This window comes from Dermacentor silvarum, chromosome 4 (assembly GCF_013339745.2).
Source record: "Dermacentor silvarum isolate Dsil-2018 chromosome 4, BIME_Dsil_1.4, whole genome shotgun sequence".
In the NCBI taxonomy this organism is placed as follows: Eukaryota; Metazoa; Arthropoda; class Arachnida; order Ixodida; family Ixodidae; genus Dermacentor; species Dermacentor silvarum.
Genome location: NC_051157.2, coordinates 191346183 through 191418271, shown reverse-complemented (window position 1 = coordinate 191418271; position 72089 = coordinate 191346183). Strand labels below are relative to the sequence as shown.

Sequence of the window (72089 nt, the reverse complement as noted above, 5' to 3'; positions counted from 1 at the left end):
ATGCCTGGCTTGAGCGTATTGGCGTTTCGGCAGAATCAAAGCGCAACGGCGATTTACGTGTTTGTGGGCGCCATTTCCGTGCCGAAGACTACCATCACAACCCACGCCTGCTGCAGGAGTTGGGCTGCGGTCTGCCAAATGCGCTGCCAACTCTCTTCCTTCCAAGAAGGTAAGTTTTATTGCGATAGCAATTATATGGACACTTCCACCGGATTTCTGCCGTCGCCGTCGCCGTGAGGTTCCGTATAGATAAAATCTTTCTTCGCCGCGCGCCGTATGCCCGAGCGGAAGCGTGCGGGGACGCACGCTGTCACGGAGAGCGAACGCACTCAATCTTCCACGCGCAAGCAAGGAAGCGGGAAGCGAGCGCCGGAGGGAGCGGGGGGGGGGGGGGCGCATTTCTAATCTGCCAACAACCGCGCTCGTCGCTCGCTCGCACCGTCTCTTATCTCCACACGGCTCTGACCTTTATGCGCTGTGCATTCGCCGCTCAGTTTCCGTTGAAGCGATAGACCGCACGTACCTTCGCCCGCTGCGGCGTATATGCGCTTGCTGCCAGCGTTTTGACAGTCGTTGTCTGCAGTCATTCAGTGTGATCTATTCATGTTTGTTTGTGCGCGCTCACACCACAGTTAGTAATAGTCGGGCCACATTTTCCAACGCACGCTACACATGCAATGCTGCCCGGATCGGCAGTGCAGCGCTACAGGTGTGTCCCTTCGCACGCGCTGCCCACGGGAAGCGCTTCTCATCAACACCACCGTTTCACACGCGCCTTCTCGTGGTCATCGAGTCTCTCTTCATGTCGGTCTACTTACGCCGCAGCACACCTGCTTACTTAATCAGCTCATGTTTACTACAATTCATATTGCTACCAAAGCCGCTCACCTTACTTCGTATGACATTGCTGTGTTGCTATCGCATTCATTGCTTCGCCCTTAGGGCGAAACTGTGACATTTGTTTTCTAGCAAACTGTGCTAAACTACAATGTAAACAGGCAGACCACATTCAATGAATACATGAACATAGACCATTGTATACTGCATGGTAAAATGTAATGCTGATAGTGAGACCACGGCTACTCATTCCATGGTATCAACAATTTTGCCTGTAATGTAAGAAGGATTAGTGTGTCTTCAGTACTTCGTGGAATTAGGTATAAATTTGTCAAAAAGGCAGTGGCCTGTTGAGGAATTTGTGGCAAGTGGCTATTAATGCAACTGTCTTAGAAATTAGTGTTACTGTGCAAGGAAGTAGGGACTTGTGCCTTCATTGAACAATTTTTTTTTCATCTAAGATTACGCACCTATATTTGCTTTTTAACACTCAAACTTTAGAAAACAGTACATTGTAAGTAACCAAATCTCACATAAGATGTTTACGTGGCACGTCCAGATGAATGGCTATTTGGATGAATTGTGTACTGGCAGGGTTGCAACTCTGCAACATAGTATCGACATTATTTTGCCTTTGCCAAAGCTGGTGTTACAACTGTGTGTTGCATCCTTCTGTGTCGCTTTACAAAGAACAGCAGGCCCAGCTGCTAAGCAGAGTGGTTGGCGTGGATTTGGACCTGGCTGGGGATGGCCGCTGTGACTCACCGGGACACAGTGCGAAATAGGGAACATATCTACTTTACTGTACCCAAGTGAAGCGCATCTTGCATTGCCAACAAATTCAGGTTCATTCAAATTCAAACCCTATAAAATGAAGCAAGTTGTTGCTAGAGGCTAATGATGACATGTACGTATCCCCATGCAGTCAGCTGCTGTTTCGAGCAGCAATGCTATGGAGAAGGAGGGGCTTGCCAGGAGCCTGCAGAAGCTTGACAAGCAAGGTGTCAGCATAAATTCCATCACTACAGGTAACAAATGGAGGCCTTTAATTGCTTTATTTATGCTCTCGACAGCTTCCATGCCTACATGTATGGCACCATACAGAAGTTTATGTGCAAGTCCAATGCAGCCAGTGATGCTTGGCCTGGTGATTATTATACTCTTTTCATACATCACAGACGGCAATGCGTAGGCTAAGCAAGTAGAGCGATTATAGAAGTGTCAATCGAGCATTTTGCACTAAAACAAATTTTTGGATTAAATACTAATATTACACCTACAGTTCATGAACATAACTTCACGTCACATGAAATGAGTGCAGTCATGTTTCTATTCCTATCCTATGCATTGTATTATGTTTTAGTAATGAGCACAAGTGGACTGTGCAGCAGCCACAGATTCATGCCACTCCGTTTAGTAATGAATTGTTTCAGACGAGTGACGCCCTCCAGGAATAAGTATTTCTATATATGTGAGAAAACTATGAGTTAATTTTAAACCAAGTTACATTATGCATACCTACATGTGTCGTTCCCATGTGATGCACTTATTTTTGTTGTGATTGTGAGTGAGAGACTTCTGTCGAGGCTTGGTTGCATTACACTGCTCCGTATAAAATGGGGTATGAAAATGGAAGAGCAGATAGTTTTCAGTGTGGCTGCAGATGAACTTTGTAGTTTGCCTTCAATTTACATGCTCACACTGCACCTGTCGCTCTTCCTTGTCGACCGACACCCTGCCATCAGGAGCTACTGTCGAAAGGAGAGGCCAGGCATGTAGCATTACTTTGATGTCTGGCACATCGCCAAGGGTATGTATAAAAACACGTGCTTGCTTTCTGACTTGTGTCACATGGAATGAACCTAATTCCATTTGATATTCTGAACATTAAAAATTACATTATAATACCCTAAGTGATGGGTAAGTGCACTGTTCAGACAGTAATGCATGGCAGTGGATAGACCTATTCTTCCAAGCCCTGTATGAGTGTAAAGATGCTTGCCACACCTCTGTTCTTGCAGCTACAATTATCAGAGTGGTCAAAATTATTTTGCAGCATTTATGTACAGTATGTCTTGCAATTATTGTGACCGCCTGAATTCGACTTAGTTTGAGCAATTACATGCCTATGTGTGTATTCGGAATCACGGTGTATTCGAAATCAGAAGTGTCTTCGTGTATTCGAAATCAAAAGTGCATCAGTAGAGGAATGGAATGACTCAAAGACAATAGTTGGGCTAGCCACCTCGTAATGCTGAATAAGATATCTATGAATGCACCCTAATTCAAGAGCTATATTGAGTTAAAAATGCTGGCTTGGAATGTTCGCCCTATTATGTGAGCAGCAGCAGAAAATAAACATAATGATAACAGTTCACACATTCTGTTCTGCTGAAAAGTGTGTCAGTTCAATCTGAAAGCTACATTGGGATGAAAAAATGCTGAATATTAAAATGTGCCATTTCGCATTTATATTATGCGAGCGCACAAAATTAAAAATTTTGGACTTACTCATAAATGAAAAGATAAGAAATAAATGGCCTATAATTATGCTGTTCCTTTACTTCTTAAGAACAATGCCGAAATACGCAAAAATGAAATAGAAAATTGGTTCTTTAAAAAATATGAGAGGTACTGTGCAATAATAATATTGTTACTCTGCCAAGTGAACGTAAATGTAGACGCAAAGGCACATGTTTTGTACATGGTTACGAAATTCAGCAGTGCACCGCTGCTTAGTAGTAGGCTATTGAGGAAAACGAGCAAAATACCTGTTCATGCGTAAAAACAAATTGCATATTGAAAATGGGTGCCGAGATGTGGAATGGACCATGAAAGCCCCTCTATTGTATATTACTGGCTGGAGGGAATAATGGACCTGCTCATCTGCCCAAACTAACGACTTGCAGCGAATGTTCTGGCAAACGTATTTTGGTAATTTCAACTTAGTTGGTTGCTCTGCATTTTTTAAAAGTGGTGCATTTCCCTCATCATTGTGTCATATGCCTTTAGTGTGGTTTATTTGCATGAGTGCAAAACTCCAGTTTTTTCATGGCATGGAAGAATTATGGCTTTGCTTAGCTGACACAAATGTTTTGAAAGTTCACTAGAGTAAATCCCCCAACAAAGTCAGCTCGTAAACAATTTGTGCTGCTTTGAGGTCTCCGAACCTACGTTTTCATTAGGTGCAATATGTGGCGAAGCTTGCTTGGTAACTGAATAAAATAAAAAATAACACGTAGTTTAAACTCATAGATCAATTTTCACAGAGTCATTGTGATCGCCGCATGCAACACAAAAGAAACAAAATGAGTGAGCATCACCTACAAAACATCCACTATTGCTTATCAGCTTATGGAAACCATTGTTGAACAGGTGACTAAACAAAGGTAAATTTCTTTGTCAAAGTTATTTGATTTTGTTCTGGTTTTACAGAAATTGAGTTATGTTATTGTTTCATGCAGGTATAAATAAGAAGCTGAGCATTGCAAGCGAGCACCGCAACTGTGGCTCCATGCTGCTGTGGAGTAGGAGTATAATGAACCACTTGTACTTCGTGGCTGCAGCAAGTCATGGTGACGGGGACCTCATTGTGTGGCTAAGCTTGCTGAATCACATATGTAACCAGCACAACGGGCATGAAGGACCCTTCACAAACTGCGTGCATGGGCCTCTTGACAACAAGAAATGGATGACAAGAGGTAATTCGGACTCATAGCAATCTATGCTATTTGTAGCTTTCTAAATGCACCCCTCACCAGGTGCTACAGGATTGCGATTCACTTCTAAGCCAACTTGAACAAAAGTTACGGAATCTTTATATCCAACAGGATTTCCTGCCTTCACTAAACTGCGGGCTATTCTGGAGAACCCTCGCCTTCTGAGTCACCTCCGCCAGCTGTCCCGACATTCTCGTTGGAGTCCTTTAATAGCCTGCTGTAGTAAGGTAGTGCGTGGGCGAGTTGGTGCATAGCTGAACAAATGAGTTGTCTCCCCTTGGTTTTCCTTCTTCTTTCCTTGCGCCACAACTCATTTGTTCAGCTATGAAAAAAAAAATTTGGCGCCCTATCCTGTCTCCCCTTGGTTTTCCTTCTTCTTTCCTTGCGCCACAACTCATTTGTTCAGCTATGAGGAAAAAAAATGGCGCCCTATCCTGTCTCCCCTTGGTTTTCCTTCTTCTTTCCTTGCGCCACAACTCATTTGTTCAGCAATAGCCTGCTGATCCGCTTTGTTCCCAAGTCAATTGCATATTCAGGACCTGGTATGAAAGCAAGGTGTGTTTTAATTTAAATGTTATGTAAGTTACGGATAGTCATGCATGCTTTTCTGCAGAAGAAAACTGGTCTATAAAAATATTTCCTCAGTAGGGATCACACTTATGAATATGTTCTCACCAGTGCATCACTGTAATTTCACTGAAGTGACAGAATGATATGACAATGTTATGTTGTTCAGTGGATGTGCAGCAAGGCAATAAGATGCCTCATCTTGACAAGTGTTGTGGAGGCCTTCACTCGGGCATTGCAAGCACAGGTGTGCTATTCATAACAGTGAAAGGCATATTTGTGTGAATGCGTGTGGTCCGCCAGATTTTCTCACTAATAAAGAATAATACTAAAACACTTGTCAGAGAGGCAGTCGTTAAATAAGAAGGTGCCATGTACTCAGTCGTCGTGCACATGCGCTTTTCCGAAGTTGCTAGTGAGTCGCCCCTGAAGAGGAGAATGAATTGAACTCGACATGGCGAGTTAATTTTTGTTTAAAAGAAATTTTGCCTGGAGAGCTCGTCTTTTACGATATACTGTTTCCCTGGAGACAGATTTCTGTTCAAGGTGCTTACCATTTCATTTTCACGTTCACAATGATTTAACAAATGTTCATTTTTGCCACAGGACTCAGCTTGCTGTGTTACATTTCAACGAGAATACTTCAAGGGACCAAGCTCAGGACCGAATTGGGCAGACACGCTGGAAGAGGAGGCTCAGCAAGTCCAGGAAGGGGCACTTTACAGCCCACAAAGTCAAGGCGGCACCAACATTTGGTAAGCAACACCTATTATTTAGCTCCAGGCATTTTTTATCATAAGGCACGTAAAGACAAAAACAGCAGGACACACGACTTAGTAGTTAGCTGTAACCTTGCAGCAGTTGTTAACATACTTGAAAACAGCATGCACAACAGGACTTCGTTCAGTACGTAGCAGGTAACACTAAGGCTACAGGCTTCCGTTACCGCTGCCATGCTTGAAATCTTGTACATTTATATCACAGAATATGATGTATTTATTACATTTGAGTACTCATATTCTGTGACAAGAACGTGTTTAACACCAAACAAATGTATCCACTGATTTGTGTGACCAGTGGCCTACCTGCACTTGCAATCACAACTTCATATGTCATACACTGGAAGCACCGAGAAATCCAAATTGGTGTACACTTGCATGCATAGGCTGTTGTATTTAATGTCCTTATTCTATATAATGCACTCTACCTCAAAAACGGCTGCATTGCAGCTACCGCAGCATTGCTTGCTATTTTTCAAATGAAGTGTAGTACAGTAACTAGCACTGACACTAACAGTGCGAACTCATATATGCAATCGCACGATATTTACAAAAGAACTGTTGCCATGTGCATACAGTCGCTGTTATGCACGTCTCAATAATCATTTTCTTCGCTCCCAGGATATGTCGCCAAACTGATAGTGGATGTTATGGCAAGAGCAGGTGCCACTCCTCACAAGACAAGCTCCAAAGAGATCCCTTCCGAGACTGGCACGTTCCTGACAGACAGATATAAGGCACCGTCTATGAAGAGCTCATTGCTGCTCACAGGTCCAGATTTCCGGATGGCTGCCCTTAGGGAACATCTCAAACTATTTTGACTTCCGTGTCCCATTTCATCTTGATGAGACGTTTGCCCAGCCGCTCGCCTGTGCAGCGACCTAACCGCCTCAGTTTTCATGAGCTGCGTTCATAGCATTTCCATGCTACGTGCAGCAGCTCTGTACTGCCATGCTATGAACATCATAAAGAAACGAACACAACATTCCAACAAGCAAGGTCAGCAGTGGCCCTGTTTTCGAGTAATGAAGTGAGGAACTTGACCACCACAAGCACTTTTCACATCCCGCCTTGGTGAGAAGAGGTCTGCCCAGCCGGAACCCCGTGTAGCAACCTAACAGTCTGTTTTCGTAAAGTGTGTTGATTCCATTTTGCATTGCCTACACTGACTATTTGGTACCATGCTACTTATAGTTTAAAGTATTCACATGTTCGCTTTTTCCTATCATCTATACAGAATGCTCTAACGGAGGCTCGCACACTTATCCAAACGCTGTAGAGACTGTGAGGTGCCATAATGCAATGAAGATCAAGATTGATTTTATACCCCATTACCAGGAGTGGAAGCCATGACCCATGTTCTCAACAAAATGCCATAAACACTGAGCAGTTGTAGCGGGCAATGGCATGGCACATTATTTAGACTATCATAACCTTCGCTGGCGAATGCCTCAGAAGAACTTGGCGGTTACAGATTATCAGTATTACAGTAACTTCAACTCGTCACCTTGAGCAAAGGTCTTCGGCCATTTGATTTCAGCCCTAGTGTTTTGGAATCAGAACCTCAATAACAGGAAATCACATTTTACCATTCTATGGCTGCACTAAAAATGAGAGGCAGTTTCTGAAGCCGTGCTCAAATCTGTCAGGCCCACCACATACACTAGAATGCAACGTGTTGCACCAGCTGCCATGATGACGCAGCCCTGAAGCAACATGTATGAGCCATTCTTTATAGAAGAAAAGTAATAACAATTAGTCATTGAAAATGTTACGCGAACGAAGAATTAAGTACAGGAGACTATTTACAAGTATATTTACAAAAGATAGCTGCAGCGCTGGCCAGATCAGCCGATAGCTCGAGAGCCCAGAACAGTTCGTCCTCTTCGTCTAGGCGCCCGCGCGCCTCGTTCAAACCACCAAATACCACACGCGTGTAGCATAATCCCCCGGCGGCAGAAGCGACATCCCGGAGCGTCTAAATGTCATCACTGGGAGTGTGATAATGCTTCAGTCGTGTAACGTGCACGATATCACTGGACTGGGAAGCAGAAGGGGCGTCAGGGGCGATCTCGTAGGTGACGGGAGTCACGGCACGAATCACTCGGTAGGGGCCTGTGTAACGAGACAGCAGTTTTTCTGACAGGCCGACCTGACGCGACGGAGACCATAGAAGCACCAAAGAACCAGGCGGGAAGTGCACGTCGCGGTGTCGCTGGTCGTACAAACGCCGTTGACTCTCTTGGGAGTGCAAAAGGCGGCCACGGGCAATTTCCCTTGCGTGGGCAGCGCGGGCGACGGCGTCAAGTGCATATTCACTGGTGGGTGCTGCGTGAACAGGGATGCTTGTGTCGAGGGGCAGTGCTGGTTCTCGGCCGAACAGAAGGATGTGCTGGTTCTCGGCCGAACAGAAACATTTTGCCAAACATATATATTTGAGGCATGAATTACACAGCGCGACGTCTTCAATTTTGCTGTCGTTGTCAAGCGCGTCGTCTGCTAGCGAGCGCGCGTTCGCTACGTGGACGCTGGCGGACGCCCAGTTTTTCTCGCAGAACGTCTGTACAGTACATTTTTTTATGTTTAGTTGCTTTGGTGAGCCCATGACTCTTGACGGCCGGTACCAAATGTAGTTTTAGCCAGGTGAACTGCTGCTTTTACCACTGTCTTCTAAAAGTAACTGGTATCTCTGCAACATGAAGCTACGTCATTTTATTATTGATATCGTGTCATTTTACGCATGCTTCTTGTTGGTGGATGTTTATCAGGGAAAATCATCGAACAAAACAGCATTAGAGTGAAATAAACTAGGTTTAATAGCTGCGTGGCGGGAAGAATGACCAATGTATTTCTAGATAATTAAATCGAAGGGTACATAGACATATATGTTCACGATATATATGCAAGGAAAAAATAACAAATAGTCTAAATGCACGAATTGAAAAAGCGAGAACTCCCGACCGGAATAAGCGCACGTGTTTGCTGTAACACACTCATTAGGGAATACTGCACATAAAACTCTCATTCGCAAAAATAATATTCATAGCCAGGCAAAAACATCGTGTATATATATATATATATATATATATATATATATATATATATATATGCTTGTGTGTGTGTGTGTGTGTGTGTGTGTGCAAGTGTTGCTGATATACTGTACCACGCCGAATTGTCGTTTCCGTTCGAATGTAACGCATAACAGCACTGTTGAAGTCTCAAAGGTGAGTGACTGCATGCAAGTGAAGACTGTTATTCCGGATGATAGTGCTGCCGGAGAGTCGTGGTTGTTGCGCAGAGGCGCAGTTTCTGAGAGAATTAACGCATGGGGGTTAATAAGTCCTGCTTAACAAGTTGCTAGCTGTCATTCAATATAAACGCCCCGTTTTGGGGCAGCCTGTAAATCTGCTCACTTGATTCAGACAAGGAAAACTTTTTTTGACAGTCTCATCATGTTTGCAACCCATTAAAACTGGGTGCCTGATGTGGTACCACACTTCTTCAACGAACGCAACAGATCTGCACATCTCTACGTGTATGTGAGGCATGCCGTTCCTTTAATTGTTTCATTATGATCGTTATGATAGTGCACCGAATAACTGAAAGCAGCCGTTTATAATGTACAAGCTGCTGACTTGAGTGGTACGTCATACATTTGGGGACGGCATTACATTTATGTATGAAACATAGGATACGCGCGATAAGCGTTTTTCTCTGAAATCAGCCTGGAGTATTATTTATTTTACCCCTAGAAAAAAGCCGAAGAACGCAGCCACTTACTTTTTTCTCTTTTTTTATTTAAAGAAGTTCTTTGGTTTTACGTGGCAAAACTACGATGTCATTATAAGGCACCCGGTTTAGTTTTCACCACCTGGGTTCTTTAACGTGCACCTAAATAGAAGTGCACGAGTCTTTTTCAATTTCGTTCCCATCGAATTCCGCGACCTGGTTTGAACCCGCCAGCTCCAGTTTAGCAGCGCAACGCCGTATCCACTTTATAGCCACTAATTAGGCGACCGCGCAGGTTTCTTTCTCTTCTTCTTTTTTTCTTTTTTGAAGTATCGACTGGAAAAAGAATTTCACGTACGGCTTACGGCCAAATATTAGCATGTACAATGACTAACTAAAACCATTTTTGGCGCTCGATCGCGGTCCGACTGCAATAAATGACCCCTGACCAATTACTCCGCATTCTGTTACGCGAGGAAGGCGGAGACTTGAATGAAATGTTGCGCTGCAGTTTACTCTTTTTATCTATAACAATGCTTCCCGTAAATCTGAGTACAGGCGCCGGATGGGGCAGATATGCTTTACTTGTTTGAATTAAGCGGCAAACAAGAACGTTACATATGTTACTTCGTCTGCTTTTCTCAAGACCTACTGATGGAAAACTATATGCGCAACAATACGTACGCGAGATACATGCTGCTTGAAGAACACGAAAAATATTTGTTCTCCAAAGGGAACCATAGAATAACATAGTAGAATGAAAGCCGACACTGCGGCCGCAATGCACGCGCAATTACCGAGCGGCATTAAAAAATAAAATGAAATAAAAAAAGAGAAACAAAGAATTTATTCTTAAGGCATAAATACACGTCATATGCAATTATTAACACCATTTGAGCGATATGAACGCAAATACCAGCGCGCGAAGTAGGACGAATGACCCTGCCGAGCTGTACCGCCAGCAGTTTCCAACGGCGCGACCTTGATGCGGCCCAATCCAGTTCTATCGCAGCGCCGCCACAGTATTTTTCCACGTCGGGCGCCTCACTGCAAAGCATGCGCCGCCCCAGCCGCTCGTCCCACTCGACCATATTCTAGTACACTCTAGTTGCCTCGTGACGAGGCAACCTAAAGTTTGCCCGCGCGGCATCAGCGCCACCCACTCCCCTGGCGGAAGGATGGAAGTGTCGAAGGTCGCCGCCGGGCCAGCAATGGGGCCAGCGCGCGCCTGTGTTCTCTACGGCGGGAGCGACCGCGTGCGTTGTTTTCGTGACGGCGAGCGCGACCTCATCAACCAGGAAAGGTGGCACGCAATACTGCTGTGTTGTTGATTGCCACAAGAGCCTCGAAAACTCGAAAGCCGCCCGTGAAGTTCTACAGAATTCCGGAGCGGTGGTACGAGGAGGACAGACGACAAGCGTGGATAACTGCAGTGCGGCGAGTCAAGTAAGTCACGTACTTTCGCATTCGCGTGCAATAACACTGCCGCTCGATAAAAACGCAATAGTAATGTGCCTGTATTTAGCGCATGGCCGTTTGTTTAGACGTGTCGCGTAGTTGAATCGTACAGTGAAATCGGCTGTGTTAGCTTAGCGGTAAATGCATACGTGTAGCGCCGCTAAGCTCGACAACGCGAGCTCGATTCCTGGCCACGGCGGCCGCATTTCGATGGGGCGAAATGCAAGAATACAGTTATTGCCATGTACTTGGATTTTTGTGCACGTTAAAGAACCCCCGGTGGTCAAATTTATTCCTGAGACCCTCCATTACAGCGTGCCTCATAATGATATTGGGCTTGTGGCACGTAAAACCTACGAATTTAATTGATTGTACTGTTCGTTCACTCGCGATCGGCAAAGACTAGCTCAAGATAATTATATCCTTTTTCCAAACGCTGCAACTTAAATCCCTAGTTGTACAGGCAACAAATAGGGCCGCACGTTACTTGTCTTTTGTGTGGTGGCAATCCGTATTTAATCCAAGCTGCGGTCATCGCATGCGTCGGTAAGCGGCAGATCGCAAAGCAGCTGCCTGAGACGCGCGCGTTATGTTTGTTGCTTGGCCATGCTTTCTGGGTTCACAATATCCAAGCATGTTTTAAAGTAATTGCCACCTTGCACATTCTTCCTGCTTTACTTTTCCTGCCAAGAATCTTCGTTTCGTGTGGTAGCCAGCCATCGGTGTGAGCTTACTTTTGCTGCGGCGGGGCATTCTCCCGACGAGAAACTTGATTTGCTTTGGTGAGGCATGTATCGCTAATGCTTGCGCTCGTGCTGCTGGTCCCAAGGTAATCGCTGGTTACCGTGACCTGGGTTCATTTCGCGGAGAAGTTTGTACGAGTGATTTCTCATGACCAGTGAAAAGATACCTTGCTGAATAATGCAATGAGTTGCCATGACTCTAGCATTGAATAAGGCATGATATACATTAAATATTTATACAGCATGATATAAGGCATTATGCACATATGTAGTACTTACATAGTTAATTAATTTTATTGGCTTATTGATGGCTAATGCTTGTGTTCTTTCTGTTGCGACAGTGCTGATGCCACTCCCTGGGAGCCAAATTGAGAGCAGCCGTGCAGGCGCGTAGCCAGGGGGGGGGGGGGAGGGGGGTCTGATGGGGCTTCAGCCCCTCCCCGAAATTTTTTCGTGCTGGCATGCACCGCCGACCAAAACTACCACCGACGCCGGCAATCATTCTGGATTTTGTCTACAATGTCCTCTTCATGCTCGAAAAAAACATTTCAGCACGAACATTGCGAACTCGGGCTGGATTTCATGACAACGCCCTTGCACCTGGAGTCACGTAACGCGAGGAGCCCCATCTGAGCACAAACTTTCAACGGCTTTTCGATAGCGAGCGGGCGCGTTGCGGCATCTCGCAGCGGCCGCGGAATATACGGAGCGCATGGATTTCAATTACGAAACTTCATGGGTATAAAGTTCTCATAAACTTTTGACGCGAAATGTGCGCTGACATTTCCAAAGGCATGCTTTAAAAGATTTTTAAATACGCTCTTGCCAGCCCCCTCCAAACTTACCTGGGAGACCTTACTTAGGACTGCCGCCAATCTCAGGGAACAACTGAAAATCGTCACTTGGGCCGAGGGAGTCGCCCCCAACAGGGGCCACCCTGAGACTCCACCATGATTTTCAATAAAGATGTTGTAACCACCTCATTTCTAGAACTTTATGGGGTTAATGTTCTTATAAACTTGGGCCAACATGCGCGCACTGGAACGCTCGTGTCCAAGCCGTTCCAGAAATGGAAGCGCGTGCTCGCAATCTCCCACACACACGAAAATACTAAATATCACCGTGACTGTCAGCTAGTAGCTAATAATTTTCTCCAAACATTTTCAGGAAGCGTGCCCAATGCGATTGATCAGCTGGACCAGGGCAGGCAAAGTAAAATATGACAAAACAGAAGAAAGTGAACGGCCTATTAATGAGGATTTTTTTCTTCTTGCGGGCGACAAGGTCTGGCTCTCCGTGGCTACAGGGACAGGGGCCCTATGGATTTAAGCAATGCCCCTGCTGAAAATACAGGCATTTTCAGAATGCTTCTTCGCATGCGAGCAGATTGTGGAGATACGTATCTGAAGAACCATTTGGAAAGTTGCCCCAGTACTGCCTCGTATTTAAGCCCAGACGCACAAAACCAAATTATAGAAATTTGTGATGACATTATCAAAGAAAGCTTAGATTCAAAAGCAGGCTGCTTCTCCATACTTCCTGACGAAACGACGGACATCGCTGGAATCGAACAGCCTACTGTTTCTGCAAGGTACCTAAACAAGTATGCCAACGACATCAAGGGAGTGTTTTAGGTTTTAGCACCGGAATAGATGCCCATCTTTCACTGCGGCAGCAGGTTCTATGTAAATGTGTAAATACTGCTGCAGCTTCTAGTCACCCTTCCAGTGACCACTGCCAGCGCAGAGAGAATATTTTTTAACAAGAGTTTACTAGAAAACTACTTGCGCTCTACAATGTCTGTGGAACGCATGGTTAGGCTGGCGCTTCTATACACCTACAGAGACGTCGGCATCAACGTGTCCGAAGTCATTGACCGCTTCGCTCAATTTTCCCGCCGAGAGAAGTTTGTCGTTTAGATAGCGAAGCAGCAAAATACAAATTTTACTTGCAGCAATGCAAGTAAAAAGCACTGTTTCTTCAGGTCCATAAGTTCTTAATTATGAAAACGTATGACCGCTCATTAGCTTTTAAAACCGCAGAAATTTTCGCCGTTTATTTTAGCAGTTAGCATCATGATCACAATTATCACGCGAATACAAAAATTACGAGGATACCAATAAACAATTTTGACCGACCTTGCTCATTGAAAGCCCGGCCCACGCGGCGTTCGCCAAAAACACTCGGATATTGGGTAGTTCAACTTACCGAACCATCTGTGGCCTTCGTTTGTCCTTTTCTTTCATTTTCAGCGACCTGATTTTATTTCTTTTTTTGAAACGAAGGAATACCCTCCTTTAATTTTGGGTGCAGAATAATTGTTGGCGTTGTGCAGGCAGGTAAATTACACATTTTCGTACTGATTTATGCATTATTCCTCTATTATTCTACCCACATGGCACTGTAGCGACCGCTGCATGGCCTAAATACATATCACGATTTCATGCCAGGATCATCTGTCTTTCTGTGCTCAAAGTTTACTATCTGTGACTGAGCAACACGTTTATTTGTCGTATTTGACGCATTATATACACTGACGTTTGCTTAAATACGTAGATTTATTGGAGACCGATACGTATTTTTAAATATCTTGTTGCGAGGTTTTGTGTATACAAGCAGTGAACTTTGTTTCCAGCGACTCTTTTCTTTGCCCTTTAGCGAGTTGTATCTTCGCATTCGTATATTCCATTCTATCTTCGCATTTCTAATATATACTTTGCAGAACTCCCACTTTTTATTTGTACTCACTGCTGCGAGTATTATCTCGGTGTAATTACAATACACGACGAATTACAGCTGCTCCTGCTTAATCGATTGCAACGAGGGATAGCGTCATTGAGGTTTCTTCCTGGCCGTTGCATATGTAGAAAAATGTAAACAAGGTTCTTGAATGACAAAGATTCATCAAAATATTTGTCCTCAACTTATTCATTTCATGGCCTTTACGTTTTTCATATAAGCTGCATGCTTTGCTTTGCTGGTTTCGAACTGATATTGACCCTTTTCGCGGCAATCCCGTGGGCGCTGCCATATTTGATTACGTGGTGACGCGTTCATTGCTTGCCTCAACTGCCTCCGTTGCCTCCTTGTTTACAATGGAAGTGTATGACGCTGGTGCGGCTTAGAAAACCTCTGTTTTCGGAGATATCGTAGACGGTGACTAGGTGGACGACACGAAGCTTTGATCACAGCTTCAGAGAACATGCAAAAGCGCTTTCGGAGCTGATTGAGCTATGTCCAAACGGCGCAGGCAGTTTATATGGTGCTTCTTCTAAAAGTGGGGCTAAATATGCATTCCAAGCTTTGCGATTATGAATTCAGTCAGGATTAGTGTGTTTTGCTCTTTGTTCTTTATTCAGCAAATATTTTGAAGCAGTGGCTTGTCAGTTTCTGACTCGGCGAAGTTACTCGGTGTGGCCACTATCTGATTATTTTCTGCCTAATCGCTCGCGGGTGTGCTCAGTTCCGAATCCGATAGATTTGTTCTTGCTGCGCACAAGGCTTGAAACGTAGCTGTTTTGTACATTGTAATACCTTGTAGCAAGCATATATTACAGCTAGTAACTTGCTTACTCTTGTGGACCGTCACGAAACATTCAGCTTCGACCATTGGTGCGCCATAGGTGTAGTCCGTCATTTATTGTGTGTATACAGTGCGCATATATTCAAGTGTGCGTCCATTCACTTATTCTTGATACGTCGGCGATAGAGTGGTCGTAAGTTTTCCTGCCATTTGGACAGATGTGTATAGATAACGTGCGCGAAACTTACTATGACAGGAAGCGGCGCTACTCCCTTTGTCATTGTTTAACGTACCACTCACTGTTGCCTACGTTCTGGGGATGAAGCCTTGTCTTTGAAGGTTAGCGATATAAGGCTGGCGGATGAGCAAATTTCTGTATCCTCGAGGAAAGCCGCACATCACGAAGTGCCGGTAACACGTTCGGACAGTTTCAGCAGCGGTCCGCGAACTTGGCCACACAGATTCATTCTATTCCTTAACATGTCAGTCACTATTTTTGCAGCCACCTACTGCACACGTCTTCAATCCACATGATTCAATCTAGCATGATTGGAGCACAGTGTGTTAGCGAAAACTCAGTTGCATTTCTGACAGCTGATCGCACAGAAGCAAGGTAGAATCGGTAATGGTTTCGTAATCGTGCGCGGTCGCTGAGGAGAGGTATGGCGCGCCGCCGTGAGCGCCATCTCGTTTCTCTAAAACAAACTGCTCCGCGAAAAGAGTCAATAGTTCTAAAGTTCATGTGATGTTTTCTTTACTTATTAATTAGACAAAAAAAACGGAAGCATTGATATCAGTTATTGCTGCCAGAATTTTTGGGACATACGGCTATATTCTGTTATGAAAACATACATATTTAATGGACAGTGGATAGCGTTCAATAATTCGTTTGCAGCATCTAATATACAATGAAATTGGCAATGCAGTTATTACTAATGCATTTGATCCCTCGACAAATTCATAAGGAGGAGGCCGCGCTGCAAGCTGAGCCCCCCCCTGAACAAAATTTCTGGCTACGCCACTGCAGCCGTGTGTGCGCGCCCAGCGACCAACGAAACCAACCGCAATCGTCACCGTCTCTGCACATCTCTGCAAGCATGCATGATCGCTTTGTGACTGCACCATAGAGAAATAAAAGTGACTAAATGACAACTCGGTGTGTACCTCTAACTCGATGTGGTATACAATCTTGTTGGACACCTCCGACACGCACTTGGCTTTCACTGTCACATCACCGCCCACAATTTTATTGCGATAGCAATTATATGGACACTCCAAAGCAGATTTCTGCCGTCGGCGTCGCCGTTGCCGTGAGGTTCCGTATGACGTCAATGGAGATGAAATCGTCGCCGCGCGCCGCTGAACGCTGTATGTGCGAGTGAAAGGGCGCGAGGGACGCGCGCTTTCACGGGGAGTGAACGCACGGCGGAGAACAAACGAGCGTTCTGTGCCGTGCTCCCTTAAGGGCTGCAGAAGTAGGCGTCTCTTTCCTCCTTTACAATCACCATATATGTAGAGCAAACGCGCCTTCTTCTGACGCACGAAAGGCCGTGGGGGGGGGGAGGGGGAGGGAAGGGAGGGGACGTTTAGCTGCGGCACCAAGTGCCTATTTATATCAGAGGCTCCGGCAACAGTCACCAACGCCGCACGCATTTTGTGCGAACGCGGGCAAAACGCCGACGGCGTCGACAACAGTTCTGCGTGTTGCCGGTGCTGCTGCATGTCCAAGTTTGTACAGTTGATAAAGCTACTATCATTACTCCGTATAGCTCTCTAGAAATTTGCTATCGCAATTGATGCTTCGCCTTTCAGGTGAAACTGCGACAACTTTTTTCGTGGCGGCAACCTCAAGAAATGGGAGCGTCTGCTTCCACACGTGTGTGGTGTTGAAAAAGTTGTCGCAGTTTCACCTGAAAGGCGAAGCATCAATTGCGATAGCAAATTTCTAGAGAGCTATACGGAGTAATGATAGTAGCTTTATCAACTGTACAAACTTGGACATGCAGCAGCACCGGCAACACGCAGAACTGTTGTCGACGCCGTCGGCGTTTTGCCCGCGTTCGCACAAAATGCGTGCGGCGTTGGTGACTGTTGCCGGAGCCTCTGATATAAATAGGCACTTGGTGCCGCAGCTAAACGTCGCCTCCCTTCCCTCCCCCTCCCCCACGGCCTCTCGCGCGTCTGAAGAAGGAGCGTTTCCTCTACATATATGGTGATTGTAAAGGAGAAAAGAGACGCCTACTTCTGCAGCCCTTAAGTTGGCGCTGAGCCGTGCTCCCTCAAGGGCTGCAGAAGATAGCGCCAACCTTTCCCTTTCCCTCAAGAACCACTTATCATCCTTAAGCGAGCACGGCGCAGAACGCGCGTTTGTTCTCCGCCGTGCGTTCACTCCCCGTGAAAGACGCACCCCTCGCGCCCTTTCACTCGCACATACAGCGTTCGGGCGCTCCCACTTACCCCTCCCCGTTGGCGCTGAGCCGTGCTCCCTCAAGGGCTGCAGAAGATAGCGTCAACCTTTCCCTTTCCCTCAAGAACCACTTACCTTACCTTACCTGAGCCGTGCTCCCTCAAGGGCTGCAGAAGATAGCGCCAACCTTTCCCTTTCCCTCAAGAACCACTTATCATCATCATTTGGCGCTGAGCCGTGCTCCCTCGGGGGCTGCAGAAGATAGCGCCAACCTTTCCCTTTCCCTCAAGAACCACTTATCTATCGGCGACGATTTCATCTTCAAATGACGTCATACGGAACCTCACAGCGACGGCGACGGCGACGCCGACGGCAGAAATCTGCTTTTGAATGTCCATATAAGTGCTATCGCAATAAAGAACTGTTGGCGTCGGCAACCGTCTTGAAATCCCACTGCAGTTTTTGCATCGCTGTTCAGCAAGCAGGCGATCTGCCGCCGTCGAAAACGGAGCGCCGTGAGCACGAGCAGCGAAGGAAAGCGCGGGCGAAACAATGTAAACAAAGCGGAGACTGCACCGCGGAGCGACCGCGCTGCTTGAAATTTCTACATTGGGGGCGCTGTCAGGAGGCGCAGCAGCGCCTTCAGGCGATCGTTTTCTCGTCTACACTGAACCTCACGGCGACGGCAGAAATCTGCTTGGAGTGTCCATATAATTGGTGTCGCAATAAAACATTGCCAGGCGAAAAGGTGGTAAAAACTTCCGAAGCTGCTCGACTAGTGTCACGTTCTGATCTCGTCAAAAACCTCCGAGCCGCCCCCAGAGGCACCGGCAACAGTCACCAACGCCGCGCGCGTTCGGTGCGAACACGTGCAAAACGCCGACGGCGTCGACAACAGTTCTGCGCGTTGATGTCCAAGTTTATACAGCTGATAAAACTACTATCCTTACTCCGTATTACTCTATACTAATTTGCTATCGAAATTTCGACGGACCTGATTATATAGTTCAACTTCCAAACAGCATAACGCGATTATGAAGCCCGTAGATAGGTTACTACTGGTACTACTGGTGTTTATTATACATAAGGAAGAGACGCTTAATTCTGCAGCCGATCAGGGAGCACGGCGCAGCGTCGTAGGGGAGATGGGGAGTAGGAGGTAAAGAAAAAGAGAAAACAGATAGTTCAGGGGGCTCGTCCGCACATGGGTAGGCAGCAGAGGCGGCAGGGACCGGCAAGGGCAGGTACGCTCAGCGGTATGCTGCTATCCCACTCGCCTCCACGAACTCCACATGGCTGTGTAGTGCGGGGAGATGGTAGCGGGATGGGAACAGCATACATAGGTTCGTGACGTGTGGATACGGGTGTTGCTACTAGCTTTCCGGAAAGTGTACATATTGTGTAGTTACGTCGCACGTTTCTTTAATCACCGCCGACTTTTCACTTGGCATCCATCTATTGGCCAGTGTGCCAACCACCCACTCTTTTCAATGCAGGAGCGTGGCACTGTCTGCAATGAATGGCCACGGTGGCCGACAGGGGTCGCAGCATACAGGTGGGTACAGACTACGCGTGTCGTCTGCTTCGCACAGCAGTTTCACAGCGGTTGCGTCGATTTCTATGTTTGCGTTTTCAGTGTTATTACAGAATCGCGCGTTTGTTCTTGGTATTGTCAAAGAGTGAGTGCGTGGCTGTTGTGCTCCTGTGCCTGTCTTTACGAGAACTATGTGGTGGCGGCGAAAGAAATGTCGAAGCCAAAGCGACAGTGCAAAAAAGAACCTGATTTGTGCCGTTCTGTAGAAGTTGTTACCGCTCGAACAAAGATCGTGTATCCTTGTTCACTGCACCATCTGATGCCACGCAGCTAGCAGAATGGGCAAGAATCAGGAGAACGGACAGAAGGCTGACGCCAGTTGCTGTGGTTTGTGAAAAACATCTCGAAAGCAGTTGAATCGAGCGCGCGTTCTCTATCACTGTGAACGGCGTTGTCCACGAGATTCCCCGCGATAAACGGCGCCTGAAACCCGACGCCATACCCACGATATTTCCAGAGTATTCTAAGCACCTTGTACCTAAAGTGCCAGCAAAAAGAAAAAACTTGAAATCTATGCGAACAGGATCTAGAGCTTCCAGCAAAGCGGCGCAGGCGTGCCGAGTCAGATGCCTCTGAGCTGTGCTCAGCCGTTGAGAGTGCCGTATCGGAGAGCCTCGAAGGATGTGGTGACCACCAGAATACTGCTGTACCTGAAGAGTGCACTCCGCGCTGTAACTCTGAAGCAGCAAGCGCGCAAAATGATGGAGCTCAGCGCCTGCAAACTACTAGTGAAATTGGCCACCCGTTCTGCTACCTGTCTATTCCGGTCGCTTGGATGAAAGTTCCATCTCTGCCAGTAGAATCAGTAGCTTACGCTTATTGTGGAGCCGAAGCGAACAACTTCGCCACACTTTTCATTGAGAAAACGGTATTGTTCGTGAAGCCTTTGCCTGAACGACAATAAGTGGTAGCCACGGTGTACCTGAGATGAAGGGAGAAGTCGAAACAAGTCCTCACAACTCGCTACGAGGCCGAAATCCTGATCAAGGACGTTTCCTTAACAGTTCTTTGTGGTGGATGCCGCCTAAAGCCTGCTGCAAAGAAGCACACTTCCTACCGAGACATATCTTTGCGGGAAAACGCTCGTTATCTACGCAGTGTGATGCTCGTCTTCTGTTTTCTGCAAGTGCCAAAGAATTCTGGCTCAAAACCGAGCCTGCAGGAAACAGAAATGGGAAAAGGCAAGCGCAGGAATGCATGGTGAAAAGAAACATTAGTGAGTTTTAGATTAGGGGGACGCAAGCGTTGGGGCCCCCTAGCTCTTGGGGCCGCGGTCATAGGCGCCGACTACGGGGGAGCTCCGGGGCTCGAGCCGCCTCCAGGGTCTTCCGAGGGGGGGGGGGGGAGGAGGGGCTCTGCCCCCCCCCCCCCCGCTTCTAAAATGTCAGTAGCAGAGTCCTGTAACCCAAACCGTTTATGGTTTTTTGTGAGTTGCTTCTACATTTTCCCTTAAAATGGTATTGTGGCGAAAAGCTAATTACAGCATTGTTAACGCGGATGTGCACGGCTGTTATTCATAATTTCGCTCTATTTCTGAAAATCCTGGCAATAGGAAAACAAGCTCATTAGAAGCACCAACGGCGGCTCCCTCATCCGTTTTTTTTTTCACTTCAACGTGTTATTTCAGTTTCCAGTGTGAACACCATGCACAAATACATTATATTTCAATGTGTACACAGGCAAAAAATTTATGATATTTTGAAAGAGAAAGAGGTAGCCAACTAACAATTATTTCTTATGATATGGATAGCCTATGTCTAGCGAATCAATATGTTGCTGTATGTTCAACTCGCTACAAATTGCTTTGCACACTTTTTTGATAGTGGAAAAGGCGTGCAGACTTCAGTGACCCCTTCGGCAGAGTCGTTTATCAACTGTGTGTGAAATACACGTGAAGTATATGTGTCTCAGCATTGCTTCTCTTTCCAGTAGGTAATGCTAGCGACTCATGAAAAAAAAAACATAACAATTTACAACATTTATGGGGGATTGAAACATCGCAACGTGCATGCAGAGGCCATAAATATATGTAATTAACTTAGTAACCGAAGTGAGGCCAAGCCGGATCCATTCTAAATAAGTGTCAATAGCAGTCATGCGCAGCACAGCTTCTACTAGGACTCAGAAAAAATGTGGTTGATCCCTCTTATATAGGAATCGGTATAGAACACGAAAGTGAAACGTGTCTTCACAGAAGTAGTGTAATGTTTATTGCACATTGATATATAATGTCTATTGGTGTTTTGTGGCTAAAGCGCCCTTAGGCGTTGATGCACCCACGCTGAAGCCTGGTGGCACGTCTCCTCTATCACGACTACCAACGTCGATGACCATGAGCAACCGTCGTGCATATGGAAGCTGCACTACGCTGCACACGCTAGCACAACGCGAAAGACGAAGCACGTAACTGACACACTAATACAACGCGCAAGACAAAGCACGTAACTGAATCGTCACCGAGTCAAATCAGCGCGTACAGCGCGTCGTAATTGCAGCCTCCGCGATCAACTTCAGAAACATTTTCAGAGCTAATTGCGGAGGCCACGCTCCGCTGTGCTGAGTACGGTGAACGCCACCTAGGTGGCGTTAGTAGTGCTTCTTGATGCCAGCGTCCCTTCGAATGCTGGCATCGAGGCGTCGTAGTGCTGAGACTTGAAGCGTTCACTGTCGGTGCGCGTTAGTGTCATAATGCAGTACTTCTCTTTTCTGCTCGTAGGCGGCGGCACCGCCCCGAGCAAGAGCGCGGGTACACGGAGGAGTGTTAGATATATAAGGCGCGTCTGTGTAGCTCTCTGCAAATGCGTTTGTGGCGCAATGGGTTAAACGCTCGGCGATCTGTCGTCGCGGACCGAGAGGTCGTGGGTTCGATTTCCAAATTTTGCATGTTTGTGGAACTTTTTCTTCTGGTTTCTTTCTTTGTATTATGTTCTATGACGTATTTCCGTGACGGAAATACGTCAGTGAAGTCTTGGTGGACCCCGGCATAAAACACTTTCGTGTTAAAAAAAAAAGAGGCTGCAGTTTTGCCGGAAAGGCGAAGCAGTACTTAATGATAGTGAAGCATAAGACAATTACACGAAAAAGATTCTTCCGGTATAAATCTGTGTAAGAGCCGGACCCCCAACTTGAAAGCAAATATTTTTTTAAATCCCACCGAGAAGCAATCGCGTTCAGCGCGATTCCAGTGGCGCTCCACTGCGAATTTTCCCGCACAGCGTACTTTCGCGCGTCGCAAAAGAAAGTCGCTTATAACTTAAGAAGACAGGAGAGGGGCCCCGCTCTGACCACTGAAGCGCAGCAGCCGATTTCCACCGCGACTAAAGAAATAGTCCCGCTGACGCGACTCGGCCCAACTCGAAGCGCGGGCTGCCATGTCCTCCATCGGCGGGGTCACCGGCAGTCAGGCTCATGACGTCAGTCTAGAGTGCACGCCCATTGGTGGATGCTCGTGTGCATCCTTCTTTGAGGGGCAAATGCCGCTGCCTTCTAAAGTTGTACACGACTATATATGGCGAGAGGAGGCGATCGCGGAGGTTTACGGCGGATTTAATACTCGTAGTTGGAAAAAATAGATAAAATGGCCCGGTCCCTTGTAAGCCTCGTCAGAATTGCGGCAAAAAAGTGCGGCCCTCACACGAGTCGATCTGTACGTTGGTTATATCGCCTATATGAATTGTAGTAACATTTACTCACTAATTAAAAGAACTAACATCGTGCAATGCACGGACCATGTAAACCTGTAAATATCCCGCTGGATGACCACGAGCAGTCGCTATCACAACGCTGGCATTATGATGAACGCCGGCAGCGGGGGCGAACGGTTGGTTCGTACAGCTATGCGATTCACAGCGACTCGAAAATTAGATTCATCATCATCATCTGCATATCTTTGTGTCCACTGCAGGACGGCTTCTGTCAGCGATCTCCAATTATCCCTGTCTCTTAACTTTGGCTATGTGATCTGCAACACTTGGGGCGCGGGAAAACAGCCTAAGAAGGAAGACAGCGCTCATGAAGTTAGCAGCTATCCCTGCTCGCCCTTGATCATTGCACCCCCCAATAATTACCAACAATTGGATACGGCACGCGCGCCACGTAAGCATCAACCGCACAGTAATTTGCAGCTGCGACAGGGCTAGATCAGAACATGCGTGCTCTCCTTCCCATGCGCGCATTTGATCACGTGACCTCCAACTAACCCGAATATTGAGCGCGTTGGAAGATAATGTCCGTCAAGTGTTACGGCTCAGCGTTACGGGCTTTTTCTCGCACCCGTAGTGTATGGGTCGCTCACTCATATGACTGTTGGACTTTATATGGAATATCACGGCGACGACGACAGCAAAAATTTACCTGGGTGTCGATACACTTGCTGTCGCACTAAAATGAGAAATAGAAAACTGGCGTCGAGGTCGCTTCTACCGCGGCTGCGGACGTCGCAATGTGCACCGGCTACAAACACAGCATGAGCATCAACGACAAAACGAATAGTGGGCCCCTCGATTATCGGTACTTCGCCAGAACCCGTCTGACGCTGAAAAGGAAGCGTATTTTTCACCGTATAAGCACCAGCGGAAACATAACACTAGGCGCGCGGGGAGACCGCGCTCGCGAAGGGACTAGCCATCTCGGATGGCCCAAGCTTCAACTCGGCGCAGATTAACTCCAAACTAAAACGCGTGACCCACGTATGTAGGGCAGAGGCAGGAAAAGTAGAAGTTGAGGACCCGTGGGTTCTAGCCGCTAGGCGAAAGAAGACTCCACGCCGCTATCAAGAAGGTTCCTCAGCTCACGTGTTTCTATCAGCGAGTGACATGTACCGCCAGAGGTTCTATGAAGTACTTGACACAGTGCTGTCTTCGTTAAACAAAAGGTATCCACCTGATATGTGGCAGCACAAGTCCCACATTGAGCAGCTTGCCATAGGGAAGGAAGGAAAAGTCAAGACCAAGGATGACATCATTGGAACAGCGGGCGAGGACGGTGAACAAAACAGAAGTTTGACGGCCGGCAACACTGACACGTGCGGTACAGAGGCCTGCTACGGGAGACGTACCACCGTCGGCCACACGTACAACAGGTAATGGGGCAGGGGTCATAACTTTCTTCAACTGCTGACGGAGGTGAGAGCTCATAACAGAAATATGGGCGCCGGTGTCAATCAAAGCTTTAACAGGTAGGCCATCCACTTCAACGTCGATCAGGTTCTGATTGGTAGGGAGCGTCAACAGGGGAATTTGAGGGCAGGTCGTTACAGCAGCGTCACCTCCAGGAGCTGCAGCCGTCAGTTTTCCGAAGGAAAACGCCGGGCGTAGGACGGGGACGGGGAACGGCGTGGTGGAGGTGAACAAGAAGGTCGGCGTCGTGGTGAGGGCGAGCGGCTGTACTGGGCGGCGTTCCTAGTGTTCTCAGCAAATGTTTCTGGTTCAGTTTGGGATGGTACCTGGGGTTGACTTCGGGGCGGATAGCGGAAGCTGGAAAAGCTTGGTCGAGTAGGCGAGGGCCAAGGACTTCGGCAGTACCGGGAAATGTGTCCAACACGTCCACAACGGAAGCAAATTGGCTTATCGTCTGGTGTCCTCCACACATTCGGATCACGATAATTCGGAGTAGGACAGTGGCGTTGGATAGGGTTGAAGCCGGCTGAAGGGTAAAGGTCAGGACGGTTGACAGAGCAGATGTTTTGAAGGCCCACGTTTGCCTGTTCTTGACGAACAACGGATTGGATCAGTGAAATGGTCAGTTGTGTATCACTGGGCGCCCCTCGCAGGAAATGTGCAGGCGATGCGGCTTCGATTTCGCGTCGAACGATTTGGGTGATAGTCTCCGACGTGGAAGGCTGAGTCGTCATACGAACGTCCTCACAGGTTGATGTCGCTGCCGTGTTCGGGAGGCGGACGAAGTGGTGGGCAATACGTCGGCTTTTAGCTTCTTCGAAGCGTCGGCATTCAGTGAGAATCTCGGTGACTGTAGAACAGTTTTTAAACACAAGCAGCTGAAACGCATCGTCCGCGATCCCTTTCAACACATGCGCGACCTTATCCGCTTCTGTCATGTTGGCGTCAACCTTCCGGCAAAGGGCCAGCACATCCTGAATGTACGTCAGGTACGACTCGGTAGACGTCTGCGCACGCTAGGCAAGTTCTTTTTTGGCGGCACGTTGGCAGCCTGCATGTTGGCCAAACAACTCCCGAAGTTGAGTCTTACATAAGCTCCAGCTCGTGATGGCCTCTTCGTTGTTATCAAACCAGGCCTTTGCAGTTCCCTTCAGATAAAATAAGACGTTCGCCAGCATCAAGGTCGGGTCCCACCTGTAATGTGCGCTGACACATTCATAGAGGCGAATCCACTGGTTGACGTCCTCGCCATCAGCGCCAGAAAAGGTCCCAGGGTCAAGGGGTGGAGCCAGGATGACGGCTGGCATGGCGGCCGCCGGTGACGCAGTTTCACCGCCAGTAGTCATGCCGAGCGTGGCGACTTGGCGGCCGCTGCGGAGCTCCGTCTTGCGTTATACCCCGCACTTCCACCAAGATGTTACGGGGAGGCAGACACAACAGTAAAACGTATTTACAATATATTTACAAGGAGATGAAGCGCTGAACCATATGGGCGAGAGCGCGCTAGATCAAAAACGTCTTCTTCGTCGACGCTCCTCTTGAGGAATAGTCCCGTGACAATATATAACATAGTTCTACGGTGACGACCTTGAACCAGGACGCCTGATTTTGAAGTCAGATATGCTGATCGACATTTTAAGCCAGTAAAGGTCGGCATGATTGCACACATTTGGGGACGTCGTGCACATGTTTACGGGGAGCAAGGGCGAACACCTGCGAAACCTTTTGCCGGAAAGGGCCAAGCTAAAAAATTGCGTTGGCCATACCGGTCTCGTCGACCACATCCGAGAGGTCCTTTACTGGCCTTCGGGGACTGAAAATGTACTTGCGGTCGACGACTGGACAAGCCCGTTTGAACCATCTGGCAATTCTTTCACGCCCACAAAGAACTCTGCCGCAAAACCAATTTGATTAAGATTCCCGACGACTTCATTTACAGATCAAGTGCCCGAACGAACACTTTTTCAATGATGGTGAAATCATCGCATCAAACAACGAACTAGAACGAACACTTTTTCAATGATGGTAAAATCATCGCATCAGACAGCGAACTAGTGTCTTTAATAGGTCCAAGCAAACCACCTGGCTTAGAAAACAACACAAAGAAATGTCGCAGTTTCTCCCGAAAGGCGAAGCATCAATTGCGATAGCAAATTAGTAGAGAGCTATTCGGAGTAGGCATAGTTGTTTTATCGGCTGCATAAGACACATTCGCTTACTAACTAAATTAACAAGCGTGGTGTCAGCGCGCACAAGCAAACATGAATAGATCACACTGAATGACCGCAGACAACGACTGTCAAAACGCTGGCAGCAAGCGCAGCCGCCGCAGCGGGCGAAGGTTCGTGCGGTCTATCGCTTCAACGGAAACTGAGCGGCGAATGCACAGCGCATGCACAGGCCAGAGCCGTGTGGAGATAAGAGACGGTGCGGGCGACCGCCACAGTCGGGCAAAGTACAAGCGCAGTTCTTGGCAGAGTAGAAGCTGCCCCCCTCCCTCCCATGCTGCCTTCCCGCTTGCTTTCGCGCGGGAGATTGAGTGGCCAGTTCCCCTTGCGCCCGGTTGCAAGATACGCCCTTCGTGCCGCAGCACAGCGTCGCCCCGCTTCCCTCCCTCCCATAACCCCACGGCCTTTCGCGCGGCGAAGGTCGCGTTTGCTTTCCGCCGTGCGTTCGCTCTCCGTGATTGCGCGCGTCCCCCGCGCGCTTTCACGGCGCATACGGTGCGCGGCGACGATATTATCGCTCTTGGACTTTATACGGAACCTCACGGCCACGGCGACGGCAGAAATCCGGTTGAATTGTCCATATAACTGCTATCGCAATAAAAGTTATACAAAGGAACGAAAATGGGGTCTATAAAAACGCAAGCAGAGTGAGGAAATTTGGGTAAGAAAAGACGCGTGGTTGCGCTATTGGTAAAACTCTCTAGTCTATCTGTGCATTTTCCTTATTAACTTTTATTAGTCGTATGCTGCATTTGCCTCTCAATAACACTATCCACGTTGTTTCTAATTTGTTATCGAGTCCTTCCGCGCTTTTGAGATATCGCATGTCTTATTTATTTATTTATTAAGATGTTTATTTATTTCTACACCTGATAATTTTTATTCTAATCCTTTGCTCTGCCTCCGGAAAATAAACAACACCAGTGGCATAAGGCATGCTTTGACATGTAATGAAACTATGGCGTTATGGAATCACATTATACTTATGCTGATAATTCTAGTCATAAGTTGTGTTCAGAAATTGTTATATATCGTTTAATGTTTAAATATGTTATGTCTTATCTTATCAATAACTGACATTTCGTCAGGAAAAGATTTCTTGATTGTATCTTTTGTATTGAGTCTTTTACAAGGCGTTACATTGCTTTTTCATAGATGTGTGCTTGTGCGACCTAATACGCACAAAACACGTGTATCTCCCTAACGTTTTTAACTGAATCCGCTTGTCGCATGGCCAACCAAGAAACGGCAGTCTCTTGGCGGTGCGAGGGGACTCAGGCTGTAAAACTGACTTGTCTCCTACTCTGTGGCCTTGCAAATACTCCTATAAACTCGTCACTTCAGTGAAGAATCTTTCGAGGTCTAGCTGCGCCGGGGCATCAGATTTTTCAGAGTCAAGACGCGCGAGGATAACTCGGTGCACGTTACATGCACACCACCAGAAAGTCCGAGCCCGGCCCGGGCCCGGGTCAAAAAGCACATGTCGTGCCCGAGCCTGGCCCGAGCCCGTGACAAAACTGCCCTACCCGGCCCGGCCCGGCCCACGGGCCGGGCCAGGCCCGGGCTTTCGGGTAAGCCCGAGCCCGTGCAGTGCTCTAGCACAGACACCCCATCCAGTGACACAGGTGTCTGCGCATGCGCAGTACCGCGGCTCCAAGAGCTAGGGGGCCCCAACGCTTGCGTCCCCCTAATCTAAAACTATCTACTGTAAGAACATTTCTCGCTGTTGCCGCCGCCAGAGGCACCGGCAACAGTCACCAACGTCTTGTGCGTTCGGTGCGAACGCGGGCAAAACGCCTACGGCGTCAACAACAGTTCTGCGCTTTGCTGGTGTTGCTACATGTCGAAGTTTATACCGCTGATAAAACTTCCATCCATCCTTCTTACTCTGTGTAGCTCTCTACTAATTTGCTATCGCAATTGATGCTTCGCCTTTCGGGTGAAACTGAGACATTTTTTAGCTTTCACACAATTTTTTTTCCGATCCCGATGCTGCATAGCTGTCATAAGCGACAGAGCATTACGAGGCAATGACGTAACAAATGGTTACTGGACATGCCTAGGAGCAGACTATTGGCGGTGATTAAAGAAACGTGCGACGTAACTACACAATATGTACACTTTCCGGAAAGCTAGTAGCAGCACTCTTATCCACACCGCACGAACCTATCTACGCGCTTCATAAATCGCGTTATGCTGTTTGGAAGTTGAACTAGAAGCAGGTCCGTCGAAAGCGCTTGTTCGGAAAAGTACGTTGAATATTTGTTAATTTTATTCTATACCGACGACATATACCACACACATATACATATAAATGCATATGCTGCATTTATAACGACTCTCCAGCATATATCGTGCCGAACATGTGAACTTGGCTACATGCTCGTTATGATTCCGCCTATTAACACGAACAAGCAGTCGACATTTTCTGATGACCGATTCCTTTTAGTTTCCTATTGCCGTGTCGGCACCACACATGAATTTGTAATATCTTGTTGCATAGTTTGTCTGCACAACATTTGTGAAATATACTTGTAAGGTCTCATCATGCGATGCTTTCTGGGCTCTTAATACTTCTGAGCGAAGTCCGCCCAAAAATGCGAGGAGAAATGAGCTGCGGAGTCGAAGAGCTGCCGATGGCAGCTAGGTTCTCCACTTTCAGATGTTTGCCAACTGCGCCGCATCAGGTTTCGCGAAATTTGATGGAACTAATGAATGCCCGAATAATCGCGTTCCATATGTTGTATCCGCTATCTTCGTCGAAGCCAACATTACAGTTTCTAAGAAGAAAAGCAGCCATATTTTACAGAGGTTGTTTTTCAAGCACATAAGTTAGGCCCTATAACGTAAAAGTATTCCAATATGTTTTTATGCCAATCTCCCGACGGTAAATTTACGTAACCATCGACGCTAGCATCGGGCGGTGACCCGCCGCATTGTTTGAGCAACCAAATCAAACGCTCCACTCGTTTATAGGAAGTCACATTTGTTTGCTTTCAAATCGAATAGTATTGCCTACCTTGACATGTTCTCGTTATTTTATTGGCTGACAAGAGACGAACAACACGCAGAAGTTGACAGGGTTTCGATGGGGCCGATCGAGCGCAGTGAAAGTAGATAACCGGACGAGAAGGGTGTTGCCGGCATCCATCTCCGATTGGACGGCATTCTCCTTGCTCAGCTTGCGGTGGCTAGTCAAACATCACAGCGGCGTGCAATGAAATGTTTAAAATACCGAAAAATTGATCATCAGCGAAGAAGAGTTCGCTGATGGATGTAGCATACGTGTCGAAAGGGCTCGAAAGTGTTATACTGCCACGCAAAAAAATTAATTATAGGCAAATGAATTAATTCTCCCCTGCAGCTGCGAGTAGCCAGTGCCAGAGTGATCGGCGGGCAGCGATCTTCTATTGCTTTCCAAAAAACTACGACAATTGCGAAAAAAAGTCACTTTCCTTCGGCATTAATGCATCTTTAATGCGTGCATGTATGTACGTGGTGAGTTATCGCGGTTTTGCGACGTCGCGTAATAGACAGACCAAGTGGGCGCAGCCTGAAAACGTTTGACCAATAGAGGCGGGCGAATGGCGAGAAAGGGGCAGAATCAGAAATACTTGTTTCTTTCGTTCGGCCTAATCATGCATAATCAGTGTATACACGTCTTAGCATATGGGGAGTTCTGGCGGTTTTCGTGACATCGCGTGGCAGACAAGTGAAGTGGGGGTGACCCGAAAAAGGTTCCCCGAAACGTGGAGGGCTGATTGCAGGAATGGAATAGAAATAGTTTGGAATAGTTTTGCGTTATAGCGTCCATTTACTTCGTGCGCTAGAATCACAGCCCACTTTCAGCGACGCTGTTTCTTTCGAGCAGTTGCATTAGAACTTCAGTGGCCTGTAATTATGTCACACACTTTGATACGTTGCTTGCGTATGAATCAACCGTTGCCCGCATTACCGGTTTCGAGATCTTCTTTGAAGAATATAAATATAAGCATCGTGAATGACATAGTTTGTTTTAGGATACCATGACACCACACATATAACATTTTCGTGAGCTTCAAGTTGCACTAACAGCTTAGCTGTAAAACATCCGATGATAATTTTAAAGGGTAAGTCGAGCTAGGTCCGACGCCATTTCGCGTTATTACAGCGACCCACTTTGCCTGACCTTTGGGACAGCTCTATTCCATTATACTTTTATGTGAGCAGCTGCTTACCCGTTGTCTGCAGCGAAACTACGAACATGTAGCGGAAGCGTTCGGTCTTCTTCCGTGATACGAAAATATTCCGTGGATGACAAACGAACAGGGCAAGAAGAGTGCCCGCTTCTTCTTGTGTCGATACACTGGCTAATACCCACTAGAGGAGATTAGCGAAGAAGCAGGCGGTGTCCATTTCGTCCACCGAAGAAAAAAAATTACTCTCATCTTAGGCTTGGTGGAAAAAAATGTAATTTGAAGCATATTGCCGGTTGCAGGCTACCAAGAGTAGCTTAGAGTTCTGCAATGTGTATAAAAGATCGCGCAGAAATTCGTCTGGGAGATGTTCAAGTATGCATAAGCATTGAGCCACTTGTTCATCTTCACGCAGCCCGGTGTCATTATCAATGTTTTGAAACTTGATCCGACCAGTATAAACGACAGCGCAGCGGCAACACGAACTGCTTCGGACGGCGGCGCAAGGTGAATTGATGGCGCAAGCAAACTACTGCAGGCGGCGGAGCTAGGTTCGCTCATGACGTTCCGATTATAAGCCGTTATCGCTGTTTAGCACCTTATCCATCCGCCTCGAAGCATTATCAACCGTACCCCGGCGGCGGTTGCGGATGGCGCGGCCGCGCGGGCCTTGCGATGTGGACAGAGTGCGCCTGTATGTGCGCTGTGTTCTCACCGCTTAGTACGCGTTGAAGCGAGAGGCAGCTCGAAGGTCTATTCACTCGCTTCTGCTGACCCTATGTTGAAAGCGATCGTCTTAAGTGACGGGACGGACGGACTGGGCGACGGACGGACGTGTTTTTTCATTGGGTAGGCGTAAAAATACTTACGCCTTTAAAAAATTAAATTATATTCCAGGATTCACATGCCAAACGCACTATCTGACCATAAGGCACGTCGTAGCGGGGCGCTCCAGATTCATTTTGACTACCTGGGGTTCTTTAACGTGCACCCGATGCACGGCACACGAGCGTTCTTGCATTTCGACCTAACCGGAATGCGGTCGCTAGGATTTCATCCCGCTACCTCGTGCTTAGCAGCGCAACGCTAAAGCACTAAGCAATCACGACTGGCAATGTGTAATAACAAGCCCCAAAAGGTTTTTGCACGGTAGAGTCCGTGCACACACTGCCTCATATACAGGGAAACCAATGTTTGGCGGACAATTATGAGTTTTAAGCGAGTGTGCCTTTGTCGACAATGGCAAGCCGATGGCACGATGACGGTAATGGCGGAGAGGATGTCACGATGGCCCAGCCTTCACAGATTCAAGACTACGGCAAAGAATATAGTCCGCGAAGACGACGATGGCATCGTGACTAGAAGTAAAGAAGAAGGATTGCATTACCACGACATCGATGGCAATCGCAACTACAACGGTAACATGAAAATTGATTTATTATACTCCGACGAGGAGCCGTAACAACGTGTTGCATTAAGTTTGCGCCGCTCTCGAATTCCGAGCACTGGATAAAGTGAGTCGACGCAGAAAGAAGGCCATTTAGGAAATCTGGATTAGCACCCAGACTGCGCTTGCTCGGTCTCCGTCTAGTGGTGCGACGGCCCGGCCTGTTCGTCCTCGAAATTATAGGCTGGAGAGGAAGCATGCTTGTTATTTTTGCTTACAAGAACTCCGCGATATTATTGAATACGTGTTATTCTTGTTTACAAGAAAAAAAGATGGACAAAGAAGTCACAGTTTCGCCCGAAAGGCAAAGCATCTATAGCGATAACAAATTAGTGGACAGATAAAGAAAGTAAGTATAGTAGTTTTAGCGGCCGTACAAACTTGTAAACATAGGTCAGTAACTAAATTAACAAGCATGGTGTCACGCCCGCACAAGCAAACATGAACGCGTCTCACTTGATGACCGCGGAAACTCTCGACAAAACGCTGGAGTGATTCAGCGCGGCAGCAGCAGCAAGCGAATTGAGCTTCATGCTGGCGCTCGAATCAACGCGATCTTAGCCGCGAAAACACAGAGAGGGCGGCCTCTACCCCAGCCGCAGATGCCTTTTAAGAAACAGCCGCCCGGGTGGAAGCGCGCGGCGTAGTACGCGGCCTGGCCCCTCCCTACCCTCCCTCCAGAGCGTTCAGCGCGACTGCAAGCCTGTGCGCTTCATTCCCGCCCTTGCGTGCGCGAGCCTGGAGTGTCCATATAATTGTTGTCGCAACAAAAAGAAAGCACATCGCATCAGGTGGATGTAATTTCCAAGTGTATGGAACTCCCGTAGTTGCCGGCTACAGGACCGCGTGTTTCTATTTGCGCCCAGCCCGCAGGGGCGTGTGCGTCAGCAGGCGTTTGGTGTGTTGCGAGTCTTGCGACACCACGGACCCGAGCACATGGGGGTTGGACCCTCCCGCGTTTAACCGTACGTGGCTTAGCCGTGTCCGGGGAAAAGGGGATACTGGGGGTTGAGCAGAAGCCGGGTGTTTGGACCTTCACGGCCCCTCGGCGGAGGCAACACTCCTCTTTGGCCTCCGCTTCACGTAGACGGCATCCCCGGGCTGACCCACCTGGGGGAAATCGGTGGTTGCCTTTCCCTATCCCCCTCTCTAATCTGCGTCTTTCTCACTTCTTTTCAATCTTTCCTGTTTTCTCCTCCCCTTCTATTCACTTCCCACTATCCAGGCAGCGAAGGTTGACGTTGTGTGTTATAACCACCCTTGGTTATACGTATTTGGTTATAGTAGTGGCGTACAGCTCGCCTTTGCAGGACCTGGAAAAGTCAGGTCCTGCAGCGTCCCCTCGTTTGGCTTCATGGTGGGTGGCTGGCGTCGCTGCCAAAAAATTCACCAATACTTATGGCTGAACCATTCCCCCCACTCCTAGATCGCCGTCAGAAAAGAGGGCGCACCGAAGATGTCTTCCAATTTCTTGGACGCGAAACGCAGAACTTCCCCCGCTTTCATGTTATTCACTCTGAAAAGTCAGATAAATCAGTACGAACAATTTCACCTTTCCTTGTCTCAAAGTCTCACTGATATTTTTGGACCAGGCTGCATCCAGGATGGCAAACGGGAATCTCCCCTTGGAGCTCCGTGATCTGAAACAATACGAGAAACTGCCCAACCTATTGTGTCATTTGGAGATGCTGAAGTAACAGTAACCCCGCACCGTACTATGAATACCACCCGTGGCGTTGTATCAGATTTTGATCTGTTGCAGCTGAGTGGGGCTGAACTCGTGGAGGGTTTCAGTGAGCAGAATGTAATCAATGTTAAACGGATTAAGATGAGGCGCGACGGCAAGGAAACCCAGAACAAGCACCTGATACTTTCAACTCAAGTGTTCTGCCCGAATCCATCGAGGCCGGATACATCAAGCTTCTTGTTAGGCCATACGTGCCAAATCCTGTCCGATGTTTGAAATGCCAGCGGTTCGGCCATAGTTCACAGAACTGCCGAGGCCGCCAAACTTGTGCGAAATGCAGTGCTCATGAACACTCCTCCGAGTCTTGCGAAAGCTCTCTACATTGTTTTAACTGTGATGGGGAGAACGCCGCATACTCGCGGTCGTTCCCATCCTGGAAAAAAGAAAAGGAAATAGTAACTATTAAAGTAAAGGAAAGCATAACTTTCAAGGAGGCACGCAGGCGGGTGTCGTACCTGCCGAAAACCAGCTTTGCCGCAGTGGCCCGTCAGGGGGCAGCGCCACAACGGCCCCCGGCGGCTGTCTGGCACACGCGTAGTGAGCCGGCGGTGACGCCATCCGCCGCCTCGGCGGGTGCAGCCAGTGCTGCTCCGCCATCTAAGAAGGATCCATCAACCTCCGGGCTAGCGGGCTCCAAGGTCTCGTCTTGTGAGGCGAGGCTCTCAAGTAGTAGTAGTAGTAAAACTTTATTATATTCAGAAACCGGACAGGCTCCTTCCTACCCCAGTCCACAGAGGGGGTAGGGGGTTAAAGACGAAGTTTGTCCAGCAGGGTGGTGCCCCTATTCCAAGGCCCCACTAGCACGGGCCATCCGCTCAGCTCGTTGGATCAGTCGTAGCTGATCTTCCAGGGCCGGGCTAGACAGCAGCGCCTCCCATTCGTTCCACGTGCCGTTTGTATCGTGTTCTTCTCTGTGTTCTGTACACTCCCACGTGATGTGAAAGAGTGTTGGTGTTGCTCCACACCACGGACATATGTTTCTGTATGCCGTGGGGTAGATCAGGTGGAGTGTGTGCAAATTTATGTAGGTGTTCGTCTGTAATCTTCCCAACACGGTTGCCTCCGCAGCGCTGAGTTTACCGTGCGGGGGTGGATAGATCTTTCTATTTTCTCTGAAGTATTTCAGAATTGTTGCAAAGCAAGGGTCTAGGGGTGTAGGGTTCTCTATTGCAGAGTCTGGGGTGGCACGGTGATTTGTAAAGCCTCGAGCCGCCTCGTCCGCATGCAGGTTCCCGGTGACGCCCTCGTGCCCCGGTGCCCAAGTCACAGTTTGGATGTATTGAACCGTGGGGTCCCATCCAGCCCCGACAAGTATTCGGAGCGCCTGTGCTCCAACTTTGCCCCTTAGATAGTTTCTGCGATTTTTCTGTGAGTCTGTTGTTATCGTTAAAGGAGCGTTTCGCGTCCAGCCCTCTTTTATTGCGAGCGCAATTGCAACCTCTTCTGCTGCTGTTGTAGAAGCGCGATCTATTGAAACGCAGGCTGTAATTTTCCCAATACGGTCTGTGACCACTGCCACCGCCTTCCTTGCATCTGTCTGATAAGGCGCGGCGTCAGTGAATCTTGCCGTATTCATGTATTTTGTCATTTTTTCTATGTATTGTGCCCTAGCCGTTCTTCTCCCAGCATGTAGGGTAGGATCCATGTTATTTGGTATGGGGGATACCGTGTACCATTCTCTAAGTTCGTTGGGTATCTCATTACTCTCTTGATGTTTTTGTATTAGTGCATCATGGCCCTAACTTGCTTAAGACTTCTCTGCCTGTTGGAGTCTGGAGCAGGCGATTTTCTTGTGTTCGTAGCTGTGCCTCGGTTAATTCTTCAATCGTGTTGTGTAGACCAAGCGTCAGAAGCTTGTCGTTTGAAGTATTCTGAGGTAATCTTAGAGCAGTCTTGTAGCCCATTCTTATTATTTGGTTTGCTTTTTCTTTATCTTCCCTGTTCATATCAGCAGCCTTGTAGGCCATTCTTATTATTTGGTATGCTTTTTTCTTTCTCTTCCTTGTTCATATTATGATAGGGGAGTAAGTATGTGATGCGACTAACGACGATACTTCTTACTAGTCGGAGGGTATCTTGTTCTCGCATCCGCGTACGATTGTTTGTTATACGGGCGAGCATGCGTGAGATCTGTTGCACTGCTGATTTGAGGGTATTTAGTGTATGCAGGCATTTCTGATTAGCTTGCAGTCGCATACCAAGTATTCTTATGGTATCTTTCACTTGAATGATTTTTCCGTCTAGCTTGACTTGCAGCTTTAGACTCGGGTCCGTCCTTAGTGATTTTCTCTTTGTAAAGCGGATAAGTTCCGACTTTAACGCTGAGCATTGGAGTCCCCGTAGTTTCGTGTACCCTTCTGTGGTGCTGGCTGCCTGTTGTAGTCTATCTTCTTTCTCCGCTAGGCTACCTGTAGTTGTCCATACGGTTATGTCGTCGGCATATATCGTATGTTGTAGACCAGTGATTTCTTTGAGTTGCTTTGCAAGGTCTATCATGGCAACTTCGAAAAGTGTGAGTGAAATCACCGCCCCTTGTGCTGTTCCTTTGTTTGGTGGCCGAATGGTGTCGGATTCATAATCCCCCATCTTGATTATTGCAGTTCTCTGATTAAGGAAACTGTGGACGTATTGAAATATCCTCTGTCCACAGTTAGTTTCCTCCAGCCCTTCAAGGCCTCTCAAAGCCAACACAGCGCTCGCAAGAGCGCGTGTCCAGCGCCTCGCAAGGGGACATGGACACAACACCGAGCGTAAGGGCGCAGCCAGCGCCTAAGGAGCAGCGCGATTCCATCGACCGCTCCAAAAAAGAAAAGTCTCGTGTCACGGCGCCCGGAAAGGGCCCCTGAGCTAACTTTGTATTCTTGAACACACAGCATAAAAATCTATCAAAATGAACACACAAATCCTAGAATATGAGAGGACTTCTCCGTAGTCTCGATATCACAGAACTCCTCCATAAATATAAGCCAAAAGTACTGTGTGTTCAGGAAACACATCTAAAACCCACACGAACTTCCTCAGACAATATGCTATCTTCCGCAAAGACCGTGAAGATGCTGTTGCCTTGTCCGGAGGTGTATCAATAATTGCAGATAAAACTGCTGCCTGCCAGAATCTCTCTCTTCAGACACCACTAGAGGCGGTGTCCGTGCGAGCGATACTTTTCAACAAGTTGGTAACAATCTGTTGTATTTACGTACCGCCACACTGTAAACTCGGCAAAACGGAATTTCACGCACTAATTGACCAGCTCCCGGAACCATACATTATTGTCGGCGATTTTTATGCTCACAGCACTTTGTGGGGAGACTCCCGGTGTGACGCCAGGGGTCGGCTTATAGAGAAGGTTTTGGTAACCTCTGGTACGTGCCTCTTTAACAAAAAAGAGCCCACCTATTATAACATCCATCATAATTCATTTTCTTGTATAGATTTAGCGATTGGCTCTGCTACCCCCCTTCCTTATATAGAATAGAATGTCCTTAAGAATCCATTTGGCAGCGACCAGTTCCCTGTGACGATGACATTGATAGAGGAACAGGACACCCCGTTGGAAAATAACATCAGCTAACTGGAAAGGCTTTAAAGAGTCCACCTACTTAACACAAGATTTTATCAACGATTTTAGTATTGATGACGCAGTAGCGTATTTTACTGGTTTTATACTCGACGCAGCTGCAAAATTCATTCCACAAACAAAAGGTTCCTCATGTAAACGACGGGTCCCCTGGTGGAATGAGGAGTGCCGGCTGGCACGAAAGAAACAGAACAAAGCGTCGGGCGCACTGCGTCGCTCCCCGACTGCGGAAATTCTTATCGAATTTAAACTTGCAAAATCCCAGGGAAGGCGTACGCGGCGACAGGCAAGGAGGGCTAGCTGGGAGAGGTTTCTCTCTAGCATAACATCCTACACCTAAGAGTCCAAAGTATGGAATGGCCTAAGAAAGCTAAAGGGGCAGAAAATCTACCCATTGCCTTTAGTTGACGACCAAGGGAATACCTTGGAAGACCAGGCCAACGCTCTGGGCGAGCACTTCGAGCGTGTGTCAAGCTCCATGCATTACTCAGAAACATTCCTAAAATATAAACAAGTAGCTGAACTTAAGTCACTGGATCGTAAATGCCGACCGAATGGATTATACAACCGTCCTTTTAATATAGCGGAGCTGACAGCTGCCTTGAGCGTATGCAGTAGCTCTGCACCGGGAGCTGACAGCCATCATGTATGACATGATTAAAAACCTACACACTGACACACAGATGACAATTCTGGGACTTTGCAACTTTATCTTGGCTGCTGGATACAACCCATCCTCATGGAAGCAAGCTATTGTTATTCCCATAGGCGCCGAGTACGCCCCCCCCCCCCCCCCCCGGAGATCCGTAGCCAACACCCCCCCCCCCCCCCCCGCCCCTAAAATGTCATTACCGGTGTTCTGTTACCGACACAATATGAGGATTCTCTTGCGGCGCCTCCACATTTTCACTTTTGTTGTGGCTAAAAGCTTACGGCACCATTGTTCGCGCGGACGTGCACGGCTTTTCATTGATACTTTCGCCTTATTTGGGCAAATCCTGAAAATAGGAGGACAAGCGCATTAGACGCACCAGCGGCGGCTACCTCATTCGTGTTTCCTCACTTTAACATTTAAAAACAATTTCCACCGAGAACACCACGCACAGACACAATATATTTAAATATATACAAAGGACAAAGTTTATCATATTTTTTAAGGAGAACGAGGTAGCCAAATAAATGGATAGCCTATACCTAGAAAATGCAAATGTTGATGTATGTTCACCTCACTTCAAATTACTTTGCGTGCTTTTTTGACCCTGAAAAAAAAAAAAACCTGCAGACTTCAGTGACCCCTTCGGCAGAGTCTTCTATCAACGGCGTGTGAAAAGCACGTGAGTGATATGTGTCTCAATATTGATTTTCTTTCGAGTAGGCAATGCTAACGACCGGCGATGAAATAAAATAAAGAAAGTTCTTCTAATTATTTACAACATTTACGCATTAGGGATGGAAACATCGCCTCTTGCATGCAGAGGCCATAAATACAGGGTGTTTCAGGAAACACATTAAAATTTTTTTAAAGGTTGCCTGTGGCAGATAGCACAATTCTAGTTCATGAGCTGGTCTACTCGAAGAGGTGGACATTACTTGCACAAAAATTGAAATGCATAATCGACTAATTAAAAAACTCGCTAATTACGTGTTTAACATATTAACTTATGACCCGTGTTGCAATTTACAAATTCTAGCCGTTGAATTCGCAAGGCGGATGCACTAGGAACTAATTGTTAGGATGGCATCAGTTTCGAGATATTAATTCCCGAACATTGCGGAGAAATGCATTGGCGTTCCAGTTACTTTTGCGCTTACCCGCCGTGGTTGTTTAGTGGCTATGGTGTTGGACTGCTAAGCATGAGGTCGCGTGATCAAACCCCGGCCATGGCGGCTGCATTTGCTAGAACAACCGTATAGTTAGATTTAGGGGCACGTTAAAGAACCCCAGGTGGTCTGAATTATTCCAGAGTCCTCCACTACGGCCTGCCTCATAATCAGATCGTTGTTTTCGCACGTAAAATCCCATAATTTGTTCTTTTCATACATTTGTGCTTTGATGCATAAAACGACGTTTTGTTGAGAAATTGACTGGCACGCCAATGTATTTCTCCGCAAAGTTAGAGAATTAATATCTCGACATGGTGCCAGCCTGAGATTTAGTTCAAAGTGGATCCGCATTCCACGGCTAGAATTTCTAAATTGCAACATGGGCCATAAGGTTTTTAGCTAAAAACTTAATTGGTTAATTTTGTTAATTAGTCGATTATGCATTTCAATTTTTTGTGCAAGTAATGCCCGCCTCTTCGAGTAGACGAGCTCATGAACTAGAATTGTACTATCAGTCACTGTCCACCTTTAAAAATTTTGGAAACTGTTCGCTGAAACACTTTGTATATAGAATTCACTCCGTGACCGAAATGATGCCAAGCCGGATTCACGCAAAATCAGCATAAATAGAAGTCTAGAAGTCATGCGCTGCAGCGCTTATACTCGGACTCAAAGTACTGAAAAAAATTAAAAAGAGTGCAGTTTGGCCGGTAAAGCGAAGCAGTATTAGTGATAGCGAAGTAGGACACAACTACACGAAGGAAGATTCTTACCGTGAAAATCCGTGTAAGGATCGCACCCGTGTAAGGGCCGCACCCATAACTTGACAGCCAATATTTAAAAAAAAGACATGCAACCGAGAAGCAATCGCGTTCCGTGCGCTGATTCTGATTGGGCTCAACAGCGAATTGTCGAGCGCAGCGTACTTTCGCGCGTCGCTACTGGATGTCGAGAGGAGTCGATCGCGGAGGTTTACGGCTTGTTTTTGGGTCCCTCGGAACAGTGAAAACAACCTAAATGAAAATGAGGGTAGCCCGCACCACAAACGTATCGCAGGCTTAAACCAATCAAACAAAGATGAATAAGGGTATAACCCAAAAAAGTAATTTAAGGAAAAGCCAATTGGAAAAAAAAATTGAAAGAATGCCGAGGGTGAGCCGACCCAAAAGCAGAGAAGATATTCGGCCAGATCCTGTCACAAGGTAGAAGCTAAGTGTCTGCCATGGCATGGCATGTCGCGTCTCAGCTGTTTATTTGAAACACACACGTAGTTCACAGACATACGTACATAGAGTAAGAAAAGGGGAAAAAGAAATATAGAACTAGATAGAGAAAGGAATGACATAGATCGAACAGCAAGGGAAAGAAGAAGAAAGAAAGAAAGAAAAAGGAAAGAATAAGGAAAGAAAAGAAAAGAAAAAAAATTAGAGCAAACACCAGCAGCAATGGTCCAGACAGCACAGTTGGCGTGCATGAAGAAGGCGTCCATGAGGCATCAGCAGTACCGCCAGTCAGGGCCCGTGACATCGAGCAGGACCCAATGACACCAATGACGGACGGCCTGGAAGGCTAGTTCAGGGATGACTTTTAGGCTCAAAGAAGGAGTCATGAACAAAAAAAAAAAAAAAAGGTGAGAGAGAGTGATGATGATGATGGTATGGACCAGACATTCCGTCCCAACTGTCCCCGGAGGCAAGCTCCACCTTTGTTGGCATAACAAAGGACAGCAGGAAACGAAAGCTGAAAGTGAGTAAAAAAAATAATAATAAAAATAAAAAAGGGGGGGGGGGCACGCGCTTGAACATGGTTAGATTACGCAGTTGCCGGGAATGTGAATGAGGCTATGAGGTGATACAATTGAATGAGTAAAGCTCTCTTCCGCCTATTATTGAGCAAAGCATTATAATGATTGGTTGTTATTCTCGTTTGAGAGTTGTCCTTTAACAGGCGGGCGAGATGATGGGTAAGAGGACATTCATTAAAAAAGTGTTGCACGTCGGTGCATGGCAACCCACACGCACAATTGCTATGAGGGGAGAGGTTGAAGCGGAAATAGTAAAAAGGCATCCTGCCATGTGCGGTAATGAAGTGTGCAAGTGGTTTTGGAGGTGGGAAAAAGACAGGTATATTGTTTATGTTGGGAATCCACCGAAAAAGTTCCGTGTCCGTGTTGTCGCGCGTCCACGCCACGTTCCACTGCGCGTAGGGGAAGTGCGCATTTGAGATTTGATGGTGGTCGGAGAGGCGAGGACGAACCGGGACAGACCCCGCGAAGCGGCAGAATTCGCAAAGAGGTCGGCCAATTCGTTTCCTTCAACTCCACAATGCGCGGGGACGTGAAAGAGAGCGACGGGGCGGAGCGCACCAATTGATAACAGGTGCTGTTTGATGTGAAAGACATGCGGATTAGTGGTAGTGAGAGATGATAAGGCGGTCAATAGCGATAAACAGTCAGAGTATATATGAACCGGAGTATTGTTTGACAGAGAGCGGATGTATGCGACAGCTTCCAGAAGTGCAATCGTTTCCGTTAAATAAGAACTTGTGGCGCCAATGATTTTGTATCTGCCAACTTTGGTAAGCCGTCCGTGAGCGTTAAGAAGGAGAAAAGCCGAACCAGAGGAACGTGGCGTGAACGATCCATCCGTGTAAAGATGGTAGACTGGGAGGGATGTGACAGTGGGCACCTCATCAATGTGGAGGCGACGAAAAAGGAAGCGGTGTTTCCGGCTGGGGTGAATGTCCCAGGGATTAAGAGGGAATTGGATTTGCTGCGGGTAATAGGTGGTAGGGCCATAGGAAGTAATGGCTTTGAGTGTAAAGAGTGAGAATTGAGCATTTAAACGAGCTAATTCTATTGGGAGTGGTAAAGTATTTGCCAGGACTTGTAGTGATGACGTTCTAGTTGTGCGGAATGCGCCGGTGAGTGTTAATAGCAGGGTGCGCTGAATAGATAGAAGTTTTGTCTTAAACTGTGAAGTAGGAAATGGCGGCCACCAAACGGGAGTTGCATATGTAAGAGACGGAAGCAGAACCTGATTATAGAGAAGGCGGAGAGCAGATGGCGACATCGAGTAGTGCATGCGGAGAAAGAGGAGGAGACGGGAGGAAAGAAGATCTGATTTATTCCGAAGATAATTCAAATGATCATTAAAAGTGAGGTGCGTGTCGAAAACCACTCCGACAATTTTTATGGAAGTCCGAGACTTCAGTGGTTGTCCGTTCACGCGAACAATGGGTTGGCGGATGCGACCAAAGGAAGATGAATGACTATGTGAGAAGTAGAGGAAGTGAGACTTCTCGGCACTGATGACCACTTTGGCGCGGTGCGCCCAAGCGGAGATCAGTCCGAGCGCGATGGAAGATTTCGCCTCCAGCTCTAAGCGGTTGGGTGCCGAAACCACCACAACCGTGTCATCAGCATATGCCTGTGCAAACACGTCAGCAGGGAAGGGGAGGTCTAATAAGCCATAAATAATGATGTTCCACAACAGTGGACTTATGGGTGACCCCTGGGGGCTGCCCAATGTTGGAGCGGCGGACACTTCACCTGCGCGTGAACGGAAGATCACTCTGCGGTCAGTAAGGAAGGATTTCAGCAGGTGATAGAGATTAGCCGGGCAGTTATGGGACCGCAAAAAGTGTAACACCGCAGGGTGCCAGACGTTGTCAAAGGCGCCCTTGAAGTCGAGAGCAATCAAAAGGGCGTGCAATTTTTTAGCTTTGAAGGCCGCGAGGGTGCTCCTAAGGTGGTACAAAGCGATGGGTGCACTCTTCCCATGCGTAAAGCCAAATTGATTTTTGTGAAGAAGGTTGTGGGAGTGGAGGAAAAAATATAGGCGAGAATTGATTAACCGTTCCAAAATTTTACCAAAAAGCGAATTCATAACGATAGGTCGGTAGGAGGAGGGAGTCAGGAGGGCGGTTGGGTTTCGCGATGAAAATAATTCGACCTGTACGCCAATAGGAGGGGAAATGTGATAACTGGAAACACTGGTTGAAGAGATAGAGAAAAAAGGACGGGTGATAGCGAAAGAGTGTTTTGAGCATGGGAATAGTGAGCCCATGAAGACCAGGTGCGGCGTTTAAATTCCCTAAGTGCAGCGCATGTTCAACCTCACCAATCGTGAAAGGAAGGTCCCGAAATGGCGTCGAATAAGGCGTGTTTACCAAACTGCGCACGCGATCATGATGTGCGTCGTCCGTCGAGGTAGAGTCAGCAGAAATTTGTGCAGAAAGCAATAAACGGGCGGAGTCCAGTACACTGGACGTATACTGTCCGTTAGGTAAGGGGAGTGAGGGAAGCTGACTGTTGTTAGGAGTTTTGCCGAAAGAGATACGAAAGGGGAGGCCGAATAGGTTACGTTTAGAAAGTTCAGAACAGAGAGATTTCGAAGCAGATGTCTTGGCCCGATCAATGTTCATTTTGTAGTTGCCATGAGCGGCATAGTAACTGTCTTTAAATGTTTGTCGGAGTGAAGGGTCTGTGGTTCGCTGATAGCGCCGGCGGAGGGCACGGACACGTTTTCGTTCGACAGTGAGCTCGGGGGTCCACCACGAATTAGTCGAATGTTGGCGCGGTCGCACCCAACGAGAATGCGCACGACAGAGGCGGTCGAAGATGGCGTAAAACTTGGCTAAAACCAAGTCGACCGCCTCTGGTGACCGCAAAGTCGCTCCCTGCACCATGGTAAACCAGGGCAAATTGACGAGTGTTTGTAGGAGCGCCGAAGTACCTGACTTGCTCAAACGTTTAGTTTTAGGTTTGAGTTGGCCGAAGAAGGAAAATAGAATGAATTTGTGGTCGGAGAGTGTTTCAACGTCCGCCACCGCCCAGCTATAGCCGCAAGAGACCAGAGGCACGGAAGCGAACGAAACATCTATCCAGCTTTCCGCGAGGTGAGACTGAAAGGTGGGTGGCGAGCGGGGGTCATTTAATACGATGAGATTGTTTGCCGCAGTGAATTGCGCGAGCTGCGCGCCTCGGGTATCACCATCCGCAGGACCCCAGAGGTGGTATTTTGCGTTAAAGTCACCTGCCATAATAACAAAAGGCATGGTGATCCTGGACAGGTGGAGTTGCAGCTCGTCGAATAGCGGTTCGAGAGGTTCGTGCGGAGGGGCATAAACAGCAACCACCGTAAACGAAACTGAAGGGGTGGCACAGGTGACGACAACATATAGGGAGTGAGCGTGTACTAAAAACACGTCGTAGACATTTTTGGTTGCCAACAGAGCCAGGCGGGGATTAACCGGAGAAGCGTACGTAATATGCGTATCAGGCAGGTGGGGGAGGGAGTTACCGCGTTTAAAAGGTTCGGAAATAATGATGAAATCAATTTGATGTTGTGTAATAAAATCTGACAGAAGCAGGGTGGGTTGTCTGGAATGAGCTAGATTCGCCTGTAGAAATTTAATAGGGCTGTTGGTATCCATAGTTGTTATCCGATAACCTGAACGTGCTAGCAAACCCGAGGCGCCACAAGCATGCGCTCCCACCATAATAAGCGACACCCGTTGGTAACCCCCGGCTACGGAAGTACTCGGCGGCCAAGAAAAAAAGGAAAGGGTGCCGAAAGATATGATTACATAGAGTGCGGTGTTGTGGCGGGAAATGGAGTGCGTGAGAGAAAAAAGGGGAAGAGAGCACAATAGTATTGAATTGCCCCGAGAAGAGGGTAACTGGGGAGGATTGAAAGAATAAATGCAAAAAAAGAAAAAGGAGAAGGGAAAATAAAGGGAAAAGATGATGTAAGTAAGAAGGAAGAGAAGAGAATGACATATGAAAATAAAAGGAGACATATAAGGGCGGAGAAGGCCAGGGGGGCACGCCCGCCCGCCGGAGAGGGAAAGGGGCCGCGCAGCTGCCAGCAAACGTTGCCGAAAGACAAAGGGGCCAAAACGGATCGACCGGGCATATCCAAAAGCCACCCGTTAACACGACTGTCGAAGGCAGCTGCGCGACCCCCCAGGTACCAAGAGAGGGTATATGAGTCGCATCAGCCATAGTTAGTGCGCAAACGCATCCGCGCAACACGCTCCTGTAAAATGGGACACCGCGCGTCTCCCAACGGATGCAACGACTCTCGCTCCGCCCGCCGGCACTCCGCACAAGACACCGCCGCATCTCCCACACGAATGGAGCACTCCTCCGCTAGGTGTGCGCCGGCACATTTTGTACAGCGTGCCTTTGAGGGGTCCATTCTGTGTGGGCACCCACGCTTCGAGTGCCCATAAGTGGCGCAGTACGTGCATGACGGGATGTGAACATCCTCGCGCACCGCAACAGAGGTCCAGCCGATCAATAACCTGCCGCACGCCATAAGCGAGCGGAAAGCGGCCGCGTCCACTTCAAGGACGTGAGTGTAATTGCCGGATCTTTCCCGAAAAGAGACCCGCACTTTACACGTGTCAGGGCTAAGTTGGAGGGACGGGTTCCGTGCATTGATCGCGGCAATCAGGCCATGAGCACCAATATCAGGATCAACCCCTGATAGCCTGACATGGGGGTGCCTTTTTTCGGCTACCTTAATTGATAAAGTGGTGCAGGTGACTGAATTGCGCTCTATCGCGCTCTTGAGGCGGTCGAAAGACTCTTTCTCATTTGAGAAGACCGTCAAGCCGAAACGAGTGTGGCGCGGACGAATGTCCCCGACGCCCTCGGCAACCAAGTCGATGTTTTGCTTAAGCAGTGCCGCGACGTCGCGCGCGGGCGCGGCGGACGGAGCAATAGGCGTCAGAAACATAATGAAATCATGGTCTCGCCTGGGAGCAAAATCTCGAGGAGGCGGAACAGCCAAGTCCGGGATCGTGTGAGGGACGTCTCCAGGAGCCGCAGGTGTTGGCGGCGGGATCGTCGATGGCGGCGGCATATGCATGCCAAGGCGAGCAGCAGCCGCGTACGTCCTAATGGGGCAGGCTGTTTGTGCAGCGGTCAGCAAAGCGCCACTGGCCGGGCGCCTCTCCAGTCGGAGCTGGTCGCGCAACTCATCGACGCGACCCGACTGGTGCGCGGCAATCGCACGCACGTCGGAACACTCCTGCACAATCTCTGAGAGCCAGGAAATAATCTGGGACCGCTGGCTATTAGGAATTTTACTGTTGGGATGAAAAAGCAGGTCCATTATTTGTTGCTGCTTCTCAGCAATACGACGCATAGCGGCAGTGATTACCTGATCCGAACCCGGCTGAACAGTGGACACAGAAGTGCCGCAAATCGAGGGCGGGGGGCTGTGGACCGTGTCAGCAGGCGGTAAAATGACTGTAGTGGGTACCTCCCCGGCCGGCGGACCCTGCTCCCCCCCCCCCCCCGGCAACTCCGCACCACGAAGAATCGCGTCCCCATCCGCAGAAAATACAGAATCGCTCGAACCGTCCGAGCGCGGCGACCGAACACCATCGGGAGGGTCGGGCCCGGACGGCAGGGCGGCCTGCTCATCCCTCGTCTCAGACATGGCTGCGCACACAGGCAGCGGCCATGTCTATCAGCAGGATGCCGGCCGACGGCAGGCTATGGCGAAAAACGGCGAAAAATCGCCAGAAAAACCCCTATTTCGCGTCGAATCAAGCCCGGGCACGTTAAAAAACAACCCCGATAAGAAATTCCGAGGGCCGAATGGGAAAAACCTCACCTTTTAAGAGAAAAATCAGGAGCCGATGCAGCCGCCGATCCGAACCACAGCTCGAGCGCTCGTGATTTCATACTCGTAGTTGGAAAAACTTGGTCAAATGGCCCAGTCCCATGAAAGGCTCGTCAAAATCGCGACAGAAAAGTGTGGGCCTTACACGAGTTATAGTGGCCATATAAATTGGAGTAAACATTCACCTAAAAATAAAATAGTAAGCATAGTGGACATAGTGGACATAGTAAGCACGGACCATGTAAACCTGTAAATACCTCACTGGATGACCTCGAGCACTCGCTTTCACAACGCAAGCATTGTGAAGAACGCCGGCAGCAGAGGCGAACGGGTCGTACAGCCGCGCGATTCATCGCAACTCTGAAAATTAGATTCATCATCATAATCTGGCAATTTTTATGTCCACTACTTACGGCCTCTGTGAGTGATCTGCGATGACCTGTGTCTCTTAACTCTGCAATACTAGGGGCGCAGAAAGACAGCCCAGCAAGGAAGACAGCACGCATAAAATTAGCAGCCATCCCTGATCGCCCTTTATCATTGCACCCACCAATGATTACCAACAATTAGATATAGCACGCGGGCCCCATAAGCGTCAGCTACGGCAGGGCTATATTCACAGCTACGGCAGGGCTAGAGAAGAAGACGCGCGATCTCTTTCCCATTCGCGTTTGATTACGTGACCTACAACTAACCCGAATATTCAGCGCGTGGGAAATAATGCCAATCAAGCCGCCAACCTTTGCGGCTCACTGTTACGTGATTTTTCCCGCACCCACAGGGTATGGGCCACTCATGCATATGGCTTTTGGATTTAATGCGGAACATCACGGCGACGACAACCACGACAATTTGCCTGAAGAGTCGATTTAATTGCTTTCGCCATAAAGCTAGAAATAGGAAATTGTTAGCAGAGGGTATATATATATATATATATAGCTGGGTAGCTGGTAGTATATATATATATATATATATATATATATATATATATATATATATATATATATATATGGGTAGGTTTCGGAAAGCTAGTCGGGCCCCCAGCCCCCCCCCCCCCCCCCCCCGTTAAAATGAAAACATTCCGCCTATGGCTATTCCAGTTTTGAAGCTGGGTAAAGACCCTTCCTCGGCGGCGAGTTACCGCTCGATAGCTCTCAAATGTTGCCTTTGTACGCTTTTTGCAAACAATGATTAATCGCCGACCTAACATTTCCTTGCACGGAACAATATGCTTGATCCCTATCAGTGTGGCTTCAGAGAAGGGCGGTCCTCAACTGATCATCTTGTGCGCATTGAAGGACATATCCGTGACGCATTTGTAAATAAACAGTTTTTCTTGTCGATATTCCTCGATATGCCAAAGGCGTATGACACAACTTGGCGTTACGGAATTTTGCGAGACTTGTCGGGAATGGGCATCCGTGGAAATATGCTAAACATAATAGAAAGCTATTTGTCTAAACGTACCTCCCGCGTGAAAATCGGCAATGTATTGTCGCGTCAATTTATACAGGAAACTGGTGTACGCAAAGGAGGTGTGTTCAGCTAAACACTGTTTATCGTGAAGATGAACACGCTTCGTGCTTCTTTACCATCAGTTATTTTTTTATTCCGTCTACGTAGACGACATACAAATAGGTTTCAAATCCTGCAACCTTACAGTGTGTGAGAGGCAAGTACAACAGGGCCTAAACAAAGTATCCAAGTGGGCAGATGCAAACGGATTCAAAGTGAACCCCGTACAAAAGTTCTTGTGTTCTTTTTACAAGAAAGAGAACCCTGGTTCCAGATCCTTGTGTAGAACTGTATGGGCAACACATACCTGTGAAAAAAGAGCACAAATTTTTAGGCATTGTATTTGACTCTCAACTTACTTTTATTCCACACATAAAATATCGCAAGGTGAAATGCCTAAAAACAATTCACTTACTAAAAATTTTATCTCATACAACATGGGGCAGTGACAGGAAGTGTTTACTGAACCTTTACAAGAGTCTCATTTCATCACGATTGGACTATTGTAGCCTGGTTTATCACTCTGTGGCCCTTAGTGCGCTGAAGATGCTGGATCCCGTCCACCATCTGGGTATCCGCCTGGCCGCTGAGGGTTTTAGATCAAGCCCTATTGAAAGTTTATATGTCGAATTAAATGAGTGGTCACTCCATCTGCAGAGAACATACACCAGCCTCACATATTTTCATCAGTATCCGTGTTCTAATACCATTAACGATATGACGTGTGCTACACTTTTTCGTAATCGTCCCTCTGTAAGACAGCCTTTCTCACTGCGTGTCAGGGAGCTTAGCGAAGAAATGGATGTCCCACTCCTCGAACATCGCTTAATGCCTCCAGCCAAGCTGTTAGCAGCTTGGGAGTGGCAGGTAGTCGAATGTCATATATCCTTCGTAGAAGTTACAAAGCACGCTTCAGAGGTCGAAATCCGAATGCATTTCCTAGAATTACAGTCCACGTACTCGTGCACAGAATTTTACACAGACGCTTCTGAATCACATGCCGGAGTATCTTATGCAGCCGTCGGTCCGTCCTTCTCGGAATCCGGCGTACTCCACCCAGAAACAAGTATCTTTACAGCTGAGGCATACGCACTATTGTCAGCTGTAAAGCATATAAAGAAATCAAAACTTCAAAAAACAATTATATTTACAGACTCCCAAAGCGTCGTAAAAGCGTTGAAGTCACCCTGTAAACAGAAAAACCCTGTACTCATTCAGCTCTATTCGGTTCTTTGTAGACCATATGCATCTAACCAGCATGTCATTATATGCTGGGTGCCTGGGCATAGAAGCACCGAGGGTAATGTTCTTGCCGACCAAATGGCCACATCAGTCTTATCACTCGCTGTTAATTAACCCTACAGCTGCTGTTCCTGCAACAGATTTGAAACCTTTCCTGCGAAAGAAACTGCGAAGCCACTGGCAACGCTTGTGGGACGCAGAAACAAATAATAAGCTTCATTTGATTAAGCCACAGTTAGGTTACTGGTCCTCCGTAACGAAAACCCGGCGATCGGATGTCCTATTCTGTCGTCTCAGAACAGGACACACATATGGCAGGCACCCACAGTTTTCTACTGACTGGCGATGAACCACCAACCTGTGGTAGATGTGGTGAGAAGCTGACCGTCCTCCAACGTCCTCGTGGAGAGCCGGGAAGCCGGAACGGAGAGAAGAAAACATCCTGTAGCATACCGCTATCTTTCTTCATCCCATGATGTTGATTGGTGAAGAACCGCTTTTTAATGCCCAAGCAGTACTCGAATTTTTGAATGATGTTGCACTACATGTTATTAGCCCAATAAGTTCGTAGCGCATCCTCTCTTCATATGATGCCGCTGTGATAGTTTTTCATACCACATTCCTCCCGGCCCTTGTGTTTCAAGGACTCTGTTCGGGCACTTGTGCTTCTGGGCAATTCTTGCATCTGTCATACTTTGTAAATCCTATCATTCCTTCGCAATGCATTCTCCATGACCATAGTACACCTCATTAGCCATTGCCACAATCTCATTACCTATAGATTTTACGCACTTTACAGCAACTATTTTCAGGCCCCTTTACAGCCACGTCTCATTTACGTCATCATACTCATTGCTTCACTGCAAACTTACTAACACTGGCATGGTGCTCTTTGGCCATACCTGGCCTTTGCGCCATTAAACAACATACATTCATTCATTCACATGTCATTCTCATAGCTTGAATGCATATATATTCTACGCACTTCTTACGTTTTTAGGCCTCTACAACGCCGTGTAACATCTACCCTTCAAAACTCACAGCTCATGCTTCATTAACAACTAATTAACATTGCCTTGACGCTCTTTGGCCACACATAGCCCTTGCGCCAAAAACATTCAATAATCATCTATTTGCACCCAAGCCCAGCGCTCGACCGCTGGCGCCGCCATGCGCCACTCGCGCGTACCATGTTTCTAGCCGCCGCCGTTGGAACGGAGAACACGCTGGGCTGTTGGTGACTAGGCAAGAATGTGGCTGCTGTTAAGAGATCGATGTTGTTGCTAAATAAACGCATCACTGTTTTGATGATCCAAATATAATCTCACTATCAGGGAGGGAGCGGTCTACCTGACTGGGGCAGTATTTTGTATTCGGGATGTTGCTACGCTGGGCAACACCCCAACGACCGCCGCTTCGCGTTGGCGCCCGGCACCGCGGCTTCCGCCGCGGCACCGGGGCTCAACCGACAAGAAAAAGCGTCATACCAAGGCGGAATTCGAACCCGCCTTGGTATCACCTTGGTATCGAACCCGCCTTGGCTCGCTTTGAGACCCCCGGTCTCAAGACGAGCGTCGTAACCACTAGGCCATACAGCCACGCTAGCGTTCCAGGACATGCATTCATGAGAAACATATGATTGCGTTCGAGCGCCCTCGGCGAAAGGAAGTACCTAGAAACATGTTACGCGCGAGCGGTGCATGGCGGCGCCAGCGGTCGAGCGCTGGGCTTAGGCGCAAATAGAAACACGCTACCGGGCTGGGAGCGCATTAGTACCTAGTTTACCGGCACGTCCTCGCCGGCAGAGCTAGTGTACCTCCCACAGCAGCGACGGATCCGCGACTATTTTGACAAAGCTGAGGTTGGACAAAGGGAGCCCAGAGAGCTTCGCAGATCTGTGTAAGGCCCCCTTTCGAGATGAGAACCCATATGAACAACTGAGCGTTGAGTCGTGATAGATCTCTACTTAGAAAACCGGTGGGTTTCCCGGAGCACCGGGGTTGACCGCCCAGGACCTCCCGCATACCATGCCGAAGCTCTATTAGTTCACCACCGATCCAGAAAGCGCTCGCTGTCTCCAAGATGGGGGATACTGGAAGAACCTCGAATTGATAAGCGAATTGTTGCTACGCTAGGGGAGGTAAGCACCGTTCGTGTCAAAGCGGCTGCTGCCTCGAGTAAAGGAGAGTGGAAAGGTGTTCATTTATTTGTTCCATGCATCTCTCTGTGCCCTTATGCACATATAATCCACTGGGGACCCTTGTTCAAATCCCCCTATGGAAACTATTCTTTCATTGAAGTGGTCATGGTGTGAGACAGGAGCACACCGCCAATCGCCTTGTAGGAAACAAATTATGCTTAACAATAAAAAGGCAACAGACAACTACCTTTGACCTACGGAAGATTACCGTAGCGGCATAGAAGGTAAAAAAATTTATAATACACGAATTTAAGTCGATTGAAATCCCAGGACCGGCAACCAAGCACAATTTTTCAGCCCTCCTTACGAAATTCAGTCGCACAGGAAGCGCTAGAAGACTGTCGGAGCAGGCGCCGCCAACAGCACGGACAACTTTCGCTTTCTTGCCTAGCGAAATAGACGCGAGATGCTAATATGTCGTTTCTTTTGTCTTGGGCATTGGCGAAACAAGGGAGTGTGGTCGGGGTGCATTGTATTATCCTGCCATGATAGAATCATCACAATTGCATGTAGTGTGTCAATTGTGTACTGTGGGACGGTGGATACATAAAATAAAAACGAATAACACCACCACAATCTAAGCGAAATGAATGTCTCAAATTAAAATCGACTTAAAAATTGAAGAAATCCCTTTAGCACTAATTCGTTCTGCATGTAGTACAATTGCAGCGCTTATGTTCAATGAATGCACATACAGTCAGTGTATCTTATATTGAAAGGCGGGTATGGAGAAGCAGCTGAAGATTTTAAAAGTTCGCCAGCCCTTCCCCTGTAGAAAATAGGGGGGGGGGGGGGTCTAAGCGAAACTTGTCCTGTGTACCTGACCTACTACTTTTCCTTCCCGTTCCTACTACTTTTCCTGCCCTTTCGTACTACTTGTCCTTCCATTTCCTTCTACTTTTCCTTCCCTTTCGTGCAACTTTTCCTTCCGTTGCTTGCCTTCGAGAGTGGCTCGTATCCACTATGGGGGATTGGCCAAGAATCGAGTGATTGAAGGAAAACAATTATCGGAGTCTAATAAGGCTCACTTTTGAAAATTTTTGAATGACCTTCCGTTGCGTTGTACGATTCTCTGCTCGTCGCTGTTGTCGCTTGCGTTCGATGTCTCCAGTTTGCTCGGCGGCGTAGTTAGCAGCATTCGCCCGCTCCTTGCCGCTTGCTATTCTTGGAAATTAAATTGCTTTAAAAGTAAATCTGTCCGTTACGGTAAGACAATAATGGCTCAAACCCCCGTAAACTCAGCCTCCCCATTACGACGACAGAAGAGAAGTGAAATTCTACTCTGGAATGATGAGCGGCAACGGAGCCAGCTGTGGCAGAAGACGACGATGACGAACGCGGGAGCAGTGGCACGAGCGCGTGCCGGGCACGAGCACGAGCGCAGCCCGAGGGGCGCCAACCAGCCAGCTGCAGAAGAAGATGACGACGCTCGAGCCAATGCTGATGATGATAGTTTTCTGCGTACAACGACCCCGACACAAGTGAGCCAATAAAGCTTCGCTTAAAAGAAACTTGAATGATTGAACGACGGAGAGTTCGGCCTGAGTGAAGCTCGTCATGGCCACTTCCCACTTTGCATCCATATTGAGTTTCAGTAGAGGGGCACTGGCAGAGCTTATTTATGCACCCTATGTGTGCCAGCTATAGTGCCTAGAATATACTGGCTAGTGTGCCGACCACCCGCTCTTTTCAATGGAGCAGCAATGGAGCAGTCGGCACCGTCTGCAATGAATGCCTACGGTGGCCGACAGGGGTCGCAGCGATAGAGGTGCGTGCAGACTAGGCGTGTCGTCTGCTTCGTACACAAGTTTTGCAGCGGTTGCGTCAATTTCTATGCTTAAGTTTTCAGTGTTATTACAGTGTTGCGTGTTTGTTCTTGCTGTTCTCAAAGAGTGACTACGTGGTTGTTCCTGTGCCTGTAATTACGACAACTATGTGGCGGCGGCGAAAAAAAATGTCAAAGCCAAAGCGACAGTGCAAGGAGGGGACCTGCTTTGTGCCGTTGTGTATAAGTGGTTAACGCTCGAACAAAGATCGTGTATCCTTGTTCACTGCACCATCTGATGCCACGCGGCTATCAGAATGGGCAAGAGTGATCAGGAGAACGGACAAAAGGCTGACGCCAACTGCTGTTGTTTGTGAAAAACATATCGAAAGCAGTTTAATCGAGCGCGCGTTCTCTATCACCGTCAACGGCGTTGTCCACGAGATTCCCTGGGATAAACCGCGCCTGAGAGCCGACGCCATACCCACGATATTTCTTGAGTATGCTAAGCACCTTGTGCCTAAAGTGCCAGCAAAAAGAAGAACAAGAAATCTGTGCGAACAGAATCTAGAGCTTCCAGCAAACCGGCACAGGCGTGCCGAGTCAGATGCCTCTGAGCTGTGCTCAGCCGTTGAGAGTGCCGAATCGGAGAGCCTCGGAGGATGTGGTGACCACCAGAATATATACCTGCAGAGTGCACTCCGCGCTGTAGCTCTGAAGCAGCGAGCGCGCAAAATGATGGAGCTGAGCGCCTGCACTAGTGAAATACGCCACCCGTCGCTTGGATGAAAGTGCCATCGCTGCCAGTAGAATCAGTAGCTTACGCTTATTGTGAAGTCGGAGTGAATAACTTCGCCACACTTTTCATTGAGAAAATTGTATTGTTCGTAAACCCTTTGCCTGAACGACAATCAGCGGTAGCCACGGTGTACCTGGGAGGAAGGGAGAAGTCCGATCAAGTCGGGAACAACTCGCGATGAGGCCGAATCCCTGATCAAGGACGTTTCCTTAACAGCTCTTTGCGGTGGGTGCGGCCTAAAGCCTGCTTCAAAGAAGCACACTTCCTACCGAGGCATGTTTTTGCGGAAAAATGCTAGTTATCTACGCAGTCTAATGAGGATTCTTGTGTTTTCTGCAAGTACCAAAGAATTCAGGCTCAAAACCGAGCCTGCAGAAAAAATAAAAGGGAAAAGGCAAGCGCAGGAAAGTATGGTTTTGCGAGAAAACATTTCTCGCAATTCGTCGAGAACCAAGAAACGACTCGCAACTGCAAATAAAAATGAAAACAGTTGGCACACATGAAAGAGCAAAAGGAGGCTGTTAGCGAAGAAGCAATTGAGAGTAAAATTAAATTTCTTCCTCCAAAACAGCAACTCGCTGTCAAGAGCTGTTTCCTTGCTTCAAGACGGATGTCACATAAGGCATGCGATACAATGATTTGTGGATCGTAGAATGCATGATGATGAAGATGGGCAGCCCCAAGTTATACGAACATATCCGCAGAGAAGCCATTATGGTAATTTTAACTGGGATTCATAGCGCTAAAACGACACAAGGACGAGGAAGAACACGGGACGAGCGCTCGTCCCGTGTTCTTCCTCGTCCTTGTGTCGTTTTAGCGCTATGAATCCCAGTTAAAATTACAATGACCTACCAACTCGCCCAAACTTCTTCCCCATTATGGTAATGCCTGTTAGAACATGCCTGCAAAGCTACCTGCAGCGCTTCAAGGGTGGCTTTGGCCTCAGTGCCAATATTGACTGAAAAGTCGAAGACCATGGATGTTTACAGTCGACACGGTGGCCTCGTCATCGATGAGATCAGATGCTTTCCGTGCACCTAAATGTAAAATCAGCCGGTTAGTAAAGCTTTATTAGAAATTCTTGGAAAGTCCTGCGTACATGAAGAAAATATGCTGTTCTGTTAATCGCTTCGATTTTCCGCAAACGAAATGTACGATCGAAAGCCAATATGCCTAAGGCGTTGCTTTTTATTGCGATATTATTTATATGACCACATACTCCAGGTAAATTTTCGCCACCGCTGTAATGTTCTGGATAAAGTTAAAGTGCGATAAGCTCCTATCACACCCCGAGTGCCGTATGCTGTGCGTGCGAGGGTGAGCCGAAAATTATAAAGGTTTGAAGCACACCATGTTCCCGTGCGTTCAATGCTGGATATCACGTTATTAAGCGCGACCTTGGGGCGGGGGTGGCAGGCGAGGGAGCGTTTGCTCCTCAAGCCCTGCCGTGGGTGCGCATGGATGTGCGCGCGCCTTATCTTGGGGGTTATATGCGGCGGGTGTATAGCCTAAGGGCGAGCCGAGATGACTTGTGGCTACATAAACGCTCTCTGCTCCTGCGCGCCTAGAGTTGAAGGTCAAGTAATCTCAATTTCCGGAAAGGTGGTAAAGCGAGAGGCAGCACGAAGCACTCCCTCTCTGCTTGTGCTCACGCCAGAGTTGTGACAGTGAATGTTCGTGGTCATCGAGTGATATCCGTCCAAGAAGTGCCTGTGCGCACGCGACACCGTTCTTGTAAATTTAATTAGTTGACTGCAACCTACACTTCCGATAAAACTACGAACCTTCATACTTCGTGTAGTTGTTTCACGCTTTGCCGTCGCTATAAAATTGCTCACCTTTCATGTGACTGTCATTTAACATTGTTTTACAGCGATTGATTAGGCGACACGGGCCTGGGCTCACGCTTGTGATAACATTTATGCAATGTGTCTATTCACCTACTTCCTCCCATTATCATCCCCCATTGTGACCCTCTTTCTTCCCCTCTTCCCCTTCCCTTACGTAGAGCAGCAGGCCAGATGCTCCATATTCCGGCCGACCTCTCTACATTTTCAAATCAATAAACTACTTCTTCTTTACAGCGATTGATATATCATAACCTTTTCTGAGAGACGTCAAAGTAAAACTGGATGTTGCGGCAGTGCTTCTCTTTTACTATTAAGGTCACATTGAAGGCTTTGTCGACCTCTTGGATCATACACCTGCTGACCAGAAGAATGTGCTGGCAGACCTCGGCGTGGTTGTGCTGTTTCAGCGATTTGCTGGTAAGCTGATTTCATTTTCTTTTTTGCTTCGCAACCAACTGTGAGGCATGTGCTCTTAGAAAATACGTATACCTTTATGCATGCAGGAAACTGGGCTCAAATTCTTGGCGTTTTTGGCTCCAAGGGCAATGTAAAATCCGTGACACTGGCGAAAATCATTGTGGAAACGGCCGTCCTTGCTGAAAAAGCTGGCCTCTTTGTAGACTGCATAACATGCGACGGCGCCAGCTGGAATAGGAGCATGTGGCTTCTGTTTGGAATACAGGGTGAGATTTTATTTGAGAGTAATATGCTAAGTTTTTTTTTATAACGTGGTGCTACTGCAGCACACGGTTGACGATTTTCACAACTTGTGATAAAGTAATTACGAGCAGTGATGGCGCAGTGGCTTTTGTGTTGCGCAGCTAAGCCCGAGAGCGCGGGATCAAATCCCTGGCGCGACCACCGCATTTCGATGGGGGCGAAATACAAAAACACCCGTGTACCGAGCATTGGGTGCTCGTTAAAACTCCCTAGGTGGTCAAAATAATCCGTAGTCCTGTCCCCCACTAACGCGTGCGTCATAATCGGATTGCGGTTTAGGTACGTAAAACCCCACAATTTAAATTTTAAAATAACGTAATGATTGTTCCTTCTCGGCATGTTTTCTTTTTTTACAAGGTTCTGCAAGCTACGTTCGGAGCAGCACCAAGCACCCAGTCGATCCGAAGAGGCAGCTGTTCTTTGTGCCGGATTTTCCACACCTAATGAAAAACATAAGAAGTGGATTTGTTGCAAAAGCGTACATGACACCAGTTGGACATGTCCACAGTGGTATTGTTGAGGCAGATCGGGAAAGTATTACACTAAAGGTGATGGCGAGCATTACAAATTCCCACATTAAGCCGAACTGTTTCGAAAAATTGAAGGTGGACATCGCATTTCAGCTCTTCAGCGATCATGTCATCAAAGGGCTTTTTGTGTACAGCTAGCGCATTGAGTCTTCGTATAGGACTGTGCAACCGACTGTAGATTTTGTGAAAGAAATGAATCGCCTGATTCGTGTCATGACATCACGGACAAGCGAAAAGGCGCTCAAGCCTGGCAGTCCAAACATGCACTTTTTGAAAGGGTTTCTTGATTATTTGCCAGAGTGGGAGCAGCATGCAAAACAAGCTGATGGTGGTTTTCTTACACAAAGTACAGCTTCTCGACTAAGGGTTACCATCAAGAGTACCCTTGATCTGTTGTCCTACTTGATATCTACCGTGGGCTTCAAATATCTTTAACGTCCCGGCTAAGCCAGGATAAGCTAGAAAATCTTTTTGGAATAATTAGACAATCATCAGGGTGCAACGATCAACCAACAGTTTCGCAGATTCTCGTGACTGTCAATTTACTGGCATTTTATAATCTAGCCAAACCACCCAGAGAAGGGAACTTCCCACCAGACATAGTCAAGGCACTGCTGAATCCAAATGACTTGTGTGCAACAACGGGCAGGAGCCTTCTGGACAGGATAGACGGCCTTCTTGATCACGGAAGTATCAATTAAGCTGAGGATGTCATTCAATCTCTCGGGTGCAGTAAAAAAGAGCAATAGTGCTTTGATATACTATACTGCAGGTTATATTGCACCAAGGATCATTGCCAGAAGTGCTTGTCCCCAGTGTGCAGGCTGCCTTTGCGTAAGTAAAGCTGGAGCTAGTGCCGACGCTGCTTCATACCTCACTACCCACCCATTTTGACAATGGAGGCCTTGACTATCCTAGTCAAAACTTTTCAACCGCTGTAAAAGCCATGGAAGATGCTTTTACTGTGTTTTTTTAGTAAAAACAAGTTACATGAAGCGAGTCTAGCTGAATTTTCAATTCAGCTTCAGACACTGGCCTTTCCTCAACTAGGGTGCCCAGAGCACAAAAAAGCAGCTTTAACAGCAGTTGTGAAGTTCTATGTTCTCTTGAGATTTCTTTTTTTTTTGTAGAAGGCATCAACAAAGAGAGGGTAGCGCAAAGGTCACGGCAAAAGCTCCATAAACTGCGCCACTGCCGCTAGATCTATCTTCTTTATGTAGGTTGCATTATTGCATCTGGTGATGTCTTGTGCCTACGTTTCACTGTTGTTAAGTTTCAATAAAATCTTTGTTACTTTAAATAAAAGCTCTTTTTCATACTTTTCGTTACGTAGATTAGACATAAAAAAGAACGAGTTTACCAGGTATAAACAATGTATACAGTACACGGAACACCAGCAGTCAGCTTTACAGGCTAATATAACCTTAGCATTATTTTAATTTATTAGAATAAAGTAGCCTAAAAATTACCTATAAGAAATTACGCTATCGCTAGAATACAAATTCTGTTTCCCTTCGCAGCATAGAAGCATTGGAGGTTCGACGAGTATAAGCATTTCACGCAAGGGACACGCACTAAAGAAGCTTGTTGTAATCAAAACAAACCCTAATCAGTAATCATGCTTCCTACATGGGAACTGTGGCTCTGCTACGGCTTAATAAAAACAAGAAGCGCAGCAGCCCGCTAGCCGATGCTGTGGAAACACGGCGGTACAGTGGCTAAAATAGGGAAGTGTGACGAAGTGCCCGCCGCTCGCGTGAGCGTCTCAGATGCAGCCGCAAGGCGGCGCTCACGCTTGCATTCACGTCGGCCGACCAGGCCCGACGATCGACTAGCCGGATAAGCGCCCCGATTCGCGATGCGAATTGCCTTTTCTTTACCTCGAATGGTACATCTTGCTCAGCCGCTTGTGCTCGCGAAGATTGTAGCAACATTATAGCGACATATGCGCCCTATAAATTCGCGTATAACACATCATTTGCTCGCGAGATCTAGGCCGTCTTGGCATGTTTACCTCGGAGGCCGCGCAGTCACGCCTCGAGTTTTGCTTCACTGCGGTCTTATTTTACGCGCAAATTACTGTCTATAAACGCATGCTTGAACAAAAACAACTGTTCTTGCTTGCAAAGATGGATTTAGTCCCAGAGTTTATCGTTAAAGAAAGTTGCCTCGGCACGCTCAATATTTTCATGTTTGCACGATTTCTTGGAAACTGGGTTGGTATAAGCGAAATATGGTGCAATTATTGATAATTTTTGCAGCTTCAAAGCGCTGCCTGATTGCTGCCTTCTGTTTGGGTGGGAGCTTGTCGATCTTCTTCTTCAGTGCACTTTCTTTAATCGCGTGATTTGCCTGTTTCTGCTGCATGAGAGCCTCGTCCAAGCTGTTCGCTTTGGCTCTTAGGCGGCGCACCGTAGCTTGGGTCCTTGCCTTTAGCGTCCTTAATTTTCGTTACGCTTTAGCTGCTTAGCTCGACACCTCTGGTTGAGCAGTAGCCTTCTGAGGTACTTGCAGGTGATGCAGCACTTCCCAGGGTCACTTACAACCCTCTTGCACTTCGTGTGGTAGAGGCTTTCATTACACATTGTCATGTTGGAGCTGCGCGAAAGAGGGAACTCCACCGACCGCGCTGCGGCAGAACAGAGCTGCATGCTGTCAACAGCCTGTAGGAGGGATGCAGGATCGCAGTGCTCATCAATTGAGAGCTCTACATCACGTACAAACACTTGGTGTTCGATCATGCTGTCCCCGCCACGAAACAGCACAAGCTTTTGGGCGTGAAGCAAGCTTATGTAGGCAGACGATATATGCGACCAAAAGGGAAATTTCAGAAAAAACGTGCTTACCCCACTGACTGGACGGCACGATCACATTTTGGTAAACCACAGAGTTGGCGGGCAAGTGTGGATGCTTCATCCGATGTGTCGGGTGAGGCCACGTCGATTCGTGATTCTTTCTGTGGAGGCGCAAAGTGTGGGTCCAACCTTTCTTTCGGATTCCTATTCTTGGGCACTGGCTTGGAGAGGTACTTGGGAACGTTTGGAAAGATCGTCGGTATCGCATCCGGCTGTAGCAATGGCCTGCTCCTTTCCAGGCGCACCAGCTCACCATTGATGATGTGTTCAAAGTGACATGACACATACTTAGAGCACTGCACGGGCTCGGGCTTACCCGAAAGCCTGGGCCGGGCCGGGTAGAGCAGTTTTTTTCATGGGCTCGGGCCGGGCTCGGGCACGTCATGTGCTTTTTGACCCGGGCCTGGGCCGGGCTCGTGTATTTTGACGCGGGCCCGGGCCGGGCTCGGACTTTCTGGCGGTGTGCACGTAACGTGCAGCGAGTTATCCTCACGCGTCTCCACTGTGAAAAACATGTTGCCCCGGCGCAGCTGGAACCTAGCAGCGCTACTCCTGCGTACTTCCCTTTTCTTCTTTGGTTAGCGGTGCGACGATCTGCTAACGGTCGCGCTGCTAACCAAAGATGAAACTTTACCAGAATGCCCGTTCAGCCACCCTTGCGAATCCCTTTTCTTCCGTCGTATTTTGCGCTGTTTGAAACGAATGTAAAAGTCCAGAAAGACCGAAGTCGCCTCAAACCAAAGGATGCCTTTGTATTCCTTACCTAAATCAATGTAATTAATGCTTTGAGCGCGGTGCAAGCGCGTTCGTGACTTGCTGATTCTTCAAAGGCGAATTAGTAAAACGATGACTGGTAAGATAAGATAATTGGTCAAGCGGCTGAAGTATGGCATTGCGTCCATCCATGATTGCACGCATGTTCTCAACCAGTCGCCCAGCAGCAGTGCATTACACTTCACCATGGAGGAACGAGCTTTCTCCATTTACTCCATCCTAGCGCTTCGCTCACGACCGGTCGTGGCTGCGCTTCGGCTATAGTGTACTAGAATACGGTTGAGTGGGCCGAGTGGCTGGGGCGGCGCATGCTTTGCAGAGAGGCGCCCGACGTGAAAAACCACTGTGGCGGCGCTGCGGTAGAAGTGTATTGAGCCGCATCAAGGACGGGCCGTTGGAAACTGCTGGCGATACTGCTCGGCAGGGTCATTCGTACTACTTCGCGCGCTGGTATTTGCGTTCAGACCACTCAAATGGTGTTTATAATTGCGTATGACATGTATTTATGCCTTAAGAATAAATTATTTTCGTTCTCTTCTTTATTTTTTTTAATGCCGCTCGGTGATCTTTTTCGGTCTCGGGTCGGGTTCGGGCCGGTTTCGAGCCGGGCTCAGGCCGAGCTCGTGCCTAAGGCAAAGGGGTGGCGGGCCGGGCCTGGCGGGTAACGTAGATTATTTTCGGGCCCGGGTCGGGCCCGGGCTGAAAAAATGGGCCCGTGCAGTGCTCTAAGTCACAAACTGCGGATCAAAATGCAGTTCGCACACAGCGGCATTTCGTTCGAGTGGCTTGTCGGCTCGAGGTATGTTGCGCTGCCAATTTCGGAACGTCTCCTCGTCTTACAGTACCGCGAAGGGCGACAACTTCTTTTTGCGTGATTTGTAACCAGTCGTGCAGCTAGGCACAAAACAGTGACTTGAAGGCGGTGCATCCCTGAGCACTTGTCAGCACCGCACAAAACATTACTTCGCACAAGAATTTGAAACAAAAAGCGGGAGAAACTCGCCGACCAATTCGTATCAGGCGCTCAGCTCGACGTATAAACGAGTGTGAGCGCGCCCCGGCTTATGCATCACAAGGCGGCGACGGCGGTTGCCATAGGAGCCGCCGGGCGGTAATCACACTTTCCCTATAGGTGAGGCGTAAACTCGTAAAGGCTCACGGGAAACGTCGTCTGCTCAGCGCTTCCGGTTCAACCGCTGACGGTTCCGGCACACGATTCTCCGTTCGCGGGGCCGGTCGCGCTTGCTCTCTGTGCACTTTCATCACGAAGTATCACCCACGCTGCAAATATCTAGAGCCCGTGACGTACGCATCGATGACTGACCATTATATCTGAGCATAGGCAGTCATTTAAAATATTTTTTTCTACCCGAATTGACCGAACACGTGAATTAGGTATGCGTGCTGTCACAGTCGCGGGTTTATCTTGAATGACGAATCGCACTTTTTTGTTCTAAAGTGAATTCTGTTCGTGCCAACGACAGAACCCACCACAGCTTCGCTGGATTCCATCTGCACGGTAGTGTAATAGGGATCTGATTTTTTTTTTTACTTGTTACATCTAAGTTTCACTAGGCTGATTTGATCAAACATGCATGGTTTAGTAGTGGAGGCGTTAGAGGCGGGCAGGCGGTTCCAATCAATAGCTTTTTCTTGGCACGAATGTCTTGGAACAACATTTAAGCGAATAACTTGCATAGTATAGCGACCTTAATTTAGTGCTAGATGCATGCAAGATGAGCAAGGTGTAGTGGAAGGATTTAAAAAGCGTAGACCGTAATTTTTCTCGTAAAAAAATTAAATTATGGGGTTTTACGTGCCAAAACCAGTTCTGATTATGAGGCACGCCGTAGTGGGGGACTCCGGAAATTTGGACCACCTGGGGTTCTTTAACGTGCACCTAAATCTAAGTACACGGGTGTTTTCGCATTTCGCCCCCATCGAAATGCGGCCGCCGTGGCCGGGATACGATAATTTTTCTCGTATGTTTTGTGAAAGGTGCACAAGACGAGAAACATTAGCCTAACGATCACAAAGCTGCAATATTACTTATAAAGAGACGTCGAAAGCATATTAAGACAGACTCAAGCGTGCGCGGAAGTCAACTGCAGTCGACAAACGCTTCTAGCATACCTTGCGTTCCATATCTTACACAACTATCACAAAGTGTCCCAAACACAAGGGGTATACTGCAGCTTGGATCGCGTTAAAATGTGTGATAAATTTCTGTACACTTTTATAACGAATGTTTTGGTGAATTTGCAGAAAGAGATACTACGTTAAAATATCGTTAAACCATGCCGATCGCGTCGTTAACGTTTGGTTATTAAACATGTTCCATGAAATATTATCAGTAACGTGGACAGCAAGTTATTGTAGAAAACAACACATGCATGATAAACGTCGCAAAACCTATAAAGGTTCGCTGTAAAATGATATAAAATTCCTTGTATGTCATACCAACTGGTCCAAGCATCTACGTTATCAGTGGCATAAAAGTTCGAAAAGCTACACGTGTGTGGGTATCTTTTTTTTTTTTTCAAGTAAAGCCAAGTTTCTTAGCTGTGCGCGCTTGCTCAACGCGATTTATCAAGGACTACGATCAAAGGCAAACACGTTAGTGTATACGACGGGCTCTAGCCCAAATCTGATATTCACCATTGAAATGTTACAAGATCACTCCCATTGTTGATCCGAACAGAATTCACTTAAGAACAAGGAAGTGCGATTCGTCATTCAAGATAAACCCGCGACTGTGACAGCACGCATACCTAATTCACGTGTTCTGTCAATTCGGCTAGAAAAAAAAAGTATTTTAAATGACTGCCTAAGCTCAGATATAATGGTCAGTCATCGATGCGTACGTCACGGGCTCTAGATATTTGCAGCGTGGGCGATACTTTATGATGAAAGTGCACAGAGAGCAAACGCGACCGGCCCCGCGAACGGAAAATTGCGCGCCGGAACCGTCAGCGGTTGAGCCGGAAGCGCCGAGCAGACGACGTTTCCCATGAGCCTTTACGAGTTTACGCCTCACCTATTCTAGCCACTGTAACGGCGGGCTACGAGGGCCGGGTGGCTCCCCGTCACCCCACCTAAGGTCCCTCTATTTTTCAAAGGTAGCGCAAACTCCTCCTCTCTGCGCCGTTTCCTCCTCGCCCCTTTCTCTCGGCCGCCATTAGTGAGTGAAGCGCGCGGCCGCTACCACCCGCTTCATTTCGTATCGCATGCGTTGAAGTGCTTGCTTGAAACGCGACTGTTCTGGGCGCATTTTCACAAGGCTAGTCGTACGTAAGATATCTACGTAAGATGTTGCACAGCCAGAACCTCCCTTTAGTTATCAGTAGAATCTGCGTCACCCGGACGAGGAAAACGAAAGATAGAACAGGTTAAACGCAATCCTAAGCAGTCTTTACTACTTCTGATTGTTTCTCGTAATCGAATGGTGTTCTGTTTACCTGACGCATTTACGAAAACAAAGAGCTACATCAAGCTATGCACACACAACACGGCGGAGACATTTATGTGCTAAATACCCTCAGCATGATTTTTTTTGCCAAAATGCATCCGCGCGCTTTTCTTTCCCCTCAGTTATATATATGCCTTGGTTCCCGTTTGTGCGTGCGCTTTCTGCGTTTTGCTCTATAACTGGCGACTCTTCCATTATGCTCATTTTATGAGAAGTCATGCTCGTACTCATATTGCCAAAATGCGCCCTCTTATTCGCCGCGGAGCATAAACGCGGACTTTTTTTTTTTTTGCTCAGTCGTTGGCTGATGGTGAACTCGCGAACGCACCCACCTTCCCGCGTTCATCACTAACTGGCTGAGAACAGCGATCAGAACCTCCCTCAGTAATGACCTCCCTCGGTGGCAGTCAAATTTCTTTCTTCCGATATGGTTGAGCCATATATCGCTCGCCATTTGAGGTTTCATTTGCCACGAGGAATCGCAAAAAGCTTGCCCCCCTTGGCAATGCTATTCCAACATCCAACAGCACAGGAAGTCGGCGTCGTGCTGCAGCCGAGCGCGTCTTCAAAAATGTAAAAAGCTTACGCTCAGGCATAGCGAACATGTGTCCCGGTGTTTCTACGCTCACTAATGGCGCCGTTTCCCCGCGATAACGAAAGCCGCGCGGGTTATTCGTCACGTGTCAAGCCTCGTCCAATGGAAGAGCGGAAAACGGCGAAGAAGTCAGTAGAGGGGTAGAGGGCGGGGAGAAAATCCTCCATTCCTATTTGAACAATGATTTGCGCCAGCCTTGGAACATACAGGGACCATACACCCACCAGAGCACTGCAGCGCTCCAAGCGGCAGCAGCCGACATTCATCGCATGCGATGCCACCCGGCAGGTGGCGGTCGGCACACTAACCAGTATATTCTAGGCACTATATGGCAGCCGATGGACAGCTCGAACCCTTTCAGAGTTTCACTCAGGATCGAGGTGCTCAATATATGTTAGTATTTCTTGTTAGTATTTCTACGTTTCAATGTTTTTATTTATTTTACGAATACCATTAGTTTAGTTTCCATGTGTTTTTGTAAACTCATCTTTATGGATGCTATAGCAAGTATGATAATTTTTTTTTCTTAGCCGCGAATATTGTGCAACGTACAGCCGCCCTCAGACTATTTCGGAACACGGAAATGAGAATAAGTTCAATTTTCTCACTACTTCACCGCAGGGTGTGAAATGTATGTCAGGAATGTGATGATAGTACGAAGAAGTACCAACCATAGCTTTCGGTTGAAGGACCTGTGCCTAGGCTGTGAGGAAATTTAGATTTTACTCGCATCTCGTGTTCCGAAAACTTTTGAGGGAGGGTATACATTAGGTTGTTTTGGGAAAGTTGCTGTTTGGTACACATGATGTTTACTGCAAAATGAGGCAGGACCTTCGTCAAACTGTTTCAGCTTTTTGTCCTGCCTCCTGTTTCCACACTGAAAATGAAATAAAAGTGATTGATTGAAATAAGCCACTCTTGGAGGCAAACAAGCAAGGATATACTACATTGGTGGCGCCAACATTCTTACTTCATTTTCTGGCATGTCCATATCCGACTAACAAAAGCAAAAGTCGGGCGTTCTCGAACCATTTGTTAAAACATACGCATCTACTATAATAAAGCCAAAGAATGTGCGTCGCCTGGGGCAGTTCTGGTTTCTGGGCCAACTATAACCAAGCAACATGCACAGTAGTGCGCCAAACGCGGCGCCAGGAATTTCAGCAAGTTTATTATTGTTTACCTTCCACGCAGCAGCGCTCTTAAGCAGCCAGTGCGTTGCAGCCGGAAGTGTCCAGTGAATACACAAAATTTGCAGTGGATGTGGCGACGTTGATGACGAAACAAAAAACAGCACGCAAGCTCGTCGTTTCGTTAGGGTTTACAAGCACTTCCGAACATTGCAGCAAAGCAAACAAAAACTAAAAAAATACCAATATACGCTTCGTGAAATTTCCAATAATCTTGTCCTGAACATCGTTATTTTTCAACCGCTGACATCGTGAAGTATCGCATGTGCCACGCACAGAGCGAAAAGGCGACGAAGAAGAAGCGTTTTCCTGGTACAAACGCGGCCCCTCTGACAGTTGACGGAAATCAGCCCTCATGGATTATTTGGGTGAGTCATTCCTTTCTTCAAAATATCTTGCTTCTGCTCTAGCTCCTTCCGTCGTACTAACTTAGAAAGGACGCGATTTAGGGAATTTATATTTCCTTAGATCAGGGACCATCAGGTAATGAGGCGACGAGCAATAGTCAATTTCAGACAGGATTGTGGGGTACAGTAGGATAGCCAAAATACTCAACGCGAATTTTTTTCCAAACTGAGCCACATTGTGTAGTGTATTTGCCAAAAATATGAGGTCCACATGACCTGTAACGCTATTTCACCCCAAGTCAAGCAGATATTGTCAAGATGTTGCACAGCCTTTGCATGACTAGCAAGAGCACTCCATTTAGTAGTAAGACCACTCGCAGAAGTCGTAAACCGTAGTCGGGACCCACATCGGCAAGGTGCCCCGAAGTACTACCTCACTATTCTTCATTCAGTAAAGGTTTCAGCGATAGGACATGTCACATGGCATTGTTTCAAACCTCCGCCCGTGCTAAGAAGAGCGACAAGCGCCTATCGGAAATACTGATACAACACGTTTTGCCCTACAAGCATCTACCCTGGCGTGATGTATGAGCATTTGCCGCGACATGGAACATTGAAACTTCGTCACACACTTCATTACGTGACGTGTTCGTATGGCATTTAAGTGGGGCGCACGCGGCTTGGATATTAAGACATGTTGCGGCTCGAGGTTTGAGACGGAACAGACCTTGTGCATCGAAAATTTATTGCCTACAAATTTACCATATGAACAATAGTCCCCAATGCTAAATTAATAATATATATGTAACGAAGAAGAAGCGCCGATTAGCCCGGCGCATCCCCAGCGTATGAAAGGTAACGATGAAGTGCCGCTTAGTCAGTCGCATCACCAGCGCTTTACGCACGGGGCCGGTTCTGACTGCTCGCGGGGTTCCGATTACCGCACCGAGTTCGACCGCTCACTCCTTGCACATCCTGTCAATAAACACCTTGACATTTGGTGGAGCGTGCTGGGTACGACTCCATAAACGCTGGAACTTCGAAGCCGAACCCTTCAATCATCTCGGCCCATGCCGGACGATCCTGCCCAGCTTTCTCAAAGCATGCCTGACGATCCATCCCAACAAAGCTGCAGTCACGGCACCAACTGTCATCTGTCCTGGCGTGCAGCGTCAGCGGGATCCTGCGATTTTTGCGGGTACCGGTGATCAGGACGTCGAGGACTGGCTCGCCTCGTACGACAGAGTCCACAACCACTGGGACGACAGGGAAAAGCTCAACAACGTAATTTTCTACTTGAGCAACGTTACACATTTGTGGTATCGTAACCACGAATCCGACATCCGGACATGGTCGGCGTTCAAGGCCAACTTCACAGAAGTCTTTGGTCGTCCTGCAGGCCGAGCAACGCCTGCGCGGACGCGCCCAGCAACCAGGTGAGAATTTCACCAGCTACATCGAAGACGTCGTTAATCTGTGCAACAGAGTCGACGCAACGATGCCAGAAGCCATATCCTCAAGGGTGGATATGGCTTCTGGAAGGCATATCCTCAAGGGAATTGAAGAAGACGCCTTCCAAATGTTGGTCGCCCGAAACCCGACCACAGTGTCTGTCGTCGTTGCGCTGTGTCAGAGTTACGACGAACTTCGAAGGCAGCGAGTAGTCACACAACATCCGTCCTCAGAATTCGCCGCTGTCTCAGGTCTGACGCTAGGTGTTGACGAGTCGCCTCCGATGCACCAGATAAAGGAATTCGTACGAGAAAAAGTTGCTCGGCAGCTTTCCTGGTGCCCTTTACGAACGCGCAACCATACTCTGCATTGACACCGTGGTTACAGAGCGTCATCAAAGAGCAAGTCGCCGAGTGCCTGCCAGCTGCTATTCCACCGCCTACCGTCGCGGCGCCCCTGACGTACGCTGACGTCGCTGCAAGGCCGCTGTTGGCTTCACGTCCACCTCTCCAAGCTGTTGCGCGACCGTCCCCGTTTTCCTTCTCACCGCCTGCACCACAGCTACTACGTCAACCAAATCCTTGGCGCACAGCGGACAACCGCCCAATTTGTTACCATTGTGGCATTCCGGGACATGTTGCCCGCTTTTGTTGACGCCGTATGCTGCCTGTTTATGATAACCGCCGGCCCATGAGCACTTACGCCCCTCGACAGCTACAATCTCCTGTGCCGCCGGATGAAACACCTGTTCTCAACCATGCTGGTCGTTCTCCATCCCCACGCCGCCGCTCCATCTCACCGATGAGACGCCGGCCAAGCCCTCTACCTCAGGGAAACTAAGTGTCGCAGTTCCCGAGGCGAGAACTGCGTCCCCTTCGATTTTTCAAAGGCCTCGAAAGAACCCCTGCAACGTCATTGAGGTATACGTCGAAGGAATTCGAACATTCGCACTGGTCGATACGGGCGCAGCAATTTCGGTGTTACGCGCAGGCCTTTGCCGACGAATAGGAAAAGTAACGACGTCACTTTCCGGAGTGTATTTGAGTACTGCAAGCGCACAGCCTGTCGAACCATTGGGAGCCTGCACTGCATGGGTTGTTATCGAGGAGTCGCTTCCTGTAATTGAATTTGTTGTGCTGCCGTCCTGCTCCCACGATGTTATCCTTGGCTGGGATTTCCTTTCGTCGAACAATGCCATTATTGACTGTGCCCGCGCCGAGGTGGAGTTTTTTTTTTCTTTCTGACGCAGCCATGGACCAGGATCCTGTGACGTTTACAAAAATGCTTGTGGCCGAAGTTATTGATATCCCTCCTCAGTCAGCCGCCATCATCTCCGTATCTTGCGCATCAGCACGTGACACAACCGTGCTATTTACGCCATGTAACTTCTTCGCACATCGCCGTTCCCTTCCGTTGCCCTTTGCCGTCATCGCCCTCAGTGCTGGCCGTGGTGCCATGTGTGTGTGCAATGTGTCTTTTCTGCCGATTACTTTGCATCGCGGAGAGTGCCTCGGTTACGTTCAAACTGGATTCTTCAATGCTCTTCGATGCTCCCGACGACGCACATTCGACGTCTCTCGCCGCTCTCGACAGTGCCAATGGACCACCGTTGGAGTGCTTCCATCCGTCAATCTCCGGTGATCTGACAACCACACAACGCGCGCAACTTATCAGCTTGCTACGCGAATTTACCGCCTCCTTCGACTGCCATCAACATTCTCTCGGCCGCATCACCACAGTATCGCACAGCATCGACACCGGTTCGCACGCCCCACTCCGGCAGCGTTCTTATCGTGTCTCAGATTTTGAACGCCGTGTCATCGACGAACAAGTGAGCGATATGCTTCGGCGTGGCGTGATTCAGCCGTCCCATAGCCCGTGGGCGTCGCCAATCGTCCTCGTAAAAAATAAAGATGGTTCTATTCGCTTCTGCGTATATTACAGACGCCTTAACAAAATTACGCGCAAATACGTATATCCCCTACACGCATAGACGATGCTATGGACTGTTTGCAAGGTGCCGAGTTCTTTTCCTCTTTGGATTTCCGGTCTGGATATTGGCAAGTCCCCATGGCAGAGGCTGACCGCTCTAAAACCGCCTTCGTCACACCTGACGGATTATACGAATTTAATGTCATGCCATTCGGCCTATTACTTTCGAGCGTATGATGGACAGCATCTTGCGCGGTCTTAAGTGGCACACGTGTTTGTGCTACCTAGATGATGTCGTTGTCTTCTCACCTGTTTCCCGACTCACTTCCAACGACTAAGAGAGGTATTAAGCTGTCTTACTAAGGCTGGCCTGCAGCTTAACATCAAAAAATGCTTCTTTGCTGCCCGTCAGCTTACCATATTAGGTCACGTCGTATCCAAAGAAGGAGTGCTTCCGGATCCTGCAAAACTCCGCGCAGTTCCAGAGTTCCCCAAACCCACAAACCTGAAGAGACTACGGAGTTTCGTCGGCCTCTGCTCCTATTTTCGCCGCTTTGTGAAGAACTTCGCTATGATCATCGCCCCTTTGACTCAACTGCTGGCTGGAGACAACGCCCTATCCGCCTGGTCGCAAGCATGCGATGACGCATTCACGACCCTTCGCCATCTGCTCACCTCTCCTCCTATTTTGCGACATTTTGACCCCGCTGCCCCAACTGAGGTCCATACAGACGCTAGTGTAGTCGGCCTCGGGGCGGTTCTTGCCCAACGCAATCTTGGTCTTGACGAATACGTCGTTGCTCATGCTTGCCGCACGCTGAAAAAGTCGGAGCTAAACTACTGTGTTACAGAAAAGGAGTGTTTAGCCATACTCTGGGCCCTTACGAAATTTCGACCTTACTTATACGGCCGCCAATTTGATGTAGTAACGGACCACCATGCGCTGTGCTGGCTGTCCTCTTTGAAAGACCCCTCTGGCCGCCTCGCACGCTGGGCGCTCCGTTTGCAAGAGTACGACATCCGAGTCGTGTACCGCTCTGGACGCAAGCACACCGATGCCGACGCTCTCTCCCGCTCGCCCATTTCACCTGACGCGCACAGTCTTTGCCCACTCAACTTTGTCCTGTCAGCACTTGCCATCGATGACATGCGCTCTGAGCAGAGCAAAGACCCGTGTATTTCTTCGCTTTTGGAGTTTCTCGCTGATCCTGCCACTGTTACAGCATCTAGGACGCTACGGCGGCAGGCGCATCACTTTGTTATCCGCGATCAACTCCTCTACCGTCGCAACTATCTCCCCGAGGGTCGGCAATGGCTCCTCGTAATACCGCGTCATCTTGGGGCTGATTTATGCGCATCGTTTCACACTGATCCCCAATGTGCACACGGTGGCGTGTTAAAGACCTACACCCGCCTTCGGCTCCGGTATTACTGGCCTGGTATGTACAAGTTCGTTCGCAAGTACGTCCGCTGCTGCCTCGACTGCCAGCGCCGAAAGTCGTTCCCTACTTCCACTGGCGCATCTTTGCATCCGCTTCCTTGTCCGTCCCGTCCTTTTGATCGCGTCGGAATCGACCTTTACGGTCCGCTTCCCTGTACTGGGGCTGGCAACCGCTGGATTATCGTTGCAGTGGATCATCTGACACGCTATGCAGAAACCGCTGCACTTCCATCTACCACTGCCCAAGATGTTGGATCATTCATACTGCGGCATTTTGTTCTTCGTCACGGAGCCCCTCG

The 72089-nt window shown here is 48.0% G+C and overlaps 1 protein-coding gene and 1 pseudogene across 1 annotated transcript; both read left to right on the top strand.

The window, feature by feature from the left end:
• Positions 1–5052: 5052 nt before the first annotated feature.
• LOC125944879 (uncharacterized) lies at positions 5053–7641 on the top strand. Its single transcript, XM_049666298.1, has 3 exons — positions 5053–5111; positions 5730–5878; positions 6524–7641. Exons 1-3 carry the CDS (start codon positions 5101–5103, stop codon positions 6721–6723), a joined length of 360 nt encoding a protein of 119 aa, XP_049522255.1. The 5' UTR covers positions 5053–5100; the 3' UTR covers positions 6724–7641.
• Positions 7642–19507: 11866 nt separating this feature from the next.
• LOC125944876 (uncharacterized) lies at positions 19508–58936 on the top strand (annotated as a pseudogene).
• Positions 58937–72089: the final 13153 nt, after the last annotated feature.

Excerpts from the sequence above, each read along its gene's own strand:
- LOC125944879 (XM_049666298.1), top strand. Across the intron at positions 5,879-6,523 it reads CAAGGCGGCACCAACATTTG|GATATGTCGCCAAACTGATA; the intron begins GTAAGCAACACC and ends CTTCGCTCCCAG.